Source organism: Pseudonaja textilis, chromosome Z (genome assembly GCF_049901715.1).
Source record: "Pseudonaja textilis isolate UNSWEBS1 chromosome Z, rPseTex1.2, whole genome shotgun sequence".
NCBI classification, from domain to species: domain Eukaryota; kingdom Metazoa; phylum Chordata; class Lepidosauria; order Squamata; family Elapidae; genus Pseudonaja; species Pseudonaja textilis.
Window position 1 is genome coordinate 99,686,024 of NC_142008.1, and position 72,089 is coordinate 99,758,112.

The window sequence follows — 72,089 nt, forward strand, 5'->3', positions numbered from 1 at the left end:
TTCTGGGAAACAATATATCACTTAAAAGGTCAAAGTTCCAGGGTATTCAGATGTTAATTGTCATCCCGGTTCAGCCAAAAGCTTTCTCTGTCTTCACTTCCTCCTGCGCATAACTTGTCTAGCTGAGAGGTTCTTTGTGACGGCCATTGCTGACCGTCGCTCCACCACCTTTGGAAAAGGGAGTTAAGCCGGCTGGGAAAGGGGGGTGCGATATCCCCCGACCCCTGCCCGGATCTCCCCTCTCTTCAGTTATCCCTACAGGATAACTATAGCCTCGTAATCCAGTTGGATCAAAGGCACTCCAGCAGCGAGCGCAGCAGGGATCGCGCACAAACACGAATTCCTGCTGCCTCCGAAGCCTGACAAACCGGAAGCAAAACAAATCTATTTTTAACATGCAAACAAGCCAGGGAGATGGTTAGCCCACAAACTCAAAAAAATGAAGAAAAAAAAATCTGACACACCAATTAATGGGCGAGAGGGGCAACTTGCAAGATGAGATAGAGAAGAAAAAAGAGATCACCCATAAATACTTCGGGAAATTATATAAAAAGGAAGAACTTAGTGAAGATAAAATAAGGAAATACCTAGAGGAAGTGAACGATAAAGCAATTGGAGAGGAAGAGATAGAACAATTAAACAAAAATATTACATGGTCCGAATTGAAGTCAGCAATAGAGAAGCAAAGCAACAACAAATTGCCAGGAACAGATGGGATACCTCTAGAACTTTATAAAACAATCATAGAACAAATTGGACCACTGATGTGGGAAGTATTTAATGAGGTACTCTTAGCAGCTAGGATGCCGGACTCGTGGAGGGGAGCCTTAATTTCGCTGATCCCAAAGGAGGATCTAGACCAGGGGTGGGCAATTAATTTCTATCAGGGGCCACATGGAAAATCAGATCTGCGTTCGAGGGCCAAACCAATTTTATAAAAGGCCATTATAAAGGGCCCATTATAAAATGCAGCAAACTATATATAAGAATATTTTATATATATATATATATATATATATATATATATATATATATATATATATATATATATATATATATATATATATATTTCTGAGGTTCTCATGGGTATTTGTATGTGGATCTTTGGTTGTTCGGGTTTTCTCCGTGTAAGATTTGAAGTATCTAGGCAACGTTTCGATGAAGTCTCATTCATCATCTTCAGGCTTCTGTCTCCGGCTCTGTGCTTCTCAGAGTGATGTGAGATTGCAGCTGCTTCTTCCTTTTAACTGCTAGTGGGGTGGGACTTGATTTGGGTGGGGGCTTGGCTGTGTTCTGATTGGGTGGGGGTGTGTTCTCATTGGTAGGGGGTTTGGCTGTGTTCTGATTGGTTGGGGTTGGCCATGTTCTAATTGGTTGGAGGCGTGTTCTGTTCAGGTGGGGGCTTGGTTGTGCTCAGGTTAGTCTTAGTTGCTGGGGATTTGAGTTGGTGAGCTGTGATCTTGCTGTTTGGCTTCGAGTTCGTGGTTGTGCTGCATCTTCATAGTGGGTGTCGGTTTGCTTCATGTATGGCTTGGAGGGGTTTGAAGTGGGTAGTGATGCAGCTGCAGTGCAGCTTCTGGTCCATGGTCATGTCTCATCTTCTGAGTGGGTGTGAGTCTGTTTTCTACATGGAAGTGTGGTGGTGGCATCTTGTGTGGCTCTCATGGGTGTGGGTCTGGTGTCCTTCTTCATGTTAGGTACTCGTCTGTTCATGAGGGCGGGTTTCCAAATGGCTGGAAGGCGGGAGGTGTCATCTTGTTTGTTCATGCTGTGTGGGCGTTTTTCTATCTCTATGGCTTCTCTGATTATTCTGCTGTTGAAGTGTTCGGTTTTGGCGATAGTTCTGGTATTTTTAAAATCAATTTCATGTCAGAACTCTCAAATGGGTTCCCCTATCTGATTTGTCTAAATTATTTGGGAAAAATTATCTCCCGTATTTCTATTATTCCCTGGGCCCGGTTCCACGCTAGAACACTGCAATGGTTCCTGCTTCCGTACCAAAGATCGGGATGAAGCAACTCCAAGATCCGAGTCTCCTTACCATTGAAGGTCCTGATATCTCTGCAATGGTGGACTGTTTTGGTCATCAACAAAGATTGTCCCTTCAAAAAACCCCACAGATTCACTATCACTACAGATGCCAGCCTGTTTGGATTGGGAGCACACTTCCAATCCCTCTTGACTCAAGTGCGTTGATCAGCTACAGAATGACCTTTCAGCATAAACTGGTTGGAGCTCAGGGCAGTCCATATGACTCTTCGCAGCTTTCTTCCACATATTTCTATGCACAACATCTTCATTCTTACAGGCAATGTCACAACAAAGGCCCATATAAACAGGCAAGGGGGTACCCATTCGAGACAACTCATGAGGGAATTAGAGAGACTGTGCCTTTGGGCAGAAAGGAACTTACGATCCATCAGGGCGGAGCACATTTCAGGTCTGTCAAACACACAGATGGACTGGTTAAACAGGGCCACAGTCGATCAGTCAGAATGGCATCTGGATCTGTTTCAGGAGGCAGCACAGTTATAGATCTGTTCACTTCTCCCCTGAACTTGCAGCTCCCAAGATTCATTTTGAGGTACCCATCCAAGGGGGTGGAGAACATCAACATCCTATGTTGCCAGTGGCCCCTGGGTCTCCTATATGCCTTTCCCCACCCCCAGTGATTCCCAGGGTGGTTCAAAAACTGCTGGCAGAAAAAGCAGAACTACTGTTGGTGGCACCATACTGGCCCAGGAGACCGTGGTTCATGGATCTTGGGTCTTTCAACAGCAGAACTGTGGAAGATTCCACCACACAGGATTTTGCTCACCCAGGGTCCGATCTAACACCCAGACCCTCAATGGCTCCGCCTAGCCATTTGGAGGTTGAGTAGAGACATTTTAAAAATGAGAATTTCTCGAATAGGGAGATCAGCACCATACAAGTGGCTCATTGTCCCTCAACAAACTGCATATATAATGCTACATGGAAGATTTTTTATAAATGGTGCATCAGATCCAATGCTGACCCTTTTTCCCAGTCAGTAGCTCAGGTATTGGAGTTCATTCAAGAAGGTCTCAACAAGGCACTCACTCCAAATACTTTGAGAAGGCAGGTGGTGGCTATAGCCTTGGTTGTCACCTGGAAAGGACTAAGATCTATCTCAGAGCACTCACGCATAAGGAGTTATCTTTGGGGCTCCATGAACTTATGCCCTCCAGTGGTGCATTGTTATCCAACCTGGGACCTTACCAAGCTCTCACAAAGGGTCCCTTTGAACTACTGAAAACTACCAGTCTCCATTTTCTTACATACAAGATAGTCTTCCTGGTAGCTACAACATCAGCATGACGTATCTCAGAAATAGCAGCCTTGTCAGCCAGACAAGACCTCTGTATTTTTCATGTGGACAGAGTGGTTCTTTGGCCAGACCCTATGTTCATTCCAAAAATCAATTCAGCTTTCCACAGAGCACAAGAATTGGTCCTCCCGAGCTTTTGTCCAAGAACATCTCAGAAACGAGAATATCAATGGCACCAACTAGATGTCTGCAGGGCTCTCCATACATACTTATATCGAACAGCTCCTTTCAGGGGAAATTTAAGTGAAGAGGAATATGAAAGAAATATGAAAAAATTATAGAAATATTATAAGCATTCCTAGAAGTATGATATCCTATTGAACAGGAATGTTAAAGGTGTCAAAGATTATAACTAACATTAATGATAGAGCTGAACTGGAATAGAATAAGTATTTTATTTATTATTGTTAAATATGTATTTTCTCTTTAAGGACTTAGTGCATATTTTAAGAATGTACCAAGCAGAATTCGACTGGAAGTTATGTGTTATATTGAATGTTATAACTGTAAAGGCATAAATTGAAGTTTAAATAAGAGTTGAATGGATAAAAATTAAAAGATACAAAGGTGTCATACTCCAACTACAGGGAAAAAGTTTGTTTAATGAGAAAAGAAAATATGAAATTGAAACAGGACAGACAAAAGTATAAATATAATGACTAGAAAGATATTGAAACTTAGAAAAAGATATATATAATTGAATTTAGAAAGGAATGAGATAATTAAAAGTAAGATTGAGAAAACTAAGGGAAGGGAAAAATTATTGAGAAAATGTTAAAATAGTAATAAGATATGGAATAGAACACAAAGATGAATATGAAATTGAATTTGTGTCTGTATGGAGAAGTGATAACACAGGACCACGCTATTCTCCCAAAAAGAAATTTTACTTGTATTATGTTTTATGAAAACCCAAATAAAATTTTTATTAAAAAAAGAAAGAAAGACTGAAGCCCTTTTTGTATCATTTCAACCAACCACTCAGGGATGCAAAGTCTCACCTTCAACTATAGGCAGGTGGCTGAAAGCAACAATTGCTAAGGCGTATGAAATTCAATCATTACCAGTGCTGAGGGGCATAACAGCACACTCAACTAGGAGCGCCGCAACTTCAGCAGCTTGGGCCACTCAAGCGCCAATAGCAGAAATATGTTGCGTGGCAACATGGGCTTCTCCATCACCCTTCATTAGGCATTACAAAATTGATGTATATGCCTCTTCTGAGGCCTCCTTTGGTAGGAGGGTTTTGCAATGGGTCCACTTGGACAGTAGGTGTACTCCAACCCAGATGGAGACCCTCCCATATGACATGTCCCACTACTGGATGCTCGGAGCAGCACAATGGAGAAAAGGCATTGGTACTTACCCGATACACCGTTTTCTGTGAGCTGAGATGAGCATCCAGCCCCAACCAAGTTCCATCTGGTGGGATTCTGTTCTGGCCAATGATCAACCAAGTAAAAAAGAAAAAGAAAAAAAGAAAGACGGTGAGGGTTTCATAACTTTGTTTTCGCAAAAACTGGGTACACTAGGGAGGAGTCTATAGAGGAGGAGGAGCATTCTATTACTGTGTTTCTCCAACAATAGGGCCTCCACCAATAAGAAGGCCCAGCATGATTTCTAGGCATGAGGTGAAATTAAGCCCCACCCCCAAAATTTAGGCCTATTTAAACCATGCGTTTCCCCACCATTTCTCACATCGTTCGTTAGAACTACATGAGGTGAAGAGAAATGGGGGGGAGGAAGGGGGGGGGAGAAAACTTGCCTTTAGGAGCACCATGCAGGTAGCCTAGGCTAGAATATCCTGATCTACTGATAGAACATTCGGCTGATAGAAGCTCCCTGAAGGCAGAGTCACCAGCTGCTTCTATTGGCCGGTAGAAGCGGCTGGTGACTCTGCCTTTGGGGAGCTTCCATCGGCCAATAGAAAGGACTTCGTGGTGAGGGGAACATGCATTAGTTGTCTTTGAATCTACCAGTGGGGCAGGAGAGAAAGCACATGCGTATCTATGTCTGGATAAAAATTGTGAGATTACGACAGAGGGAATAGGAAAAAAGGCCTTAGCCCAAATGTTTTCTTGTTTTGCTTTCCTGCCCATTCTCTGATCAATCTCTCCAGGGCAGCTTTTGGCCTAAAACCGCCTAGGTCTCCCTCAGTGAAAGGAGAGGGGAGATCTCCAAAGACCGTCCCTAACCTTCGCCATTTCAGAGGACCAAACTCATTGCTTCTCAAAGTTAGACCCGCAAGTTTTTCAAAAGGTCTTCTGAATGCCTTGGACTTCCGATGAAATCCAGAAATGTCTCATGATTGAACTCAATCAAAAAAAAAAAAAAAAAAGAACCTGAACCTTGTCGCCAAGTCCCTGGTTTTACGGCTCCTCTCTCATCCCAAATTATGCCAAAATAAGGGATTCCAAGGTTGGCTTGGTTAATTGGTTAATGATGGGTGTTCTTTCAGGCGCTCAGAGAGAGAGAGAGAGAAAAGGAGGTGTTGCTGAAGTTCTCAGACTCCCCACAACTGTTAGCAGCACCACCCGTGAGCTGTGGCAGGATTGCCTGGGATCATGTGCAGAGTGCCTTTGCCATTCAACTCCACCCCCCATGACTCAAGTTTCATACTAAAATTAGGCCTTTCCAAAACAGCCCCTGCAAATATTCGGCCCTCACCAGAGCAATAGAAAGGAGGGTTTCGCTTCTCCCCAGCCCTTCTTTGCTCCAGCTCCCTCCTGCCCTCCTGTGCCACCCCAGTGACCCTTTCACACTCACCCCACTTCCCCACCACATTCCCATGAGGACCGCTTCCGCGTCTCCTTTCGGGAGCCCACCTGTTCTCCCTTCTAAGCATAGCCGAGCTCTGCTGCCTCCTCTTCCCTCCCCGGTGCTCCCCCGCTCCCTAAACCAGCGGTGGCAGCAGGTAAAGGGAGGTAAGCTGCCCTGGGACTTTGGCAGGGTGCCCAGAAAAGGTCTGGCCTGGGGAGGGGAGGACGGCGGTGGGAACCCCGCAGATGCTGAGACCTTCCCTTGCCAGAAGGGCTTGGCTGACCCGGTGCAGGGATGAGGGCTAGCAGGGGTGGTGTGTGTGTGTGTGTGTGTGTGTGTGTGTGAGAGAGAGAGAGAGAGAGAGAGAGAGAGAGAGAGAGAAACTCAGCTTCCCTTCTGCTAAGAAAAGTTTGCAGCCACTCTCCTGCATGCACTCCCCTTGCCATGAAGCCGTTTCTATCGGCCGATGGAAGTGGCTGTTGACTCTTCCTTTTGAGAGCTTCCATCGGCCAAAATGGCCTCGAGGAGAGTGCGCATGGGGCGCTCCTCTCAGGAGCACCCTGCAGGCAGTCACACCTCACCCCAAAGTGGCTGGTGACTCCGCCTTTGGGGAGCTTCCATCGGCTGATAGAAACAGCTTTGTGGTGAGGTGAGTGAGCGTGGGTGCTCACCCTGAGGCCACTTCTACTGGCTGAAAGAAGCGGCTGGTTACTCTACTTTTGGGGAGCTTCCAGTGGCGGCCTCATGGAGAGGTGAGTGCGCATGGGGCGCTCTAAGTGGAGGTGCGCATGGGGGAAGAAATTAAGTCACCCCGAAAAGACGTCCTAGCCATTTTTTCGGGGCTCAAAAAAAAAAAAAAGACCCGGCCTTATTTTATGAGAAACACGGTAATTAAGCCCAGCCTATCAGAGCAGAGACTAAGCACCTCCCACTACTGGATGCTCATCGCAGCTTACAGAGAACAGGTGTATCAGGTAAGTACCAATGCCCTTTTGCCGCCTTGAGTTAACCATGCCCACAGAACTGGTAGTAAATTTTTTTGAATCCCATCACTGTTACAATATGTTTTTGAGTATTATACTTTCCCCCCAAATGATACAGCAAAGGAAAGGTCTAGCTTGTTTATTAAATTGTAAGGTGGTATACTTCATCAACATTTCTTAAAGATTCTAGTAATTCTTGTACCAATATACAGAAGGCCTATTGTTAGATAGGGCCAAGTGACTTCTTAGATAACAGTTGCAGGAATGAAGAGTATAGAAGTCTAAAGACAAATGAAACTGTAAGTATTTTTGGAGAATTTTTAAATCTGTTGAATATTGATTTTGCTAGGAGATGAGGTTAAATGGTCAGCTAGTCTACTTTATGGAGAGCAACCTCTATTTGAAGGTGACCTCTCTTTGAAGTGGTGTCTAGTTTCTTGCCTGAAGGTACAGTGGAGGATGTTGCTGCACCAGCAATGAAGAAATGTTCAACTGCATGTTAGCTCCACTTTTATGTTTGGAATGAGAAAAAGGAAAATATCTGACCTTTAGGTCAGGCAACAACATTTCCTAGTCCATTATTGAGTAAAAAGGTGCTATCTCCTCTACTTTTCATTTTCCATTGTTCAGCCATATAACCATTAGGGTACTGGAATAAGGGCTTTCACTGTGACTTTTTCCAGTACATTCCATGGAGACAATGGCTACTTTTCAGAAGAAGAAGCTACTGAAGGCATTATTGTTATATAATAATATTATTATTGCCTTCCATTGAGGACCTGTATAATGCTCTAGTCAAAAAGAGGACTATGAAAATATCTACAGGCTCCTCACATCCTGCACATAAGTTGTTTCAACTTCTACCCTCAAAGTGATGCTATGTGGCACTGTACAACAGAACAACTAGACACAGGACAGTTTTTCCCCAAATGCCATCACTCTGCTAAACAACTAATTCCCACAACTCTGTCAACTTATTTACTAAGAGTGTATTACTATTATCCCTCTACTACTAGATTATAATAACACTTCCTAGTCCCTATCTCTTCCCACTTATGACTATAACTGTGTTGCTTGTATCTGTACAGTTAATATTGTTCTATTTGTTTCCTAGTATGATTTGATTGCTTATTGGTAACCTATGACTTAAATTACTAAGTGTTGTATCTTATGATTCTTGATGTATCTTATGATTTTTTTTCCTTTATGTACAAAGAGAGCATATGCACCTTTTGTGTCTAATCATCCTTGCCAATAAAGAATTCTATTCTATTTTGAAGGCATTATTGTTTGAATAATCCAACAATTCATTGAAAAGTCCTTTTCTGGGTCTCAGGTATGAAGAATTTTGGCAAGGCTGTAAAGAGTCTCCATGTTATGGCGAGTCAGTATTGGTGGGCCAGGTAGCCAAGAAGATCAGAGACAAGGAAGATTGTGCTCAGGGGCTGGTTATGCAAGCCAAATCCAGGTAGTTGCACAAGCCAGATTCAAAAGCTCTTATCTCTTAGCTACTATTATCATCACATAACAGCATGGGCTGTATGAGCAAATGGTTTAGCAACTCTGCTTCTTCAAAGCCACCTTTAAAGACTGACTCACATCTGCAGATGACTGTGATAATGCTATTCCATTTTGACAGAAAATAAACAATTAAACTGAGTATCTAGAGATGGGAAGGCTGTGTGTTTGTTGAGTATGGATATATGAATTGAATTGCATTGGCATCATGATATCAAGTAGGGCAGGATACTGGTCCACAGCCTACAACTGGTGGGTGAGCACATGAAGCTTCTTGGGCATGCACGAGAGTGAAGTTATGGGCATGAAACCACCCCTTTCCCCCTCCTCCTGGCCTCTGCTGCTGCTGCTGCTGCCGCCAGTCCATGGAGCCAGAAAGGTTGGGGACCGCTAAAGTAGGGTATAAAAATAAAATTGCTTTGTCTCAAGTCTTTTTCCAAAAATAGAGATCCACTTAATTCTTGTGAAGGGGATGGACATTTGTTTTCTAAACAATTTCTCACTAGAGATAGCATCTGTTTAAATCTTTTTTGAAAAAGCCGAATATTGATTTGCCCCGTTATAACTATTCTGATTGCTCACCCAGGAAATCAACTTCAGGAATCTAGCTTTAGATCTACCTTATTTTATCTGTTTTGATTCTCATTCCTAGATCACTTAGTTTGCTTTAATATGGCACAAGAAGGTTCATCTTAAAAAGAGAGAAGTTCCATCTTCAAATGTTCACTAATGTCATCACTTGAGCCAATCTCTTCCCCAATCCATCCCACTACATAACTTTTGTAATATCCTGTCTATCTACCAAAAATAGTATGCACAGAGACCACCAATGGAAAAGGAATTAATAAAAAAAATGATTAATCTAATTGTGCCGAAAGATTAAGAGAATTATTGAAAAAGATAAGAATGATGAGAGATTCAGAATTTTTGTAATATCCTGTCTATCTACCAAAACAGTGTGCACAGAGACTGGCTATGATGAAATATACAAAATTAAAACATAAAGGCAAATAAATTAAAACCAAAAAGACATATATCAGTAAAGAAATAAATAAAATGCAATCTATTGTTCAATAGATAAATTATAGCAATAGCATTTAGGCTTATATCTGACTCAGTTACAACACACTGAGTTTACAATGAAACGTATTATTTGCATATTGCCCCCCAACAATATGTGTCTTCATTTTACTGATCTTAGAAGGAAAGAAGGCTAAGTTAATCTTGAGCCATTAGAAATGAACTCCTGGTGGGCAAAGTTTGACCGCAATACTGCTCTTCAACCACTGCACCACCAGGACTCTTGGTTATTCTAGAAGTTATTCTAAAAATCTGGATGGATAAAATTGGATAAATTAGCCTTCTTTGGAGTTAAGAGCAGTAACTAAGTCATAGATTTGGTACAAATGAAGGCATATATACATGTCCCAGGATAATGTTGCAGGATCAAATCAGAGTCATTCAACGGGACCAGGGGTTTAGTATTTCATGGTTTTGGGATTCATGCTGGAGCCCATTCTCAGGGCTCTCTCTCCAGAATGTATTGCACAGTAGATCCTGTAAGTGTGTCTGGGCTTTGGTTGCATTTTTCATATATTGATCAAAAAGTGCTGAAGCTGATCAATACTGTCCTAATAGCAACAAGTATCAAAATGTATTAAAGTTGATACTGACTTTCCTTTTAGCAGGGAAGGCTGTTTGTGGCACAGATGTGATTGAGTTTGGTAACTGCATCTTCTCTATTTCTACAAAGCATGTGTGAAAGCTTCAGGTAATCAAAGTTATAATAAATGGGTCCACCTGGTAATGACCATGACATTTGAAACTAATAAAAAGGCAATGGATTAAATAGAATGAAGATACCATAATTTTGTGGAGCTGAGGTATAATTATTTATGTCATTTTCATTGTTGTCATGTGGTTCCATCTATGTTCTTGCCAGTGTAAATAAAGTAGTAATCCATAGATTGATTATACTTGCACATTATATAATGAATGGTGAATTGGAAAAAAGCAGATTAATTTTGGGAAAATCATTCAATATTGTGAGCAAGTGTGTTTTAAGAAGAGAAATTATTTGGCTAGGTGGCACAAGATGTAATAGTATAGAAAACTAATTGGAACATTTTGAAAACAATGAGAATGGTGTTTACTGAGCATCCACCTTTAAAAAATTATCTGTTTTATCTAATATCTGGTTTAAGTCCAGATCTATTCATAACATATCCGTGGAAAAAGAATTAATCAAAACACACAATTAATCTAATTGAGCTGAAAGATTAAAATAATTATTGAAGAAGATAAGGATGATGAGTGATTTTGAATGTAGAAGATACCATTATTTGATAGTGTCAAGAATAAATGTAAGGGGATTCCTGCAGGTTTTATTCCACTAGTTGTAGCCAACTTTAGGAGAAGGTGCTTATCTCTGTTTCTAGGCCATTGAGCCAGCATTGTCTGAAGACATTTCTACAATCATGATGACCCGCATGACATCACACCATAGCACAAAATGTGTGGCAAAACACGGAACACTGTTATCTTCCCACCAAAGTGGGAAGTATTTATCTTCTTGAGTTTACAACATGTTTTCAGAATGGTTGGCAGCCAAGGCAAGTGATGGGAGCTTACTCTGTCACCTGGTAGTAGAACTCAAACTACCAGATCTTTCTAGGATCTTTTAAGCCATTGAGCTCTTAGTTCCAAGAATGGATATTAAGAAAAAAAATGAGCAAGGAAGTTAAAAAAGAAGAAGAAATTAGAGTAAAAATAAATAAGCACAGGAAGAAAAGGTACAAATCTTGGGTACAAAAAATTACCAGAATATAGATTAATTTCCCAAAAGAATGGATAAGAAATATATTATGGAAAAGGGGATATGAAAATTGCTTGGAATAGAATAAGACCAATTATGTTAGAAAGAGTTACCAAAATGTTACATTATGGAAAGAGATGCTTGATGGAATGATTAGGAAAACAATATGGATGAGAAAAATGCATGCAAGTTAATGTTTGTTTAAAAAAATGTGGATGATAGATATTGTAGGTGCTTTATATGAAAATTGTTCCAGAAAATAATGTGGGATGAAACTGAAGTAACGGAATACTGCTAGGCTAAATTTAGATATTTGTGAGAGGTCCTTGGTGCTCTCTGAGCTTGGTTGTTTTCTTGTAGATGTTTCAGTACCCCAAATAGGTAATATCATCAGCGCTAGTAAGGAGTGGGGTTTGTTCTTAGTTTAAATTCTAGTGGGTGCCAGTATTGTGGGGGGAGAGGTCTTGGAGGTTCTTTGGTTGGACTATTTATTGTTAGCATGTTTGGCAGTTCCTTATTTGGGTATTGGTTACTTCATTATTGTTAGTCTGATGTTAATCTTAGAGTTAATCTACCCTCATCTGGGTGTTGATTGCTGGTGAAGAGGTGTTTTGGACTTTTTGTTCTCCTTTCAGTTTGTTGATTGTCTCTTTTGCATAGTATGTATATATTGTTTATGTATATGTGTCTATTGATGACTAATTTGTCAGAGTGGTAGACTTCTAGAAATTCCTTAGTGTTTTTGGACTTGGTTTGATCTAGGATGGTCCCAGTTTCCTCATTGAAACTATTATTAAATATGTCCATATGTTATCCATACAGAGTCTTCAAACAAGATGACGATTAAATCATGACTTCATCTGATGTCACAGCCCTTCTCACATACATGGACTCAGAATTAGCCAAAGAATCTACAAATATAGCCATCTGGCCCAACCAAATACACAAAAATTGAAACACCCAAGATTATGAGTCATATAAACTTCTGCTTAACCACATACTCCCAATTCAATGGACAAATTTATTAACAAAAATATAGATACACCTATGGGATCGCCTCTTTCAGGTCTTATAGTGGAGGTTATAATGCAATGTTTGGAAGTGATAGCACTTCCACAAATGCAACCCAAAATATGGATCAGATGATACCTTATAGCTATAATAAAAAAGGATCAATTAGAAAACCATTAACAACATCTTGAAAGGAATCTAGTTTACCAAAGAAGAAGAAAACAACTCACTATCCTTCCTGGACATCCTGATCAGCAGAGACCACAATGGCAAACTAAAAATACAAGTGTACTGAAAAACAACCCACAACAATTGCTACATTACTAAAGCAATAACCTAACCTCCCACAATAAGAACTTTATTTAGATGAGCACAAACACACTTGCAGCAACACTGAGCAACAGGAAAAAGAAATAAAGTATATATACAATGTCTTTTAACAAAATGGACTTCATCAAACATGCAACTTCATCAAAAAGTGTATGACCACTCAGAAACAGCATAGCAATAGCATTTAGGCTTATATACTTCCAAGAATACTTTATTGCCCTCTCTGGGTGGTTTACAGTCGAAGAATTATTGCATATTGCCCTCCACAGTCTGGGCCTACATTTTACAAAACTTGGAAGTATAGAAGGCTGAATCAACCTAGAGCCCCATCAGGATCAAACTCTAGGCTATGGACAGAGTTTGCCTGCAATATTGCAGTTTAAGTACTGAGCCACAAGGCAACCCAATATGACACAACCAATACAAGCTGTAAAAAGAATAGCACTGCCATATTAAAAACATCAGAAATCACCAACAGACTATTATAACTACATGGAATCAGTGTAGCACACTAATGTAGCTAACTAAAGACCTCCAACACATCCTAAGTAAACAAAAAACAAGCAAACCAGCAGCCCCAGAAGAAAAAACAGAAGTCATCTAGAACATACATTATAATAATTGCAATAGTTACTACATAAGGAAAACAGGGAGTATATTCACAGAATGCACCCATTAATATCAACTAGCAGTCAGAAGACATGATGAAAACTCTTTACTTTCACAACATATGGACAGTTTAACCACAGTTTCAACTGGAAAATGGTGACCATCTTGGACAAACCAAGACTAAAAATGTTAGGGAATTTCTAAAAGCCTGGCATTCTGACAAAATAGAGAACACTAAATGTCTATATCTATGTGCAAAAGAGACCATCAATAAGTCAAAAAGGAAACAAAAGACCAGATCGTTTCCCTACCAGCAATAAATACCCAGATGTCCATAAATTAAGTCCAAGATTAACATCAGAACAACAATCAACAAGTAAACAGTGCTCCAAACAAGAATTTTCAAGAGTTAACAGTAAACACCCAACCAAAGTACCTCCAAGACCATTCCCAGTAACACTGACTGGACAAGCCACAAGAATATAAGCTAAGAGCAAATCCCACTCCTTACTGGGAGTGATGATGTCACCTAGTTTGGGTAATATCTGCAAGAGAATAATCAAGCTCAGAGAGCACCAAGGACTACCTCACTTCAACCCTGAGCTACGAATGTTCGTCTTTATTAGGTATTTGTATGGCTGTGATAGTGATATGTCAAAGAATAAAAATGAAACAAATGCTATATATGTCTGATTCCAGAAAAATGGTAAGATTGCAGTTGTTGACAATATAACTGGAGAAATATGACAAAAATAAATGTAGTTTTATTATGGAATAGCTGTGCAACATATGTAATAAGAGTATAAAAGCTGAATCTATAACTAAGAATTGTAAGAAAGCTATTATTGTTCTTGAATACATAAGGAAAGGCAGTGGGAATGAATGAATTAGGTTAAGTGTTCCTGGAAAGGGATTTGGTAGGACCTCAGTGATAAGGGTACACAACAATGAACAAATTTGAGAAGTGAATTGTAGCTTTATCCCATGCAAGGCCTTCGCTTTTCAACAGATAATTGAGAAACAAGTTAATGAAATGAGAAAGAAAATTTATGTTATTTGTTATTTAGGGAAAGTATGTGTAGTTTTGAAAAATGAAATGGTTTTCACCATGCTGAGTGGAAAGTTGATTGCTGAATATGGTAAGAATAGTATATGATTGATAGAAAGCACATGTGAGTGTTAATGGAATAGTGAATGGCTCAATACTGAGCAAGGAATAAAAACAAGGAAGTGTGGTCTTATTGGTTGTTTAATTATGTATGGATTAACAAGTAAGGAATAAGCTTCTTACAACATTAGAGATATATTCATTAGGGAAGTGAATTAGGTGTGCTTTTGGTATGTAGATTATGTTATGGTATTAAGTGAGAATCTGAATGATGTCAGCAAATATTAGATTATATAATGAAATGAGGAATGCATATCTGGTTGTATATTAAGAATGCACAAGTGAGAACTGGATATGTCAAGATAAACGTAAAAGTAAATTAAGCATGGTAAGAATAGGATATACATCGGGTGGTGTAAAGTCAAGAATGAATAGCCAGTGAATAAATGTAGTGTGAGCACAAGAATGAGTGACCCATACAAAAGAAGTGATTGGTCATATAGGGAATATGAAGGAAAAATTAATTGCAAAACAAATATATGAAGGAAGGGTGAATGGATGAAAAAGTTGACTGAATATTTCATGGCTGGATGGAATATATAAGATCTTCAAAAGAAAGAAGCAGTGAGAAGCTGAAAGGACAAACAGCAATGGATGAAGCGTGTAAGGATGGAAGATTGTGGTCAAGAATGGAAAAGTATGGCGAGTTGATTTAAACTAGCATTTTTCACACTTGGCAACTTTAAGATGCATAGATTTTAACTCTCAGCATTCCTAGAAACAGAGCAGTAGTTCACGAAGTTATGTAGCAAGATAGATAAAAAACTGGATGTAGCTTTACATCAGTAAACATGCAGCTTTACATCAGTAGACATTTCAAAACAATTTCTCAGCCGATTTCCATGTGATTGTGTTATAGAAGTCTATACAGGAAGTAGGATGCATAACATTTTTTCCTGGAACATCGATACACTGATGCTACCTAGGAGATTGGGAGTAGATTTTCACTCCATTATTCTGTATTCCTTTTATGCATGCTATATGCAAATATGTGACTTAGTGCTAGATTTTATCACTATTTTTTTACTCGTTGTATACTGCATCAATTTTGTTGTGATTTCTGCTGAAAATTGATATAAAAAGTGTTGTTTACTGTTCACAGTTCCCATTGAATTTCAGTAATAACTGGGAGAGACAAGACATAGAAACAATAAGATGGGGAGAGCACATGCGTATTCCTGTAAGAAGCATGAATCATTATGGCCAAACCTGACATTTTTTGAAATCTGTTGTTGAGATACTAATTTTGATTGACAAATCATCAGCTAGTATACCTTCTTATAGTTTTTTTTAAAATCTTTAATATAGATTTGGATTAAAATGTAAGACTGTCTTCTATAAATGTTGGAAAGATTACAACCCTCTTATTGATAAATGGCCAGTGTTCTATGGCAAACTTGCTCACCTTGCCATATTGTACTACAACTCGAATGACTCCAGTCAGCAATGGCAGTGGAAAAAAAGAGATGTCATGCGCCTGGTGGAGACTGACTCTGAGGGAGAGGAGGAACAGCCAACAGGGAGGGGAAGTGTGGCTCCGGAAGTTGTAGACGAGGCTGGGGAAGGGCAGAGGCCAGCTGGGCAGTCAGAGGAGGACCCAGGTCCATCCCCTCTCCATCCTAGGGCACGCAAGGTAAAGAGGATAAGGGAGAGACGTCGTCTACGGGGGAGGAGAGGGCCTTGATCCTCTTCATGGGCTGCAGCTGTGACAACTGGATATGAGGACGGACATGCATACAGGTGAGAGCTGGAAACAAAGTGTGGAAATATCTCTAGTTTATTGTTCTTCTCTGAGTTTGGTGTCCTTCCCAGTGTGTATTCTAATATCTGTGGATGTCTTCAAGCCCTTATCTTGCCTGGTTTTTGTTGTTTTTTACTCTTTATAATTTAAATGGCATTTCCTCCTTGTAACTGCTTGTGTGGGAGTTTTTTTGTCTCCAGTCAAGGATATTTGGAGCTTGGAAGCAAAGTGAAGGAATAAAAGGGCTGTTTTTTGTGACTGTGTTTATTTTGTATCCCACCCTGGGTCATCACAAGAGAAATTTGTCTTCTAACATATATGTAAGGCACCAGACTGAAGAAGGCTGCTATACAGGGGTGAGTTTACAGAGAGTTTTTAAAATACTCATGGAGAAAAAAATTAATCATTAAAAAAATAATACCCCATCAAAGTGGAACAGCCTGTCTAATCTAGCCATCCATTCATCCATATCTATCCACCCACCCACCTATCCACCTATCTATCTATCTATCTATCTATCTATCTATCTATCTATCTACCTACCTACCTACCTACCTATCTGATTTGTATGCTGCCCATCGGCAATTATCCTTCTTTTCTGCACAAGAGTACCATTGTCTCTACTGCTAATACAATGGATAGAAATTTATCAAGATTTCAGATTCTTCCTCCTATCATTGAAGTCTTGGGAACCTTGACCAAGATAGGAGTATCTATGATGGCCCAAAATATTAAAATAAAATAGTGGGACACAAGAAGTGCTCTCCAAAAAAAAAAAAAAAAAAAAGGTGGAGATGTTTGGATAAATTAAACACAAGAAGAAAAGAGCCAGAGGTTATGAAAGGACCAAGGGAGAAGCCTCCCTCTGTGACTTATTAAATCAGCATTGTTCCCAAACCCTTATTAATCCAATTAAAGGTAATTGTATTGTTTTCATTAAGCGTTCAGTTCTCGCAAGTTACCATTTCCCTTTCTGACATAGAAGGAAAGTGAAAACAAGGCCTGTGATTGTCTCTAGAAAGAGACAGGATGTTGAATCTGAAAAAATATCAGTGAGCAGAAATTAGTATCAATGTTGCTAATTTGTCATTGTCAATGTCTAAAGCTTGCTAAGTTGTTTCTAGCTCTGCAGAGTGTGTTGGATACAAATGCAATTATTTCAAGAGCTTGAAAAAGAGACACCATGGCTAAATATCTCTGCAAATGGCTTTCCAGGCTCCAACAAATCCATCCTCATTCAAATCAAAAGTCTCTAGCCGCATCTCAGAAAAAGTAAAGGAACCTACTTTCATATGTGGTGGTCCTGTAAGGAAGCCCAGAAATACTGGCAAAAAATTAGAAAATGGTTGGAGGAAATAACCAAAGAACAAATCGAATACAAACCAGAGTTCTTCCTACTAGGGATCTCTGATAAACATTTACCTAAAAGATGAAATATATAACAATTCATATTCTAACTGCGCCAGATTAGCATTTGCCCAGTGCTGAAATCATCCTATATACCTACAGATCAAATGGTCATCCAGAAAATATGTGACTGTGCAGAAATGGACAATTTAACCATAGCACTTAAAAATAAAGAGTCTTCAGCATTTTATGATAATTGGAATGCGTGGTATAATTGGTTATCTCAGAGATAAACTGTTCAATGAACAATGGGTAATTTAAGCATAAATAGTGATAAGATGTGTATATTTAAAGTAAGGTAGGAGAATTGGATCTTGCAGACTGTCAAAAGGATATCTGACTGTTTTTAATATATTTTCTTTTTCTTCCGTTTCTTTGTTTTCTTCTTTCTTTTATACCTCTTTTTCTCCTTTTTCGGTTCGCAAGACCGAGCGTTTCCCCCCCCCTTTTTTTCTTTTTCCTTTTTCTCCCCCTGTTGTATATGTAATGTTGTTATGTTTTTAATTGTAAATTCAATAAAATTTATTCAAAAAAAAAAAAAGAAAAAGTAAATTGGTTTATTAGAAGTTGCCATGTTTCCATGTGGCTGGGTGCAGCCGATACTAAATCACACCATACATTTCCCCCTTGATCCTGGTCTTTCCCCCACCCCCTGGATGTGACTTCTCCAATGGGACACATCCACCTCCAAGAGTTATCTGTCATGCTCTCCAATAACCTTCTTATGATGTGACAACTTTGGGCTGCCGAGGTGATTATCTAGGCATTTCAAAAGTGCCTTGTTTCCCCCCACTCCCTTTTTCTGGCAGCTAAAAAGACCAAAGGAGTATCTTTTTAGTTGACAATGGCCTTACTACTCTTACACAAATGAGACTGGGAACAAAATTACAGTATGGTGCAGCCAGTACTTTGAAATTTCATAGCTTGAATTCTCTGCAGCTTCATCCAGTTTCCAATAGGCATTTGTATTATCCCAGGACAATAAGAAATGCTTTTAGCAGTCATGCTTATGACTGTCCCAGGTTTGATCAATATTAAACTGCTGGGCCTTTCCAGTATTTGTCCCTTTTATGGGATCATGATCCACAAAAAGATCACTCTGAATTTCAGATACAGCCATAAAATGCTTAATTCCATAGTCTCTTAACTAGAGGGAGACCCAGAAAGTCTGCAGATCAACAACCACACATAATTCTCAATCTGATTTAAAATCCCATCTGTTTTAAGTTCAGGTAGACTCACTTTAATCACAGGCAGATTTTGACTAATGCATGGAATATAATTAAAAAATGTCTTTAATCTTGAGAATTTGCTTTTGAAGCATCCATTTATATTTTTATTTAGGCAATTTTATGTTAAGAAGCTGCTCTATAAGTCATTTTATTGTGGAGAAATCTATAACAAGGCCATGAGTGGGATTCAAAAATTTTAACAACCAGTTCTGTGGGCATGGCTAAGGTGGTGGGCGTGGCTAAGGTGGTGGGTGTGGCTAAGGTGGGCATGGCTTGGTGATCATGTGACTGGCTCGGCATGGCCAACTCAACTTCACTCACATTGAGGCACGCATCTCCTCGCTTGGCCTCTCATGACTGCCACAGTCGTAAATGTGAAAAATGGTCATAGGTCACTTTTTTCAGTGCCATTGTAATTTTGAATGGTCACTCCACACAAGCAAAGTACCAGCAAAGAAGGAAAAGAACTCCAGAGAAGTTCCAGAGACAGGAAGCCCAGTCCTACCAAGAATGTAGTAAGGGTTAATGGAGAGGCAGTTTATGTAAGCAACACCAGAATGTTTCCTTCCTGCCTTCCTTACAGGATTAGGCCAGTAATTTCTTCTAACAACCAGTTCTAGCGAATAGGTGCAAACTGGTAGAATCCCACCCCTGAACAAGGGCATATAAGAATTAAAGCCAATGATGTATTTTATCTATGTCAGTTAATAGGCTGATGTTCTACTCAGATCCTCCACCAGTATGTTACAATGAGATGGCTCCATTATGTACTTTTACAGATAATTTACTTAATCACAGTTTACCATTTTAACCTAATTGCCTGAACTCTCATACAGGGAACCAATTATACTGATTGAATTGGTAAAACACTAGATTACAATCCATTTAATCATATTTTAGCCTGGTCTATGTGATCAGCAAATCCAACTCATAACCATGTTATATTGGTTGATTCTTTATTGTACTTATTTATGGCTGACAGGATCAATTGATGTTTTCTCTATATTAATAGCCTCTATTTCATTCACAGCTACTATCTCCCCTCTTTTTTGTGTGGCATACTGCTTAGGCATGCTGCCGAGTAATGCTGTTAAGTCATTTAGATTTCTAGACATCATGATCTTATGGTAGTTTTTATAATAATTTTAATAAAATTCATTTCCTTCATATAGAGGCTGATTTAAGATGACTTTCAATCTGCCCATGTATGTATGTATGTATGTATGTATGTATGTATGTATGTATGTATGTAATGAATTCTTCATTTATTTCAGTGCATTCAGATTGGATCATTCCTGGAATACTTATCTTTCAAACAACCAAACACAGAGAGCATCAAGGACCTTTTTGAAATTCTTCAATTAGCTGTTCCAGCTAGGACATAGTTATGAAGGTGTAATCATGTACCTTGAAATCCAGTGTTGTTTATTGTGATGGCTTATGCAAACATCAATGTACGATTTTGCAGCATAGCAGGGAAGAGGCTAGTTGAAGATCAAGAGATCTTGTGCAATTTTTTCAGTGGAAAAGGAAGAAGACGCATTGTGAGCTTGAGGGTCTCAAATGAAAAGGATGTCCTCTTTTGACCAAAGTATAGTGATTCACACAGACAGGCTGAACAAAGTTCCACAAAAGACATTTCATCCCAGTGGATTTAAGGGAGACAGATCAGATTTCCCCCAGGCTCGGGTGTAAACAAGGTGTTTATGTAGTCATCACTTAGCTAGTTTTGAGTAACTGTAAACAGAGATACAGGGAAAGAAAGAAACTCATTATACCTTACAGCCCATGGGCTGGGATCTATATAACATGCCTATCTTTATTGCTGAATTAACTATTCTTCTGGCCTCATGTAATCTATTGTATTATAAACAGAATAGTTTTGCACAATATACTAAACAATACAACACACACACATTGTAAAGCCAAGCAATTATAGAGTGTTGTGCAAATGACATGTCTGTGTTTTTAACAAACCTGGTAAAATATATGGTGCCTCGCTGCTCTTGGAGTTCCTCTTCACTAGAATTAATTCTCACTTTATCCCAGAATCAATAAACTGTATTTGTATTTGATTGTTAATTAAGATAAAAATCCTTAGGTCCTGCTTTCTGGGGTTTAGTAGGAAAGAATCAAACCTACCTTGCTTTTCAAATCTTGCTTTTTGAATCATTAACCTGCTACCATTAGCCTGCATGTGACTTTACATTCAAAGTAAAGTAATAGTACCTCTGAAGAATAAAAAATTAAGTAAAATATGATAAACATGACAAAGGGAAACAGAAGGTTGATGTTGTTATGAGTAAAGTGACATGCAAATAGATTTAAAAGCTAGCTCTTGCAAATGCAGAATGGTTGTATCCTGGCATGATAATTGTAATATGTTCTCAGAGAGCTGCAGATAATCCAGAAATCATAGATGTTACAAAGAGCAGAGGGCACAATTCTTCTAGAACTGGCACATTTACTGTACATGACCACTTGGAGTCACATACTACAGTGTCTGGGTTAGGACTCGCAGATGTAGTAGAATGTGCTTCCACTTCCTAGTCTTCAATTACAATTACATTGTACATATTCTCATATTTTCAATCAAATATTAAATACATTAATATCATTATTAATCAATCATTTGACTATACTTTTATTCATTCATGTTTTATGAAATAATCCATATTTTACTTAATTTGTTTTATGACAGTTCATATTATCATCTCAAATCTATCCTACAATCATTTTGTAGGTATAATAAGAAAAGAATATATCTTTATATATTTATTATTTTCTAAGAATCTACATATTTCATTACCATGTTTTATTGTCTAACCATTGATAGAATAGTTCCCAAATTTTATAAAATTGTTCATCATCTTGTTCTCTGATTTCAAATGTCAATCTACTCATTTCAGCACATTCCAATATTTTCTTAATGATTTCCTCCTGTAATGGTATTTTCTCATTTTTTTCAGTTTTTGGCAAATACAATCCTTGCCGCTGTTAATACATTTACAATCAGGTATTTCAATTCTTTTCTATATATTTCAGGCAAAATTCCCAACAAAAATATCTCCAGTTTCAAGTCTATATGCTTTTTTGTCGTTTTTTCCAACCACGTGTGGATTTTAGTCCAATATTTTTTAGCATCCGCACAAGTCTACCACATATGGTAATATGAGCCAAGTCTCTGGTGAAATTTCCAACATTTTTCAGATTTGTTCTTGAACATTCTTGCTATTCTTGTTGGGGGAAAATGCCACCTGTAAAACATCTTATACAAATTTTCTTTTTAAAAAATATTTTTTTTATTGGTTTTTAAAACAAACCTAAACAAACAAAACATAAAAACATCAGGCCATCTTCCATATATTTACATACAGTGTGCCGGTTGGTTTACAAATTGTTTTGTGCTTCCATTTCATAGTCTTCAATTACAATTATATTGTATATGATCTCATATTTTCAATCCAATATTAAATACATTGGTATCATTATTAATCATTTGACTATACTTTAATAATCATATTTTACTTAATTTGTTTATAAATAATCATATTAATTTGTTTATAAATAATCATATTAATTTGTTTATAACTAATCATATTTTACTTAATTTGTTTTTTGGCAATTCATATTACCACCCAAAACTATCCTAAAAACATTTTGTAGATATAATAAGAAAAGAATACATCTTTATATATTTAGTATTTTCTAAAAGTCTACATATTTTGTTACTGTACTTTATTGTCTAACTATTGATAGAATAGACCCCAAACTTTATAAAATTGTTCATCATCCTGTTCTCTAATTTCAAATGTCAATCTACTCATTTCAGCACATTCCAATAATAATTTCCTCCTGTGATGGTGAAAATACCACCTGTAAAACATCTTATACAAATTTTCTTTTTATGCTGTTGACATTGTCATTTTATAATTTTGAGACCACAATTTTTGCCATTCCTCTAGATCAATCCCATATCCAAAATTCTTCCCCCAAGCAATCATTGTTTCTTTAACTTGTTCTTCTTCTAGCTTAATTTCTAATAAATATCCATACAATTTTTTAATCACCTTTTTATCAGTACCTGTCAAAATCTTATCTATCAGTTTATCATAGAAACCTTCTATTTTAAAATCTTTATCATACCTTGAATGTATTTGCGCATATGAAAACCAATTCATCTTTATACCTTGTTCCTCTAGTTTTTGTATAGATTTAAGTTCACCCTTTTCATTCAATATTTCACCATATCTAACTATTTGTTCCCTTTTGTATATTATAGGATAAGAAAATGCTTCAATAGTTGATAGCCAGACTGGAATTTTCAAATAATATTGTCTTTTAATCTTCTCTCAGTTTAACCACAGAGACTCCCGTATATGTCTTCTAAAGTACCCTTGTGTTTTAGTTCCTTTATACCATAGAAAAGCATGCCATCCCAACAACAGATCATGTCCTTCTAATGTCAACAATCTAGCATTTCTTAATGTTATCCATTCCTTAACCCATATCAAATTTGTAGCTTGGTAATACAACTCCCAATTAGGCAAACCAAATCCTCCTCTTATTCAAGCATCTTACAAAAGTTTTTTTATTCTCGCTTTCTTACCTTGCCATATATATTTCAACACAATTTTATTTAAATCTTCAAAATAATCTTTTTTAAGCCTAATTGGAATTGTTTGGAACAAATATAAAATTCTGGGGTAATATATTCATCTTGATTGTTGATATTCTCCCTATTAATGACAGTTGTAAATTTTCTCATTTTGCCAGATCTAGCGCTATCTGCTGCTTAAGTTTAATATAGTTATTCTCTTTTAGTGTACTACATCTTGCTGTCAAATGTATCCCCAAGTACTTGATCATATTTGTGACCTGGATTTTCAATACATCTGCCAGTTCTTCCTTTTGTCTTGATAACATATTCTTTGTCAAAATCTTTGTTTTGTCTTTATTTATTTTCAAACCAGCCACCTTCCCATATACCTCTATCTTTTATATCAATTTTAATGCTGTTTCCAGTGGGTCTTATAAAATGAAAACCAGATCATCTGCGAATGCTTGAAATTTAAATTCTTCCTTTTTAATTTTCATTCCTTTTATATCCTTCTCTAATATTTCTCTAATATTTAGCACTTCCAAGGTTAACACAAACAACTAAGGTGACAGTGGGCACTCTTGTCTTGTTCCTTTTCTTATATCAATAGAGTCCATCAATTCTCCCTCTATCATTACCTTTGCCATTTGCTTATGATATATAGCTTCTATTGCTTGGATGATTTTTTTTTTACCAAAGCCCATCTGTTCCAGCTGTAATAACACAAATCGCCAATTCACATTGTCAAATGCCTTCTGTGCATCTAAGAATATCAAAGCCATTTGTTTTTCAGGGTGTGCCTTGTAGTATTCCAAAGTGTCCAAAATTACTCTCATATTGTCTTTAATTTGTCTCTTTGGCAGAAATACATTTGATCAGGATGAATAAAATTATTTAGGTATTTTTTAAAGTCTTTCTGCCAATATTGAAGCAAAAATTTTATAATCTGCATTTAGTAAGGAAATAGGTCTATAGTTCTTGATTTGAAATGGATCAGCCTCCTCTTTTGGGATGAGTGTAATAAAAGCTTCTGACCATGATTTGGGTATCTTCTTCTTTAACATAACTTCATTCATAACTTCTAGCAATGGAAGGTTCAATGATTCTTGTAGTGTTTTATAAAATTCTTCTGGAAATAATAATAATAATAATAATAATAATAATAATAATAATTAAAAAAAAACACAAAAAAGAAAAAATTGTTAAATCCTGAAAAAGGCAGAAAAGTAAAAAATAAAAAACTAAAGAAGAGAAAAGAAAAGTTCTTCAGGTTATTCAACACCCTCATCCAATTAAAAAGTCTCAGGTATAAAAGGATGCATAAGAAAAAAAAAGAAAGCCACAAAAATTAAAAAAAAACAATATGGAAGGTAAATAGAAAAAAAAGATACAAGGGAGGGTGAGAGTAAAAAAGAAAAGAGACTACTCCCTTAAAAAGAAAAAAAAGGAAGGAAATCATTAATACTAAAGCTTTTCCTTTAAAATAAAATGCAAATGTAAAAATTAGACTTCAAAAACAAAAAGAAAGACAAAAACAAGTTCCAAGAGGCCCAAAATCCAAGTAAGAAAGAAAGTAAGAAATAGTAAGTAAGAAAGTAAGAAATAGCCCAGCTTAAAAATTTACTTTAAAAATTAAAGTAAGAAATAGCCCAGCTTAAAAAAAATAAATAAAAAGTGCCCACTGCGCCTTGTTTGGTTATCCATGGCTTTTGTTAAAATTTATAACTCTCTTCTCCAGAGTCTTATCACCTTTTTTTTCTATAAACTTCAACACCAGACTCCAGCTATTGATAAAAACCCAGAAGAGCACCCGCAATAATTCTCTCTCATGCTTTTCCCTCTATCTTATCAAACAGGCAATGTCCTTGAAAAGACATCTCAGTTCTTTCTCAGCTTTGTCTGGTCAAGAAAAAAAAGAGATATAATATTTCCAAGCCTCTAGTTGGCAATGTTACAAAGTTTCTTCTGCTTTCACTTTCTGCCTCCTTTTCCAAACAAGATATAATAAAAATTAATTAAAAAGGGAAAAAGATATTTAAAAAGATGACTAAAAGGAAGTCTCTGGCCTAGAATATTATAAAGTCAAAAAGGAGAGAAAGAACAGGTGGAAGAAGAAAAAGAACCAGTCCAGTTTCAAAATATAAAATCATGTGTAGAAAATCCAGCAATGAGAAAAAAATTTTTTACTTTGACTTCCTGTTTAAAATTGCCACTTAATCACTTCTGTCAAAACTTTTACAGATTCTTTCTTTTCCTTAGGGTGTCCTTTCAAATCTTAAAGAAAAAGTTCTCACCAAACTGGCACACTTTCTCTTTCCGTTCTCTTTCATTTTGGAGCTGTCCCAACTTCAGCAGCTTTAATGGTTGTCTCTTTGCTGCTGGCAAAAAGAGCTTCTCCTGGATCTACCAGGGACTTTACGGCATTCCTAGGATTGACAGGATGCGCTCTTTACATTCACTGTCTCTTTGGGATGGTTTAGATCTGTTTAGACCATCCAGGAGCAAAGATATTGGCAGCGATTTCAAACCTCCAAGATCGCATGCCATATCGTCGCAATGCCAGCTCTGCCCTCCAAGAAGTGATATACTTTATTAGAATAGTAGATACTCTCCTTTAACTGCTCCAATCATGCCTTCAGCATGGAGTTATATGGTTACTTATGTCTATATCCCAAATAGGTGAAACCAGTTACTAGGAGGCAGTGGTGGGATTCAATTTTTTTTACTTTCAGTGGGTGTGGCTTGGTGGCCGTGGCATGGCTTGATGAGTATGGCTTGGTGGGCATGGCAGGGGAAGGATACTGTAAAATCTCCATTCCCACCCCACACCAGGGGGAAGGTTACTGCAAAATCCCATTCCCTCCCCCACTAACCTGCTTTCCAGCTCTGTTTTCCTTTTCAGGGCAACAAAAAAGACCCAGCCAATCAGCTGGGACTTGGGAGGCAGAGGATAGATGGGGGTGGAGCCAATGAGAGGTGGTATTTGCCAGTTCTTCGAACTACTTAAAATTTCCACTACCAGCTGTCCAGAACTGGTCAGAATCTTCTGAATACCATCTCTGCTAGGAGGTCAGTGTAACTAAAAACACCACAGAGGATGTACTCGGTGTGAATATAGAGAAGTTCCATGCCACACACAAGAAGGGTGTATATAAATTATTATCACTATTGCACTGTTTGTCAAGGAGCTGCATCCCTTGCTTCTTTCTTTCTTTCTTTCTTTCTTTCTTTCTTTCTTTCTTTCTTTCTTTCTTTCTTTCTTTCTTTCATAATTTTAATCAAAATGTATTTTTTTCTTTCAGAATCTGTACATCTAATATCCATCTTCTATTTTTCTTTTTCTTTTTGCATTTCCAAATTATTTTTAAAGAGTTATGGTCTACCCTAGTGTTAGTCATTATTTCTATAGATTCTAATTTGTTTTCGATTTTTTTATTCATCCAGATCATCTCGATCCTGGACCATGATTTATGGGAGTTTGAGCAGAATGTATATTTGGTTTTTTTCAGGTTTAATTCTCTCCAACTATCTCTCAAATTTAATTCATGGGCCATTTTGAATAATGATTTCAGTAGTGTTTTCCTTGTTGTTTTTTTGTTGCTTATATAATCTTTATTAATATCTATCACAGCATTAAAATCTCCCAGTAAACAAATACTTTCCTGTCCTTTTTCTCTTATTTTTTCATGTACCTAGCTATAAAATTTCTTTTGGTTATCACTTGTAGCATATATTAGTATTAGTAGTATTTGTTTTTGTTGAATTTTGATTTCTATCATTAGTATTCTTCCATTGTTGTTGGAATAGATTAGTTTTGCATTTATCTTTTCTTTAATATATACATCTATCTCTTTTTTTCATGGTCTGCTAGTGATAAAAATAGTTTCCCTAGTTTTGCTTGTTCTAAATATTTTTTATATTGTTTCTTAATATGTGTTTCTTGGAGACATATTATGTCCGCCTTTTGTTTATTCATGTTTGTGAAGATTTGTTTCCTTTTTATTGGAGAATTTAATCTGTTTATATTCATAGATATTAATTTTATCTCTTCTTCCATTTTATTATCTGTACTGTCTTCTGTTTATCCTGTTTTGTCTCTGTACTCTTGTTCTAATCCCCTCTCTTTCACCATATTCTAGTTCCTCTTTACTTCTCTCTTCTTGTTCTGACTCTTTTTCCTCTGGTTGCTGCTCCCCTAGGCTTCTACTTTCTAGTTCTTCTTTGCTACCAAGTTCTTCTATTATCATAAGTTGGTCATAGAAGTCCTGTGCTTTTCCTTGATTGTTGATTCTTACTTCCTTCTCCTTCCGGTATAAGCCATCTGAATGGTATACTATGTTTTATCATTGTGTTGATAGGAAGCCATAGTCTCTCCTCTGTTGTCTCATAGACCTGGGTATCTGTTACAATGTCAAGATTTTTTTACCTTTGTACGACATGGCTTCATCTCTTGTTGCTCTATAGATTTCATCTCTTACTTGTTCCTTTGTAAATCTAATGTGGACTTCCCTCGGTAGCTTGTGATGTCTAGTATAGTTTTTATGCACCCTGTATATCTCATCCATTTCATTTTGAATTTCTTGTCTCTCCCTTTTTGTAGCTTCTGCTAACAGTTCTGACATTAAGCATCAGTCCAAGAGACTTGCATAAGTTAACAATTCATTTTTTATCCATTAATCAGAGCCTTGACTTTATATTCTACCCCATTAGCTTTTACACTGTAATTATTCCAATTAATCTGTTACATTCAGCAAGAAAAAAGAGAGTAAAAAGAAAAAGAATTTTCTATTACACTATAATTTATAATATAATCATGATATACAAATCAAACTCTATTTTGTATTATTCGTTCCTATTAATTAATTAATTACCATGCTTTAACTTTTTCTATTAAATATTACATTAATTTGTTCTCTTCAATTACATTTTATGCTACCTGCCATCAGTTGCATTAGCCACTCTGTTCTATGGTGAATTTTATTTGTCTCTTCACTTTCAGTCCACCAAATCCTCTTTGATTTTCTTCTTTTCTGAATTGCCCACTCGTTTTTGTCCACTCCTCTTTTTGTCCACTCGGTTTTGTCCACAGTGCACTTGCATTTTTGATTTTTCTCCCTTAACTCCTTTCACAACAATGTTTAATCATCCTGCATCCTCTCCACCTATATAAAATAATACTTGTCCTCCAGCTCCGCATGATCACCCTTAGACATCTCCCTTCACCAATTGTCTTTACATCCGCCCTTCTGATCCTTTTGTCTGTCTAAACTCTTTTTTCTTATAACCACTCACACCTCTGAGTTGCCGCTGTCTCCTGGGGTTTTTTTTCCCTCTCCTCTTGAGCCTCTTTAATCCATCAGGCTATTCCAGATCTTACTTTCTTTTTTTAAGGCACTCTGTTTCTTTTACAGTACTGGATTTCCTCTATCCCTTTCAATGTCACAGTCCACTGGTCTTCCCTTTCTTATTGTTGATCAGTTGTCACGGCCTCTGGTCCTCCATGTCAAAATGACAGGATGCTTTCACATTCAGGTCTGGGGGTTTCCCTCCGTTACAGTGGTGGTTGCCTTCCACTTGCTGTCCCCGGGGCTTCCCCTCTTCTTCCTGTGTCTCTCTCCAAGACTTGTGCACCTCTAAAGGGCCTCCAAAATGCAAAAGATGGGGTCCAAAGAGCAGAGCCCATTCTTTCCCCCCCACACTGCTGTGATATCACTGCCAGAAGTCCAAAATCAAAGTTTTAATACCCTTTGGCTGTTATTCCAGATTTTTTAAAAAATTCTTAAACATGTATTTAAACCTTCTTTTGCTAAGCATTGAAGGAAACTCATCCGGTGCTGTAAAATCTGCTGATACAATGATTCCTAATAGCTAAAAAGCAGGAATTATGAAGAGTTGGTCTATTTGCTGACTCTTCATTCCATTATGGTTGTAGATTCTGCTTTTTGCCAAGCCATCTTCATTTGTCATTTCTTTCCTGGAAGTGCTTGCTTGCTCCTTCACAAGACAAATTCAGGATGCTAGAGACTTGGCTATATGAAAAGCTGTCTTTCTTGAAACAACTTGTCTATGCTCTTCAATACAGATAGTCCTCGACTTAGTGACCATTCAAAGGTACAATAGCTCTGAAAAAAATTAACTCATGACCATTTTTCACACTTACAATCATTGTAGCATGGCCACATGATCAAATTTTAAAGGCTTGGCAACTGGCTCATATTTATGATAGTTGCAGTATATTGGGATTATGTGATCACTTTTTGTAACCTTCTGACTAGCAAAATCCATGGAGAATCCAGATTTACTTAACAACCATGTTATTAACTTAATAACCACAGTGATTCACTTAACAAGAAAGGTCATGAACTGGGACAAAACTCACTTAACAAATGTCTCACTTAGTAACAGAAATGTTGGGCTCAATTGTGGTTGTAACTTGAGGACTACTTGTATCTATCTTTGTCTCACTATGAAGTACTTTAGCAACATCAAATAGGGACTTCTATGTGTAGTATAGAAGAAGTATAGAAGTATAGAAGAAGTAGGCAGTGCATAATTTTTGGTTGAAAAAATAAAAAAAATAACATAGATATTCAGTGTTTGGTAAGATTCATCTTTTCCATCAGACATTGGCAAAAGGTCAGCAATCATTTATCAATTATATATATATATATATATATATATATATATATATATTGTCTGTTACCTGTTTACCAGATATTGTTTGGCTTATTGTTTTTATTGTTATTAGACTGATGATAAAACATGACTATTTAAATTTTTGTTATTTTCCCTGAAACGCACAAAGCATTGGAAATAAAGAGAACAAAAGTATAAAGAATTAAATAGGGCTGTTTGCTATCTGGTTCAACAGTGAGTTCATTAACATACCATCTGTTAAATGTGTTCAAATAGGAGAGTTGCATATTTGAAGTGGCATATCACTTTTTTTTCCCGCTTGTGTTTTAAATTAGCACCAACTTGCTTAGATGTACTGTAAATACAAGGTAACGTCAGAAAGAGAAGAAAAATCAAAGCTTGTCAAATGAAATCCTGGACAAGACATAGATGCTTTAAAGAGGCACTGTGCTTACACCTCACAAAACTATAGGTACCCTTTTGAAATCATTTTCAAAGCCTGCAGATTCCTATTGGAGGTAGAATAAACAGGTGAATCATTTTATTGCAGATGGTGTCCCAGTTATGGTTTTGTAACCCCAAAAATTATTTATTTATTATTAATTTCTTAAGCTTTTAACTATGCATCTCATGTAATATTTAGAGAAACACAGGATTTACATACCATAATAAATCAATTTAGTTTTGGTTGAGGTGAGTGGTTCCAGCCAATATAGTTTATTCAGGAAACTATGGCTTCAGAAATCAAGATATGGTATAATTCCAATTCTCATCAACCTCAAATAGTGTAGCCTATATAAGGAACAATCAAAATTTTAGTCAGATGTTCGGGGGGCGGGGGGGACAACAGCTTTCATAACTCAGCTACAAAGGAAGCAGTCAATCAGGGCATCTTCTGAATAAACTAAGTTCAGCTCTATAGATGCAGGAGAGCAGTACTAGAAAAAGGTGATAGCAGATTTTAAAAGAGCTGATTTCAATAAACTCAGAGAGAACTTTGGAAAGATTCCATTGATGAAAATCCTAAAGGGGAAAAGAACTCAAGAATCTTGGGAAACTCTAAAAAGTATGATCATAGAAGCCCAGACCAGCACAATACCACTGAGAAAGAAAAACAAGAAATCCAAGAAGAAACCAGCATGGCTACACCTTTGTACTCTCTTTGGCAAATTGAAAGAAAAAAAAAGAGAAGTACAAAAAATGGAAAGAAGGACATAGAACTAAGACAGAATATCAGCAGATAGCCAGAATCTGCAAAGACGAAGTCAGGATAGCAAAGACTCAGAACGAACAAAGACTTGCAACAAAAGTCAAAGATAATAATAAAAGCTTCTTCCAACATATAAATGTTGGAAAAGAAAAAAAAATCGAGGAAACAGTCAGTCCACTAAAGAGAGAAGATGGCAAGGAAGTAATAGGCAACAGAGAGAAAGTAGAACTGCTTAACTCATTCTTTGCCTCTGTCTTCACACAAAAAGAAACTATAGCTCAACCCACCAAAAACATAACTGTAAAAGACAGACCAGAAATAAAAGTTAAAATAAGCACAAAAAAAACTAGTAAGAGAACACCTGTCTGATCTTGATGAAAACAAAACACTGGGGCCTGATGGATTACATCCCAGAGTTTTAAAGGAGCTGGCAGAGGTCATCTCAGAACCACTGCACCATATCTTTCAAAAATTCTGGAGCATCGGGGAACTACCAGATGACTGGAAAAGAGCTGATGTGGTTCTCATCTTCAAAAAAGGAAAAAAAACAGACCCAGGAAACTATAGACCAATCAGCCTAACATCGATACCTGGGAAGATACTGGAAAAGATAATAAAAAAAACAGATCTGCCAACATCTAGAAACAAGTAAAGTAATAACTAGCAGTCAGTACAGGTTTGTTAAGAACAGATCATGCCAAACCAATCTTATTTCATTCTTCAACACAGTGACTTAATTAGTAGACCAGCAAAATACTGTGGACATAATATATTTAGATTTCAGCAAAGCATTCGACAAAGTAGACCACAACCTACTTCTTAGTAAGCTAGAAAAAAGTAAGCTAGATAGCACCACCACTAGTTGGACTAGCAACTGGCTGACAAACTGTACTCAGTGAGTATCCTTAATGGGTCTAAGTCTACATGGAGGGAAGTAAGCAGTGGGGTGCCACAAGGTTCCGTCTTAGGCCCAGTACTCTTCAATATCTTCATTAACGAGTTAGATGAGGGAATAGAAGGGGAACTTACCAAATTTGCAGATGATACTAAGCTGGCAGGAATTACTAACACCCAAGAAGATAGGCTCAAGATCCAGATGGATTTTGACAGACTAGAATACTGGGCCATATCTAATAAAATGAAATTCAATATAGAGAAAAGTAAACTTAACCTTCTACACTTAGGCAAGAAAAACCAAAAGTACACATATAGACTGGGTGAATCCAGGCTCAATGGCAGTAACTGTGAGAGGGATCTTGGAGTCTTAGTGGACAACCAGCTAAATTTAAGCCAGCAGTGTGCAGTTGCCACTAAAAATGCAGTCCTAAGTTGTATTAACAGAGGAATACAGTCAAGATCAAGGGAAGCACTAATACCACTCTATAAAGCCTTAGTAAGACCACACCTAGAGTACTGCATCCAGTTTTGGTCACCATGCATCCAGTTTTGGTCACCATGATTAGGGGAGTGGAGCTAAAACATACAACGAATGGCTGCAGGAACTGGGCTTGGTTAATCTAGTAAAGAGAAGGACCAGGGGAGACATGATAGCGGTCTTCCAATATTTGAGGGGCTACCACAGGGATGAAGGGGTCAAGCTATTTTCTAAAGCTCCTGTTGGCCAGACAAGGAATAATGGATGGAAACTGAACAGGGAGAGATTTAACCTGGAAATAAGGAGAAACTTTCTGACAGTGAGAACTATCAACCAATGGAACAGCTTGCTCTCGGAAGTTGTGGGAGCGCCATCACTTGAGGCTTTCAAGAAGAGATTGGACTGCCATTGGTCAGAAATGGTGTAGGGTCTCCCGCTTGAGGGGGGGGTTGGACTAGATGACCTACAAGGTCCCTTCCAACTCTGATTATCTGTATCAGAATTAAAAGCAGCTCTTTGTCTTTTAGAGGTGAAGGAGATAGACAAAAAGCAGATGCCTGAGCAGCAAACTTTATAGACCTAACTTTTGCAAATGTTGTAAAACTGGATATGGATCAGCAACTTTGTATGTATAATGTGGGTCAATATAAAAATATCAGGTTGAGGAATCGAACTATTTTTGACCATTAAAAAGATAGGGTGGCCATATTTAGCTCTCCTGATTTATCTTCATAGCAATCCTGAGGGATAAGTCATTTTAAGAAACTTCTCCCTTGGTTCAATACTTTTTGAATTCATATCACAAATGTCTATCTTTTGAATTAATTCAGTTATTTCAAAGGTAGTATCATGTAATAGTAATCTATGCCTGGTTTTACCCTGTATGCCAAAGTATGGCTTTTTAAAAACACGATTTGTTGAATAAACCATGATTTGATTCAACCGCATGATTTCATTTATACATCATAAGTTCTAATTGCAATGTTTCCCTTCTCATAGTATTGTATAAACTAAACAAGCTATATATTTACATCATAGGATATTAAGGACCCAATATGTATATCTGAACAGGAATGTTAAGTTAGACTAAACCTCCAGTTACTATAAGGGGAAATTTTTTTTGACTCATTCTATCCTCAGTGCTAATCTGCAATGGTTCCCACACTTTCAGGGACAATCCATCCATCCATCCATCCATCCATCCATCCATCCATCCATCCATCCATCCATCCATCTTTCTTTTCTGAATTGTTATCAGAATAGAGCTCAGGCTCTTTGGGAGATTAAGATAAGACAAAATATAGAAGCCAATAAATTCCTGCATTATTATTTCAATATGTTGTGAGCTAGCTTTCCAAGCCAGAAAGCCAGAAAACAGCAGACAATATAAATGTTGTCAGGTGTGAAAGACCAGGTCCATACATGAAGGTCTAGTTAAACTGATTTATTGTTAAAAGTCTATCCACAAGAATTTTCTCAACTAGTGCTGGAGCATCTGCATCTGCTTGGAGCAAGATAAGAATCAATGAAATTCAAGGGGGGTGGACTTAGTGTGCTTGTGGTTACATAGGGATTCTAGACTGATCCCTCTTTTAACTCTACCTCCAGCCTCTGCCAATCCTTCTCCTACAGTTGTCTTGCAGGGTTACTAAATACCAAAAGCATTGAGATGAATGAGAAAATTACTAATCTTGATGGAACAGAAATCCCCTTCACTTTGATGGCAACTAAGAATATCTATCGTAATCTGCCTAATGCAACTAACCAATATTGCCCAATGCATGAATTCCTCCCAAGGCTGCTAAATAACAATTCTTCATGTATACCTGCAAGTGAATACTTGCTACTGCTAGATACAGAACATGATTGTGGATCAAAGGTCAGATATGGAATAATTCCCAATCACAGACATAATTAGTTCTGGAAAAATGCTTAAGAGATGAGTGTTGGGATTTGTAGAAATAATATATTAAAAACAAATAAAATAACTAACTGCAACTATAGTATATTTCTCTTTGCATCCACTTCAATGCTTGAGCAGTTTTTCTTAAAAAAAAAATCCTGTTTTCTAATGTAGGCTTATGACAGTGAGGACTAGAAACACAATTTTAAGATGAAGAGTATGTTTCAATTGAATATGAACTTATAGGATCTGCATAAGGTAATTTAGTGTTTACCCCTCTTCTGTAACTTTTCAACTTCTGCTGCTTCTTGCCTATGATCACTATGCTCCCTAAACAACAACAACAACAACAACAACAACAACAACAACAACAACAACACACACACACACACACACACACACACACACACACCTGCCATGCCCCCCAACTCGTTCTTCTGGCCCAGGATGGGATACTCTAGGTGCTACAAACTGCATGAGAGGCTCAGCCCCAAGGCCTTCCCATTTTGCAAACTTCTGTATCAAACAGCCTGGAATGTAGTGGAGCCAGTTATAGCCTGACAACCTCCTTCCAAGATACAAAAGAGGCTTTTGGCTGTCACCTTTCCTGGTCCTTCCAGATCCAGAAGGATTCTTGTAGGAAGGGGGAGGAGCTGGGGAAATGAAAAGAACGAGACTGAAAGAGTGGGGATGATATGCCTGAGTGAGCTTAATATCCTAATTTTAATTTCATTGGAAAAGTTTCCATCCACATAGTCTTAAGAAAAGCATCAGAAGAGAAATCAGTGGATAAATGAGATTCTGGTCTCAGTTTTATTTCAGAAAAATGGGACTAATAAGTAGCATACAAGTCACTATATTTAACTCCAATTCAAAATCTCTTCAATAAGTTATTGATGACCAAGTCTTTATTATGGTTTGCTTGTAATAAGATTTGAAATATTATCTCTGTGACAAACAGTTTTATCCATTGCAGCAGAAAGGAAAATCATGTTAGCGCCATATCCCTTCCTGGAAGCAAATCTGCTAAAAGCTCCTTCCTGTGTCAATTTTGGCAGGTATTCCTTTTGATGGAAAAGACCTTCAGGCCACCATGTTCTATCCTACATGTCCACATGCCCAACGTAAGAGAAATGGATATATAGTTTGTAGTATTAAAAAGTACACAATTAATCAAGGAAACAAACATCTATTATCAAAATTTGACATCCAGGAGCTATTGTGATCTTAATAAATTCATGCTTATCTTTTAGTTCCAAATATTTTGACTTCCAACAGCAGTATTCCCTGTTTAACTGTCTTGTTTTTTTTAACATAGATAAGTAAATAATGTCTATTATTTTGTATACATTTGTTTGAATTGGTATAGGGCTTCCTGCTTAAGCAGGGGTTGGACTAGAAGACCTCTTGGGTCCCTTCCAACTCTGTTATTCTATTCTATACAACATGCTAAATGAAGGAAAATGTTCCTCCTCCCTTAAAGTCTCCTGGTGATTTGAAAGACATGTGGCTTTTTTGTAAGCAGTATGGAAGTTATTTGCCAGTATCTTCCCAGATATTCCTTTGACTTTCTAATCCCTATATAACAGTCATTGGCTATCCAAACAAGGTGAAACACAATGCCTGAGTTCACACAAGACAAAACCAACTCAGCTTAGCTGGTAGTACATACTCATTTTTTGAATTTGGCATAATTCTAAACTCTGTGTACAACCTAGCCTGTCAATGTATTTCTGTCCCAGTCTTTTATTCTCCACTGGAACTCAGTAAATAGGAATGTGAATAAAAAATTAAATTAACAAAAAAATGCTTTGGGGTTATATTTTTCCTGATGAGATTTACTGTTTTGAATAAAAAGCCTTGATTCATATCATCATCATCATCATCATCCATTCTGTGGATGGCTTCCTTTCTGTGAATGGATACTGTGGTAGCCGAATTATTCCCTTTTTATTCAAGGAGGATGAGAGCGCTTTCCCGAAATTTTTCTCTCATTGGAAAAGAAATGTTTGACATGCATGAAATGCCAGATGTGCTACACAACGCATAGTAAAAAGCAATATTTTTCATATTTGGCAACTTTAAGACTGGTGGACTTTAACTCCCAGAATTCCTCAGTCAGCAAGCTGCTGGGGAATTTTGGGAATTAAACTCCACCTATTGTAAAGTTGCCAAAATTGAGAAATATTAGTTAGAGTAACTAAGATGATCAAAGGCCTGATGACTAAACCATATGAAGAACGGCTGCAGGTTTTGGGTTGGCTAGTCTAAAGAAAAGAAGAATTAAGGGGTGACATGATAGCATTATTCCTGTATTTGAGGGGGTACCACAGAGAAGAGCAGGTCAAATTATTCTCCAAAGCACCAGAGGGCAGGATAGGAAACAAAGGTTGGAAACTAATCAAAGAGAGGAGCAACCTGGAATTAAGGAGAACTTTCCGAACAGTGAGGACAATTAACTAACCAGTGGAACAGCTTGCCTTCAGAAATCATGGGCACTCCATCATTGGAGGTTTTTAAGAAGAGACTGGACAGTCACTTATCTGAAATGGTGTAGGTTCCCCTGCTTGACAGGTGGCTGGACTAGAAGATCCCTAAGGTCCCTTCCAAGTCTTCTATTCTATTCTATTCTATTCTATTCTATTCTATTCTATTCTATTCTATTCTATTCTATTCTATTCTATTCTATTCTTAGTTTAAAGGGTTTGTTCAGCTTCTCTTTTGGAGCTCACACTATTTTGATTCTTAGATGTTCCCAGTAATGGAAACAGAAGCTGAGTTGTGAAAAATCTTCAGAACTGCATTATTTATACAACCAGAAGGGAGAAAAGCTCCAGAGGCATTTACACAATTATTCTTAGGATGTGTATATGTTCATGTTATTTCTTAGCAATGGAGATTCCTGAAGAATAGTAACATCCATTTCCATCCAACACTGCAGGACGGCAGCAGCTATTTCAGTCAGATTCCAGGCATTAAATTAAGAAAAACTTTTCCCAATGAGTTTGGGGAAAAAAACAACCCTGTCAGTTTCCACCTTGTATCTTGGCTTTCCATCATGACCAGAAGAACTTAAGAACTATCATTCTGATCCTTACTTTTTGACAGAACTACTACCACAAATTCATGTATACACAAAATACTGCTTTGTAATATCTGGCACCTCACTTGAGTACAAACGTGAAATTCTTTGTGATTCAGTTTTTGCATGTTTTCCTGTATGAGTTAGTTTGGATATTTGGTTCTGCTTCAGAATCAAGCCTATTTCCTTGACTTCCCACAAAGAGAGGGTGTGTGCATCTGATTAGCTGGCTGCCTCCTACAATCCATCACGTGTAGGGTGGATGCTGCAGGCAACCACAGTGTGATGTCAAAAAACAACAACAGTTCCTTCATTCTTAATATAGCCATCCAGATTGAGACACCAGGGTTATCCAGTGCTACCAACTAATAATATTCTGGCAAATTTTAACAGGATGATCCATTCAGTTGTCTGATGAGGATAATCTAAACCACCTTTTTACAATCTTAACTTTTAGATGTGTTTAGATTCTCAGGAGTTCCACTTAGTATCTGGAACAATGAAAGAGGTACAACTTGTCTGAAGGGCCACTGGTTGGGCAAGATAGATTGAAACGATAGGTTTTAAAATGGATAGTTTAACAGACAAATATTGCTGCTGGTGTGCTTGGAATAATATATATATATATAAGTTAATATATGGCATTCAGCTTTGTTCGGGTATTTTCCCGTCATTGTAGTTGTGCTTTTAAAGTTGTAGCAACGTTTCGGCAGAATCTGAAGCCTGATGATGGCAGATGAGATTCTGCCGAAACGTTGCTACAACTTTAAAAGCACAACTACAATGACGTGGGAAAATACCCGAACAAAGCTGAATGCCGTACATGTAAGTACCCATGAAAACTTAAGAAAACAAGTTAATATATTTGACCTGGAAAACCAAGGCATATATGAAGTCCCCTGTGCATCATGCCCGGCCACATACATCGGACAGACCAATAGAAGAATAAGTACCCGCCTGGATGAACACAAAAATGCAGTCAAAAAGCTGGAACACACTTCCTCACTAGTCCAACACATGGAAGCCACAGGTCATAGCATCAACTTCAATGGCACCAAACCCCTAGCCACTATAGAAAACCCCAGCCACAGAATTATCAGAGAAGCCATGGAGATTGAGAAAAGACCTGAAAGCATGAATAGAAGAGATGATTCCACCAGACTGTCAATTATTTGGAAGCCTGCACTCACAGACAATCTCCACACCACAAGCCAGGCAAACACCTGGGCACAAACAGATCCCCCCCGATACCTCCAGCTCAAACACACCTCAACCAGGCACCCAGATGAAACCTAGCTTCCTAACAAATGATAGCTGTCCATTCACTTGGAGCCAAGCTGCACTAAAAGCCTCCAATACAGGAACACAATGTTGCCAGCCAATCAAGACACACACAAAAAAGCCACAAAACAGACAGAAGATATTAGAAACACCAATCAAGCAGAACACAGCAAACTCCAAGACCAATAAACCCAGACCAAGACACCCAACCAATCAGGATGAAGAAAAAACCATTCTGGCACAGCAGTAGGCTAGCCCCAAATTTAAAACTGAAATAACTGTAAAAGTCTGACTCACAGACGAACACAATACAGAAGCCTGATGATGGCAGATGAGATTCTGCTGAAACGTTGCTACAACTTTAAAACTATAATGACGTGGGAAAATACCCAAACAAAGCTGAATACCATACATGTAAGTACCATGAAAACTTAAGGATATATATATATATATATATATATATATATATATATATATATATATATATATATATATATATATGTGTGTGTGTGTGTGTGTGTGTGTGTGTGTGTGTGTGTGTGTATGTATGTAGATTTTCACGGGTACAGGTATGTAGGTCTAGGTGTGTTGGGGTCTTTTCCCATGTAACATTAAGAGTATCTTGGTGACTTCAGTGAAGTCCCACTCGCCATCCTCAGGCTGGTGCTTTCGGCTTCGTGCCAGTGCAAGCAGTGTGTGATCGGAGCTGCCGTCTCTCTATAAATACTGGTGGTTGGGGCTGGTGTGCTGGGCTGGTTGGCTGCGCTGCTGCCTCTTGATTGGTTGATGGAGTTGATGTTGGTATAATGGGCTGTGTGATGGCCTTGTGAGTTTTGTTGTGGAGATATCCTGGATCTTGTGCTGTAATCTCCTGGGTCATTTGTTTTGGAGTGATCTTTTTCCATTAGCCTCTCGTATTTTAACGGGTTGGGTAGTGAGTTGTGTGATGGGCTTGCGGGTTCTTTTGTTGTGGTATCCTGGGTCCTGCGTTGTAATCTCTTGGGTCGTTTGTGTTTTGATCTCTTTTCCATTAGCGTCCTGTGTAGTAATAGCTTGGGCAATGGGTTGTGTGATGACCTTGTGAGATTTATTGCTGTGGTATCCTTGGTCTTGTGCTGTGATATCCTGAGTCATTTGCTGTGTTGCAGCTTCTTGAGTTCTCGTGGTGTAATTTCCTGAGTTTTCTGATGTAATGTCCTGAATGGGTGGCTGTGATGTAGCATTCTGGGTTTTAGTCTGGCTTTGAGTTTGGGGTCTGGTCTGTGTTCTTGGCATGTGTCAGCTTGTTTGGTTTTGTGGTCGGGGGTGCGACAGCTGGCGAAGCAACCATGGTCTGTTTTCTGAATGGTGGTTTATAGGATGGGCTTGGGCCTGGATCTGATGAAGGGGATTGGCGGTGGTGTCCTGTGTTGTTTTGGGTCTGGTGTTGGTTTTCGTGGCTGGGACTCATTTGTTGGTGAGGCTAGCTTCCAGATGCCTGGTAGGCAGGAGGTATCATCCCATCTATTCATGTTATCAGAGTGTTTCTCTGTCTCGATGGCTTCCCTGATTATTCTCTTGCTGGAGTGTTCAGTGTTGGATATTGAAGGAACCAAATTAATATTACAAGCAGATCTTTTTGTTCCGAATGATTGAAGTTCTACACATGGAACAAAAAGATCTGCTTGTAGTTTCGATGTGGTTTCACTCTTCACTCAAGTCCCGATAAAAGAATCTCTTGAAATCATCAAAAATAAATACCAACCACCCAAACACTTCATGGAACTAACAGAACCCTGCTTAACCAACACATATTTCATATACAAAGGACAAAGATACAAGCAAATTGAAGGAGCCCCTATGGGATCACCACTGCCCCCCTGTCATTGCAAACCTGTTCATGGAAGAATTCAAATCCAGAGCCCTAGCCAATGCCACCCACAAACCCAAAATATGACTAAGATACATCGATGACACATTTGTTATTTGGCCCCATGGAAAAGAAAACCTAAACAATTTCCTAACACACCTAAATAGCACATATCCCAAAATCAAGTTCACCATGGAAACGGAAACAAACAAACAACTACCATTCCTAGATGTACTAATCTACAAAAAAAACAGATGGTACACTAGGACACACCATATACCAGAAGAAAACACACACGAACTGCTACCTCAATGCCCAATCCCATCACCACCCAGCACAGATAAACTCCGTGGCCAAAACACTAATCGCCATAGCCAAATGCCTGGCAGACAAGACACACATAAAGACTGAACTATGCACCCTGACTAAAGTACTGACAGCTAACGGCTTCCACAAAAGCAAAACCACCGGCTTGATCCACAAAAACACACTGAGACATAATGGAGACCTAGAAGATGAACAGACGTATGGAACAGCTGTCCTGCCCTACATAAGAGGTACTACAGACAAAATCAGTAAGATACTACACAGGCATCATATCAAGACTGCCTTCAAAACAGAGAAAAATAGCAGCCATCCTAAGAAACCCCAAAGATAAAATTGACCTGGAAAACCAAGGCAGATGAACACAATACAGAAGCTTGATGATGGCAGATGAGATTCTGCCAAAACGATGCTACAACTTTAAAAGCACAACTATAATGACATGGGAAAATACCCGAACAAAGCTGAATACCATATATATATATATATATATATATATATATATATATATATATATATATATGTATGTATGTATGTATGTATGTATGTTTATATATATATATATATATATATATATATATATATATATATATATATATATATGTATGTATGTATGTTTATATATATATATATATATATATATATATATATATATATATATATATATATATATATATATATATATATATATATATATGTTTTCTTAAAATTCACCTGGAAAACCAAGGCATATACGAAGTCCCCTGTGCATCATGCCCGGCCACATACATTGGACAGACCAATAGAAGAATAAGTACCCGCCTGGATGAACACAAAAATGCAGTCAAAAAGCTGGAACACACTTCCTCACTAGTCCAACACATGGAAGTCACAGGTCATAGCATCAATTTCAATGGTACCAAAACCCTAGCCACTATAGAAAACCCTAGCCACAGAATCATCAGAGAAGCCATAGAGATTGAAAAAAGACCAGAAAGCATGAATAGAAGAGATGATTCCACCAGACTGTCAATCATTTGGAAGCCTGCACTCACAAACAAAAAAAATCTCCACACCACAAGCCAGGCAAACACCTGGGCACAGACAGATCCCCCCTGATACCTCCAGCTCAAACACACCTCAACCAGGCACCCAGATGAAACCTAGCTTCCTAACTAATGATAGCCGTCCATTTACCCGGAGCCAAGCTGCACTAAAGGCCTCCAATAAAGTAACACAATGTTGCCAGCCAATCAAGAGACATAAAGAGCCAAAAAACAGACAGGTGATATTAGAAACACCAATCAAGCAGAACACAGCAAACTCCAAGACCAATAAACACAGACCAAGACTCCCAACCAATCAAGGTGAAGAAAAAACCATTCTGGCACAGCAATAGGCTGCCCCAAATTTAAATCTGAAACCAGTATAAAAGCCTGACTCACAGATGAACACTATACAGAAGCCTGATGATGGCAGATGAGATTCTGCTGAAACGTCGCTACAACTTTAAAAGCACAACTACAATCACGTGGGAAAATACCCGAACAAAGCTGAATGCCATATATGTGTGTGTGTGTGTGTGTGTGTGTGTTATGTGTGTGTGTTATGTGTGTGTGTGTGTGTATTTGGTTATTCGGTTTTCTGCCGCGTAAGATTGGAAGTATCTAGGCAACGTTTCAATGAAGTCTCATTCATCATCTTCAGGCTTGTGTCTTCGGCTCTGTGCTTCTCAGAGTAATGTGAGCTTGCAGCTGCTTCTTCCTTTTAACTGCTAGTGGGGGTGTGACTTGATTGGGTGGGGGCTTGGCTGTGTTATGATTGGTTGGGGGATTGGCCATGTTCTGATTGGCTGGAGGTGTGTTCTGTTCAGATGGGGGCTTGGTTGTGCTCAGGTTAGTCTTAGTTGCTGGGGGATTTGAGCTGGTGAGCTGTGATCCTGCTGTTTGGCTTCGTGTTCGTGGTCGTGCCACATCTTCATGGTGGGTGTCAGTACGTTTCATGTATGGCTCGGAGGGGTTTGAAGCGGGTAGTGATGCAGCTGCAGTGCAGCTTCTGGTCCGTGGTCGTGTCTCATCTTCTGTGTGGGTGTGAGTCTGCTATCTATGTGGAAGTGTGGTGGAAGCATCTTGTGCGGCCCTCGTGGGTGTGGGTCTGGTGTCATTCTTCAAGTTAGGTACTCATCTGTTCATGAGGGCAGGTTTCCAAATGGGTGGTAGGCGGGAGGTGTAATCTCGTTTATTCATGCTGTGTGGGCGTTTTTCTATCTCTATGGCTTCTCTGATTATTCTGTTGTTGAAGTGTTCGGTTTTGGCGATAGTTCTGGTATTTTTAAAGTCAATCTCATGTCCTGTGGCTTTGAGGTGTTGGACCAGGGAAGAGGTTGGTTCTTCTTTTTTGATTGAGTTCTTATGTTCTTCAATGCGTGCACTTATTCTTCTGTTAGTTTGTCTGATGTATGTGGTGGGGCAGGCGGTGCAAAGGATTTCATATACTCCTTGCTTTTCTAACTCGATTTTGTTTTAGGGTTTCTTAGGATGGTGGATATTTTTCTGTTTGTGCAGAATGTTGTTTTCATGTTGTGTTTTTGGAGGATCTTGCTGATTTTGTCTGTAGTGCCTTTTATATATATGGGAGGAGGGCTTTGCCATTCTCTTGTTCTCTGTCTTGGATTTTGGTTGGGGTTTCTTTTTGGATTAGGTGGGTAATCTTTCTTTGGAATTCATTGGCTGTTAGTACGTTAGTGAGAGTGTGTACTTCGGTTTTTAGGTGTTGCTCGTCAGCTAAGCATTTTGTTCTGGAGATGAGTGTCTCGGCTACAGAATTGATTTGTGCTGGGTGGTGGTGTAAGAGTGTGTGTAGATAGCGGTTTGTATGTGTTTTCTTCTGGTAGATGGTGTGTCCTAGGGAGCCATTGGATTTTTTGTATACCAAGACATCTTGGAAGGGAAGTTGATTGTTAGCTTCTGTTTCCATGGTGAATTGTATTTTTGGGTGTAGGTTGTTGAGGTGTGTGAGGAAGTTGTTCAGTTTTTCTTTCCCGTGTGGCCAGATTATGAAGGTGTCATCTACGTATCTGAGCCAGAGTTTGGGTTTGTGATCATATTTTTCTAGAGCTTGTGTTTCAAAGTGTTCCATGTAGAGGTTTGCGATGACAGGTGAGAGTGGTGATCCCATGGGTGCTCCTTCTATTTGTTTGTATTTTTGTCTGTTGTAGGTGAAGTATGTATTGGATAGGCAGTGGTTGGTCAGATCTAGGATGTGCTTGGGGGGGTTGTATTTGTTTTGGATGGCTGTCAAGGCTTCTTTTATTGGCACTTGGGTGAAGAGGGATATGACATTGAAGCTCACTAGTAGGTCGCTGGTTTGTAAGTTTTGTTTTTTTTATGATCTCGATGAACTGGAATGAGTTTCTTATGTGTTAGTTGATGGATTCTGCATAGGGCTGTAGTTGTTTGGCGAGAAATTTGGCTAGGTTTTGTAGAGGTGAGCCTATGGAACTGACTATTGGTCTAAGTGGGGTTCCTTCTTTGTGTATCTTGGGGAGACCATAAAGCCTAGGGCATCTGGATGATTTCTCTCTGGGTATGATTCTTTGCTGGATTTCTTTGCTGATGGGGGAGGCTTTTATTTTGGATCTGGTGGTTTTTTCTAGGTAGGTCTGGGGTAAAGAAAAAACCTTGATGACGAACCATTGAAACATCGCCTAGACACTTCCAATTTTATGCAGGAGAAAACCCGAATAACCAAAGATCCATACACACGCGCGCGCGTGCGCACGCACACACACACACACACACACACACACACACACATGGCTTTATAGTACATCTGTACATAGTGTTGATGTTCAACTTCTTATTTAGTTCTTCTTCTGTGTCTATTATTTACTGAACAGCTTTCTCAAACTGGCTCCCTTTAGATATCTTGGGACTAGAATTTTTAATCTATACAGCCAATGATATCAGATGAAGGAAAGCTGGATTTGACTAGCAATCATTTCTGAGGTAGCATTAGGTAAAACTCAGCACACGTCCACATGTCTTTGTCAACCCCAAAATAGTGTTCCTATTTCCAGATACAAATGGCTTTCCTGTTGTTCTAAGTCAGCCTTCCCCAAACATGGAAGAAATATGGATCAACTCCAGAATTCTCAGAAACACTATGCTGGTTGTGGAATTACGGAAGTTTAAATTTCTATATCTGGAAAGCAACCAGTGAAGGGAAACTACTCGAGGTCCTTTTAGGCATCTTTCTGCCATTGCCTCAATTTCATGCTGAAAACAGGAATATCAACAAGGGCAGTAACTAGCAATTAAAATTTTCTGGAAAAAGTGGCAAAACAGCTGAAATGAGAGTCAAAGGCGGGGGGTGGGTTAGAGCTTGAAAGACATAAAAACTTGTGGTTGGACATCCTTTCATACTCTGAATGTATACTTTCCAGGTGCATGTGTAGAAGTCTGAACCTGGTTTTTTTCCCTCCAATATTTGGTTTTTCCATTAAGCAATAGCTCTCTTCCAAAGCCTGAACAATGCATCTGAAAGCTTCTGTCTCGTATTTTGGCAAAGAAACTTAGAAAGATACTTTATGATATATTGCTGTAAGACAGACTGTGGTTTGTTTGGCTTAATGTATTGTGTGAACCAAGTCATTTTGACATCTAATCTGCAGTTTATGGCTTATGACTTTTATATGAATAGAGTCAAGACACTGAATCAGCTCATTGGTCCATCCAACTCATAATTATCAACAGTGACTGGAAACTGCTCTCCATGGTTTCAAATAGAGGATTTTCCAGTACCACATAGAAATGCCAGGGTTGAAACTCATTGGGAGACATAAGATATGGAATGAAACCCCCCTTGCTATAGGTTACTTTCATGAATGGCTATGAGCAAGTACCAAAGTCTTCTCCCCAAAAATGACTTTTTCCTCTCTCAGATGTTCTCTGCTTTGGGAGAGATGACCTACAAAATAGTATTGATTCAAAACATTTTGGAAAACAAAGATGACATCCAACCCTTTTGAACCAGCATCAGCCTTATTGAGTATGTGTTTGGATTATGTCTCTCAGTCTAAGTGGCCTCTGTAAATCACCACTATATAAAAAGGTTATGTAAACATTCCTTTTGTGTGCCTCTACTGCGAAAAGAATAAATATGTCAGCTTTGTTTTTTTATCCCTAAATTTTTCATTTCTATTTTTTCATGTTTTTTTTCACTGTTCAGTTTTCTGTATCTGCATTTATTTAAATTCATCCATTCAAGAATGGGCAGGATATAAGGCAGTATGTGGTGATTAAATTATCTGGCTTGGACTAGGAAGAAGATGGGTGAGTTTGGACCATCCACTCTTATATGTGAATGTCTGGTGGGTGAAACACTGAGATTTAATTCAAGCAAGATAAAGTTTCTGTTTGTACAGAGACCATCTGGCTATCTTCAAATTCTTAATTTGGGCAGATGGCATGTCTTCTGAAAAAGGAGATAAGCATTCTTCTGGACTCATAACTATTGTGGCTGGAGGAGGCAGTTCATCTTGACACAGTCAGCAAGGCTGGAGAGGGGGCCCTGGCAACAGTGATTCAACTCTTCAACCCCCATAGCCTAGACTACTACAAAGGGGGCAACCCAAGTTTCATTGGAAGTTGCACTTAGTGGAGAATGCTGACAGGTGGAAGATATTATAGAAATGTCATCCTATACTGTCAACATTACACTGGCTCCAATATGCTTCCATGTACAATTCAAAGAGCTATTTTTGATTATTAATGCCCTAAATAGTTTGACTCTTAAACACTTCCAGGACTGCCTCCAGAACCAATCCATTCTATTTGCTTATTCCAGTTGAGAATATTAAGGGACTCAGTCAACAAGAGGTAAAGGGATTAGGACCCTAGGACTCAGCTTTTCTTTAGTGGCTTCTAGTTGGTGAAATACTCTCCTACCAGAGATTATATTGGCAACAATTCTGACAACTTTTGGGAAGGCATCAAGATACGAATTATTCATCAGTTCTTTTGCAAGCTAAAGTTGCCCAGTGTTCAGTTGAATTCACCACATGCATTCAGTTGGTTTTATGTTATTTGGAACCTAAGTTTTGGATTATGTCGATGCTTTTGCTTGTTTTCAATGTTTTTTATTAATGTAAATGGTCATGAGTCGTGATTTTGGTGGTGTGTATGGAAACTGTTCCCAAATATTTCACCTTTAGCACTGAAGGAAAAAGGCAGGGTAAAAGGCAAGAATGAATGAATGAATGAATATAGCCCAAATCTGTATGTATAGGCTTCCATTTCCTATGTTTCCTATGTAGGAAGCATTACATTAGAACAAACTACTAAATGATTACAAATAATGATTATATGAAGAGTTAGTTGTGTCCATGTTGTTTTATACAGTTGTACATGCATAAATTTAATAAGTAAATAATATGTATGTCCACATGAAATTTTGTGCAAAATCATATCTGACTTCAGATTCTAAGATTGCAAAAACTGAAATAGGCGGAATTCTATGTTTCCATTATGCTGCCTCTACCATCCTTCATTGCATCTAGTGACATGGATTTTCCAGAGTAACATCCTGCATGTATGAACTACATTTATTTTTGTTCTCTATAGCACAAGCTGACAAAAAAAAATCTACACAAAATCAAATATTGGTGGCAAAACAGAGAAAGTGGTGGGATTTAAAAATTTTTTACTACCAATTCTGTGGGCATGGCTTGGTGGGTGTGGCAGGGGAAGGATACTGAACAATCTCCAGTCAGGGGTGGGATTTGCGGGTTCTCCGAACTACTCAGAATTTCCGCTACTGGTTCTTCAGAACTGGTCAGAACCTGCTGAATACCATCTCTGGGATAAAAGGCATATATCTTCACATGGCCTTTACTTTTGAGTGCAGAATGAGAGACTTCTTGGCACAGAATTTGGATTTGTTGGCACAAAATGTGAATTGATTTCTTTTCTCAGAGTTTTGGCACACAGCACTGCTTTATTGTGATGCCTAATTATATTGTTAATGTCACGCACAGCTTAGAAATGGTCTAAGTGTGCCATAATCATTCCGTGTGATTATTAGGAGATTATCTTACAGTGAGATTTAATGCATTCAGTTTGCCCAACCTTCTATCGCCTTCCACAATTTTATAGAACCCCGAAGGGGTAGAATTTAAAAAGTAGAGTTCTGGAACATGCAAACCAAAGAGCAAACCTGGTGTTTGGAGGAAATCACACAATCTGAAATTTTCTTTTTCTCATACTACAAAAGAAATTGTTTTCTTTTATGAGAAATATAGCCTATCTTTGCAAAGAGATTTGAAATCAATATAAACTCCAGACTTGAACTATGAAAAAGAATGGCCAATATGCATAATATGATTTGTCTGACAGATTTTTTAAACAGGTCTGAATCTAGCTCTCATCAATGTTCATCCTGTTTTAAATTAATAAAACCATACAAGCTTATTGAAAGAAAAAAGTGGGTGATTCTATTAGCAATATGTTAGGGAAACATCTGCTTGCTTATTCTCAATCTGTAGAACAGCAGTTACAACAAAAGTCACTCACAACACTAGATTCCATAGTCAATACTTGCACTGGAATTAGATGTACTTGGCTGGAGTCCAGATGCATCAGATAGCATGTCACATTATCCAGAATTCCCCCAGACCAATAGGAAGGCATCAAGTTGGGAATGGCTTAGCTTTCCATGATATTTCTCCTCCTCCTCCTCCTCCTCCTCCTCCTCCTCCTCCTCCTCCTCCTCCTATCTTGTATTGGTGTTTGGCAAATTTCAATGCCACTTCCTTTTTCTTTTGATGTTCTTGCCAAACTAGATACCAGAACTGCATTTCCTTTGAATTTAACAATTGAAATAATTGATATAGCTCATTGCAAAAATACATTTTCTCTTCTTGATATCACCGTTCTTTGAAGAGCACCTCATTTCATACCCATTGAACTCATAACATTTTAAGTTTTTACATATTCTCTTTATCAAAGGCTTCTGTTCTTCTGTCTGTTTTGGTGACTGTCATAGTTCTGCTCCATACAAAATGTCTATCAAGACATAAAACTCTACAGTCTGCCAACTAAGTTTTAAGTTTTAAACACCTGACAGTAAATACATTGACTTACTTTTTGAAAAGAACATATTTCTTGTTCAATCCTGCTCCTTTTTTTCCATGCTATGAATTCATCTATCAATCAGAATAAAGCCCAGGTATTTATGGCACCCTCAGTGGTTAATTTCCTGCTACTATAATATTTGGTTCAGAGATTTTATGTTAACTGATATCTATTATTTTTTTATCTTTTGATTTATTTTTAGCCCCTAAGGTTTATTCAATTGGAGTAAATCAAGAATTTTATTTGCTACTCGGATGGTGTCATCTGTATAATGTTTTGTTATTGCAGCTTTAATACTTGTACCCTCGATATTTGTCTAAAGATTTTTTGAAAATGATTTGAATATATATACAGCGAAGGAGATAATACTTATCCTTGCCATGTTGTACATAATATTTGAAATTGTTTTGTTGTTAAACATGAAATTGTTTTGTTGTTGTTGATAAACATCCACATTCACACCCCTAAAATGTTCTACTAGGTTTTGTATATTTTTGTAAAGGGGATCTCTGATAACTATTCCATACCTTAATCCAAACTGGATGTAGTCCAAATAATTTCATAGTTTGGATAAATGCTGTTGTGGAGTGTTTTAAGAAATATGTTTAAAACATGATTCCTCAAACTGGGTGTTTGGTGTTAGTTGTAGGTCATCTTAGTCCTTTAGTTTTAATATTTCTCCATTCTGCATTTAATATTTTCCACAGTGATATTCTTTTCATAGAATCATAGAGTTGAAAGGTTCCTCGTTCAACCTCCTGCCCAGGCAGTTTTCCTCAGACAAATAGCTGTATCCAGCCTTTATTTAAAAACCTCCAGTGGTAAAACACCTACAATTCTAGGAAGTAGGCTATTCTATGGTTTAATAGCTTGGAAAGTATTACTTATTTCAAATTTGGATCTCTGTCTGTCTCTAGTAAAGCTTCTACCCATTGGTTTTGTAATACCCCTAGGTATTACAGAGAATAAGTCCACATTCTCTTCTCCATGACAACCCTTCAAAAATTGGAAGATTCCTAGTATGTCTCCCCTTAGCCTTTTCTTCTTTAAGATAAACATATCCAGATTTTAAACAATTTCTCCAAACTACTCAGCATCTTTGTGCTCTGCACTGTTTCCAGTTCCTCAGCATTCTTTTATTGTGATAACCAAAACTGGAGATAGTATTCCAGGTGTAATGTCACCAGTAGAGCATGAAGTGGAACTATCACTTCTTATGATCTTGGCATTGAGCTTCTGCTGACCCAGCCCAGGATTGCAGCGGTTCTTTTGGCATGATTCTCACCAATCTATCATGATCAGAACTTATATCAGCTCCTGGGTATGTGTTTACACCCAATACACTAAATCTTTTAAAATGAGAATATAAACAATTTGATTTTTGACTATAGGTGTTCATGCATTTGCCAGTAATATGCTAGTATATAGTTTCCTAGATGCTAAGGTACAGTTTATTGATAATTACATATTGTTCTCCACATAATTATATCAGAGAGTCACTTCTTTCACTTCTAATGTTTAGCAATGTCAGGTCTTCATATTTTCTCCTTATGGCAGGGGGATCAAAAGCATGGGGTGGGTGGGAGAAATATCAAGGTTAGCAGCCTTTACCGTGCAATCAAATATATGTTAATTGTTACTTGCTGTCTGACAACCATATGAATGGTAGGCAATCTCATATTGTATTTCCTACTGTTAGTAAAAGAAATAGCAAATCAGCCCTGAGTTTTATTAAAGTGGGTTGTGGTCAGAGTTTATATGCCAGAAAGTAGTAAAAGAATGTCTGGCTTTGGATGGAAAAGTGAATAAATGTGGTTGAGAGCAAAGATTCATGCTGGAGAAAAAAAGAGTTCCAGTAATTTTTAAAAGTAACTTAACAAGGTCTGATGGCAGCATTAGGTGAGCAACACAGTTTTACACTTGGCTATTGTTATTATTAATAATAACTGATGCTTTTGGAAATGTGATGCTTAAAGGAGACCCTCATCCTACTGGATAATCTAGCCTAGGATAATCTAGCCTAATCTAGCCCTAGACCCTCATCCTACTGGATAATCTAGTTAAGAAGATTATATATTGCCACTCTATTTTTTTATTCTGGGCTGCTGTGAAAGGCAGCTTTGTCTTTGTAAATAAAGTCAATAGGTGGCACTGCTGTTCAGATTAGCATCTCAGCATTTAGTGAAATGGCAAAGGTTTTCTTTTTTTTAGACATTGTCCTATAATCATTTATTTGGAGTAAGACCTATTGGACTCAATGGGATTTTCTTTTGATCAGTCATGTCTATGATTATATTGTACCAGAGGTGGTATTCAGCAGGTTCTGACCAATTCTGGAGCAGAATTTTTGAGTAGTTTGGAGAACTGGCAAATACCACCTCTGACTGGAGATCTTACAGTATCCTTCCCCTGCCACACCCACCAAGCGATGCCCACAGAACCGGTAGTAAATTTTTTTGAATCCCACCACTGTATTGTACCTCTGTGTGTGTGTGTGTGTGTGTGTGTGTGTGTGTGTGTGTGTGTAATCCTATTCCTGGATAGTATCTTTGATAATTCTGCAACTGTTTTTGCTGTCTTCTCTGATGTGGGTGCTTGACCATTTTCTGTTATGAGTTGTTAATTTTAACATTATTTTAAAAAATATTTTGTAAACCATCTAAAATTGCAGCTGTAACTGAGGTAATCCATAATTTTGATTAAGTTAAATAATTTAATAAAGAACCCCATCTTGTGGCTATTTTCCTGTGGCTGTCAGCTGTCATCTTATTCTTGCTTTTGCTTTGCTATCATATGGTGACAATCTGCCACAAACTCTGGGAAAGACGGGATGAGAGGGTGGATACTTTGGAAGAGAGAAAACAAAAGCAACTGCTGTATCTCTTCCAGATGTTTCTTCAAGATCAACTGGCTGGAAGAATAAGGCAGCTGCATACCAACCTACACTTGAAGGGACCATTCAGAAAATATCTTGCCTGAACCTGATTGGTCAGCAATGGGAGACCCCTAAGGAAGGGAAAAGTTGAACTTAGAGATTTTGGTGCACGGTTCTCAGTTTTGGCTATGCTTGATGGTAATTCATTTGACTTGTATTAAAACTATTCCTTTACCAACGAATGGCGCCAAGGATAATTTTTACTTAGTTGTTTAAACAGTAGTGGGTCTGACAGTGGTACACATCTATTTCCATTCATAGGTACTCCTATTCTAGGACATGCATTCATACAGCATGCTACACTCAAGAGTGTTTGGCGGCACCAGTGGATGGAGATGGGTCAATGAAATGTAAATGGAGCTTGCGACTGTGCACAATGAAAGTTCCACCCATTTTTTACATGTGTTGGACTTGCTGCACACGTACACATGTCCTCGACTAATAAGGATTCATTTAGTGACTATTCAAAGTTATAGCAGCGCTGGGAAAGTGACTTATGAACATTTTTCACACTTACGATCATTGCAGCATCTCCATTAACACTTGATCAAAATTCAGTTGCTCGGCAATTGATTCATATTTACGATGGTTGCAATATCCCAGGAGTCATGTGATTGCCTTTTGTGATTTTCTGATGCACAAAGCCAGATTCATTTAATAACTGTTACTAACTCAATAACTGCAGCGATTCACTTAAATGTGGCAAGCAAGTTTGTAAAATGAAGCAAAACTCACTTAACAACTCTCTTGTTTAGCAACAGAAACCTTGGATTCAATTATGGCTGTAAATCAAGTGCATGAAAGTGGTGAGGCTTCAGCTGCGGGGTAAGAGATAACTTGTTCTCTATTTCTATCTCTAGTTCAGCATGTTGTGCGATCTAAATCCTACCACACTAGCTGGACAAAGCCACGGGGTTTTCTTAACTCAAAGGAAGGATGCCATGTGCTGTGTAAACCCAATTTATTATTAATCAAAACATTCCAGTATTTGTTGAGGCTTCTTTGTAACATTATTGCCTTCCTTCGAATAGACAAAACGCAAGGCCTCTCACAGCTCTCAGCATAATTTCACGTGAATTTTGGCTTAATTTCAAAAGCCCTGGGTAAATGAACAAAGACTTTGGCAGAAGATATTTGTCTCCTTAGTAATCTGCTGAGCAGAGGAAAGATGAGAACACACACACTACACACTACACACTACACACACACAGAAAGAGAGAGAAGAAAGGGAGAGAGAGGGAGGGAAAGGAAGAGGGAGAGAGAGGGAGAAGGAGGGAGGGAGAGAGGGAGGGAGAGGGAGAGAGAGGAGGGGGGAAGCAGGAGTGAAGTCTTCTACATTAACGACAAGTGACCCTAACAAATTACTTGCAGCCATCAAGCGAAAAAAAAAGGTTGCCCATCCTTATCTTGGATAACAAGAAACTTCCAGACTGATATCTTCTGCCTGGTTTGCCCAGTGTTGTATTCTAAACCACAGGGATATAAAAATGTCTCGTTTTTATTGTTGAAACTTTTTCCTTTTATCAGAAGACTATCCATTCATTCTCATCTCCTGGAATTAATTGCCTTCTTTTGTTTCTCAAAATTCCGTTTAATCACTCTTAAAGGATAGAAAGCCGAGGTGGTATTCAGCAGGTTCTAACCATTTCTAGAGAACCCGTAGCAGAAATTTTGAGTAGTTTGGAGAACTGGCAAACACCATCTCTGACTGGAGATTTTACAGTATCCTTCCCCTGCCACGCCCACCAATCCATGCCCACAGAACCAGTAGGAAAAAAATTTGAATCCCACCACTGGTAGAAAGGCTAAAGAATGTCTCTGAGGTAGAAAAAATATGAAGAGATGTGACAACATCTGAATGAATTGAAAATTAAGACAATTAGAAGAAAAGGAAGGAGTAAATATTGCGTTTGTTTGACCAAGGTTAGAAGAAAATACGTTTCTATAAAGCTCTGGGAAACATTAACGGCCATTTTGCTGACACCAGGACTGAAATGTTAATAGTTATGAATTTGATGGGTTAGGAAAGAAGAGATACTTGTAACCTTTTAGGACTGAAATATTGCTTAATTTGTCAGAACTTGTGATGAAAATTGGAAATTGCTTCTTCAAATATTTCTCTTCTTATTTCTTCCTCTTCTGTCTTTCCTGCACTTTTTGTTCTTTATTTTTATTTTTCTTTCTAAATTTTGTTTGCCCTTCCTTTTATTACTGCTATTGAATTTTTCACATTTTTTTTTCCAAAAAAGAAAGGCTGAAGAAAACTCTGAGAACTTTTTACTATTTTTTCTTTCCATCCCATATGTAGAAAAAGCTCTGCAATGCTGCATACACTAAGAAAAGCTCTTCATTGCTCTGAATATTAAAATAAGGCAAACCTGGTGGCTGATGAATAGTGGGAGTTGAAGTCCATACATATTATCATGGCCAAGGTTGAGAAACACTGATCTAGAGGGACAATTTCTCTGGAAATTCACAAAAACTGGAAGAACTTTGGGAAGATCAACTCAAAGGTCTACTTAGACATTTCTGGCAGAGATTCTCTCTAATATGATAATCAAAGGCCACTTTGCTTTTCTCCAGAACATAATATGGAATGGAAGTCGGAAGAAAGAGGATGAAAGACTGTCCATGCTATCCAAAATCTTCCCAGAAACATTAGGTTTTAAGGATGATGGGAACTAAAGAAGAAAAGCTGTTTTAGGAAGGTTCAAGTAGGGCTGAATAACTGGATGAAGATCCAAGGTCCCACAGCAGATTAAAGTTACATCATTACTTTCCTCTTAAAAATATCAGAAAGGATGTTTGAATATTCCCCAGAATGCACGTTGTCCAGTCCATCTTACTGTGGATATTAAAAAGATTTAAATGCATGATACTTCATAGTATAGATGTCTCCTCTCCTTTTTTTGTTTTGCACTAAGAGCAGTCAGTGTTCAAACAGCAGGCAAGATCGTTAGAAATCTGAGGTGTAGATGATTCTCAAAGGTTGGGCATAGAAGTTAGATATTTAACTTGACCCAACATGGCATTTCGTAAGTGGCACAATACCAGAGTTACTTTTCAAATATGATTCATCTAAGATTGCAATCTAGGTGTGAACGAAACAGTCTCCTCCCATTCGTGTTACCATGCATGAACCAATTTTGGTCTCCTTTGGTCTTTCAATTCATTAAAAAATATATTTATTTGAAATCTTGACCCTAGCCTTAGAGGAAGAGAATTCTTGTTTCTTTTCCCCTTATGATTTAACTTTTTAAAATTAGTTTATCGAAGTACAAAATACAAAGAAAAAAACATGAAGAAGTAAGAAGAGACAGAGGGAGAAAGAGAGGTACTGTGTAATGGGAAAGAGAAAAAAAGAAAAAGGCATCAACTTCCAACCCTCTTTAGCACAGTAGAAGCTAACAACCTTAAAACCACAACCTTTTGCTTTTACACAACACAGTGTACAAGCCATTTCTATAACAATAAGCATTTACAAAAACAGAATCAAAGTTTCATTTCACAAAATCCAAAAACAATTTCAAAATAGAGACAAAATTAGATATAATCTCTGATTTGGATAAAAGAATCTGTTTAACCATCTCTGCTTCTCCCTGGAATATTATTCAGCATTACTTAGAGAACAAGAAATCTTGCCTTTTTCAGTCAGTATGATATTCAGTATGCATGTATGTAAGTAATAAAAGAACTGCATCTTACTAGAAGAAGCAATTTAGACAGCCAGATTAGACAATTTGGTTTAAACAATCAAGAAAAAGGTAGTATAAAAATATATTTTCAAATCTCCCTAAATTCTCCCAGTTCTCTCTGAGCTATCCAGTCCATACATCTTGAAAGAAAACAAAGGTACACACACATCATTTCATGAGTGAGATAAACTTAAATCATCCTTAGTTGTAACAGATTAAAAGTAATCGTTTTATGCTTATTCCAATACTTCCAATGGAGTTTCAAATGTCATGCTTGTATATCTTTTTTTGAAAAGATCCTTGCACTTTTTTAACCCTCTGTTTAACAATATAGAAGTTATTTGAATCTTAGATCAGATTTTATCACTGGCAGGGGAATTCTAGATGTTCAAGCCCTCACATCTTAAAGATTCTGAAATTGAGAAATACTGCTTTAACTGTTGGATCATGGCATTGTTTTCCTTCCCCATTCCTTCTGTCCTGTACATTCCTCTTCTGGATCCTAATTTAGAATCTAGAAATCTTTGGGGAAAGATATTCCTAATCAGATCTTCAGATGGGTATCCAAAATAAAGATTTGAGGACTTTAAAATAATTAAACCTCTTCTTTTCCTCTTTAATTAGCAGGGGCTAATTAACAATATGCATGTGTAAAATGTATTGTTTGCAAAGATACCAAGAAAGCTCTCTGAACCCTCATACTCAATAAAGATTAAAAAATGCTGTGTGAATAAGTAATACATCAATTAAATTATAATCTTAAAATATATATGATTGATTGGGAAAACATTTGTCTAATGCCAGCAGTATGGAGTACTAGGAATTGCCTGGAGCTGTGGAATGGTATAGTCTTTGTCCCAACAGTAGATTTCTCTGCCTGAATTATTCAGTTTAGAGAGAATAAATTGTGAGTAGGAATTTCCATCAGAAGAGAGAACAATCCCTTTTAATGGAAAAATCAGTAATTCCAGTCATGCACTGTCAGTTTGCATCAAGCTTTTGGATATTCCTCAAGGGTAGCCTCTTATAAGCCATTGCAAGACCAGTTTAAGATTTGATGATGAAGTTCTGGAAAGTGGCGATAGGGCTTTGTTAGAATGTTCTGACAAGAATGTCTCCAGAAAGGATTAAAAAACATTAACAATATGGCTATAACTGTGTAATTGAAATTTTACTCCTTTTTATTTGTACTGGCCATCTTGACATTTTTGATATTCTGCTTCCCTTATTACTGTGCCCTGAATCAGACAGATCTGTCCATGAAGCCATCAAGCAGTTTGTGAATACAATCATATCTTTTGATTCCTCCTTCCCAACCACTAAACATGAATGCTTTCACCTCCATCCTTTTCCACCATCTTGGTCTAATCCTCTTGTCTGCATTGGAAGTCCTTGAAGTTGACAGAGGTTATTACAAACCATGAGGAGTAATACTTCAAAAGGATCTACAGCAGTGTCTTTATTCAAGGGGTTCCCGGAGTCCCAGTAAAAGGTAATTATAATTGACCACCGCAAGCTTGGATTGAAACTTTTCTTCCTTCAGCCTTGTTATAAAACAATAGACAAGGTAGTCCTTTGGTCTTCCACACAAGCCCAGAATTACAGAACATATTCATTATGTCAGTCCTGAAGTACAAGTATAGCTGTGTAAGGGTACAGTATTACATGTGGGAAGGGCTTTAATAAATAATCATCTTATAGTACAAATAAATCAAATTTAAAGGTGTAATAGGAGATTTATTGGAACAAGACAAATACAAGAACAAGGATACATCAACAGTGACAGAATTTTGAATAAAATTAATACACTCACCCCAGCTGAACTAATACTTACAAAGTCCGTTAATAGGATTTCAGCAACCGTTTATTGCAGATGAATTGGCTACAGGGAGATTATTTGGACTTCCTAAATGTTCATCGGTAGATAGTTCTTCCTCCTCTTTTTCCTCCTCTTTTGCTTTATAGAAAGCAGAAGCCAATATATATATATATGGGGCAGGGATAGAAAACACTGGTTCTTTGCTTATTAAGGACAATGCTACTTCCCTGATATCCTGGGCCTGGCTGGTGAATGAAATAATATATAACAGCTAAATCCATCCTTGATAGAATTGTAGAGTTAGTTCTGCTTTTATATGAAGGTTATTCCACAGGAGAGACTCTTTGGGGAAACTCCTATTCAGGCCTCTCAGCACTGGGACAATTTATCAGATTTTTTAGAGGGTATTGAGGTGCCGCAGCAATGCTAAGGGTTCTCACAGAGGCACTATGTTGGAGATATTTTTCCAAAACACAATTGCTGCTCAGTTGGCAAACAACATGCTGTGTTTAGAATGTGAGCTGGAGACACACACCTTACTAACTATGGGAGGTGCTACAGAGCTTGTAAGATTTTGGCCACTAATGGCTTCAGTGCTTATTGTGTTTATTCATTATTCGAGTCTAATTTTCTGCCTCCAAAGATGTCCAACAGTTGAATCATAATTTTTTTTCCTAAATATTTTATGGACATTATAAAACCCAAACAAATAGATCCTTCCAACGCCTTTTAAAACCACCAGCATTTTGGATGAACTGAGATGAGCTATCCATTCTCCAAGACAAGATGGATGCTTTCTAGACAGTTTCTCAGTTCAACCTCCTTAATCATTTTCACAATATCCATAGAAAACAGCCTGGTGTGATTTGTCTCTGATTGTATTAAATAATGTACACCAGGTCTGTTAAAGTCATGGCCCGCAGGCCGGATGTATCATGCGCAGGCCACATCCGCACCCTGTTTAGCGAAGGGGGAAAAGTTGCAATATGCCACGCGATGCTACTGTGACAACTCGAGTTTGACACCCCTGGTGTACACCTTTTCTTGATAGCTTCCCACGAGTGATACTTATGGTGCCACAGTTTGAAACACGTTGTATTCAGTTGTGCATATAAACCATAAGGGAGAGGTAAAATACAGCATTCTGGAGATAGAATATTCCAGCAATTTCAAAGATAACTATCAGAAGAGGAAGAGTTCCAAATCACATTCCAAATCTGGTCTAACTTTGAATTTGCTGACTTCCCTTGACGTGGCCAGGCTCGCATAAATAAATAAAAAAATTGAATATCTTAGTGCTCCTTGGATTAATACCCTTCACATATCCCTACTACCGCAATTGCCCATAAATTCCACCATAAAGGCAGTCAAGGAGAAACATTATTTCTGAGGGAAAAGGGCATTTATGATGTAATGCTATATGAGAATAACTTTGGGAGAAAGGAAGAAGAGCTTCAGACAAGGGAATGGACAGATAACAAATAACTGAGCCCACAAAAGGAATTGGCAGGTGGCAAGAGAAGGGATCCTCTCTAGTTACACGGACTCTAAAGATGAGGGGGAAAGTTGTACTTTCAGCAATGCAAAAATACAGTTAATCCTCAACTTACAACAGTTCATTTAGTGACCGTTCAAAGTTACAATGGCGATGAAAAAAGTGATTTATGACAGTTTTTCACAGTTTTACAACCTTTGCAGCATCCCCATGAGTGGATGATCAAAATTCAGATGCTTGGCAACTGACTCTTACGATGATTGTTGTGTTCCAAGATCATCACAACAAAAATTTGATGCTCAATTACGGTCATGTCGATGACTACCTGTACTTATAGTTTTATTAAAGAAATATAAATATTAGAAAAGAAACAAAAAAGTCAAGAAAAATAGCAAACAAGCAAGAAAGAAAAGAAAAAGCATGGTAAAGAAGCATCTTTAATCCTTTTGACTGAAATTATAAATGCATTTATATTTTACTTTCTAAGGCTACATCATAATTTCCTTCTTTAAGCTATCCTTTCTAATCACCAAACCCATAAATCACACATTTAGGATTTTCTTTCTTTCTTCAGCAAAAAGTCCAAAAGGGGTCAGGCTGGCAAGATTCTGCTTCTTGTCTGGACTACCTCACACAGTTGATACATGACAACTGGGAAAACACATTGTGAATTTCATGAATGGCCACTCTTCTCACTGAAAGTACATAGCCCATTGTCTCTATGCAGTTTAAAATGTCACATGTGGGTTTCTATAGTCAAATAATGCTCAGATTTGAAATCAGATTTGCTACTATCTGCAAAGCATTTGCAAAACCCATTAAAAGTTTTAAGTAGGTTTGCCCATGCAGTACTTGCAAGTGCTGAGGTTGGCTTGGTCTTCAATCAAGATTACATGAGTCTTCTTGGTAATAAGCTTCTATTCCAATCATTTGAGAGATCTTTCTCCGTGGCTGGCCGGGATTAGGAAGATGTTTGCTACATATTTATACAAATGAGTTCCTACTAAAGAACTAAGAGGGACATCACCTGCAATAGTTCTTCAAGTTCCCAGATGAATGAGATATACAGGAAATGCTTACGTGGTTGCAATATGAGTCAAACATCAAGCCTACACTGCTGGATAGACTTCTTTTAATGCAGTCTCTAGAACAGGTAGAAGATTTCCCATCTTATGCCTCAAGGGTTGATGTCTCATAGACACATAAACTTGGAAGAGACTTACATTCTCTTAGCCCACCCTATTCCTACCACAAGACAAAGCTGGCCACACACCACACACACACACAAAACTAAGTGACATGTGTGCAGATCAAGTCTCAGTGCCCCAAAGCAAAATTGCTTGCCAAGTAAATAATATGACTCACACAAGCAAGCCAAGCCACACACTGTAGAGGTAAAGTAAGGCTTTTATTTCCGTCAAACACCTCAGGGAATTTTGCTCATCTGGACTGAAAAGAAATATATTGTCTATTGAAATTCAGGTGATTGGGAACCTCTGTGGGATGAACTAGGATGATGGGTCCATTTCAATTCCTCATGATTATTGTTTTAAAAAATAGCATCTATGTTTCTGACTGGATTGTCAGACCAACTTATTTTCCAAGATCTGTAGGTGAAGACTTGGGAAGAAAATGGGGAGGAGGGAATGTGAGAAAGAGAAAAAGGAAATAGATGAAAAAAGAAACATGATTTTTTTCCCCAAGTATAAAATAAATCAAGCTGTATACTTCTGTTTGGAAGTATGTCACAAAGTGGAGCACGTTGGAAGCCTTCTGCAGTTTTCTTTCACAAACCTCCTCATTCAGAATGAAGAATAGAAGAGGATTATTGGGTCAATAAATCAACTGGTTTGTCCTGGGCCTTCCATAAGCAAAAGAAAAATAAGATGATAACTGCCAATTGTAAAAGTACCTGTTTTCACCTCATCGGTGGGATTCAAATGATTGGTCATTTATAGCATCATCCAGCCACAGCTGAGACGATATAGCATCTGTCCTCATTATTGTTATTTGAATAGAGTCATGGTTGGATTATCTTTAAAGATGCTGAGATCCTTTTCTTACATGCATCCAAATGTGGCATGAATGTGCCCTATTTTTTTCTGTTGTATCTTATACTACTGGATAGCCTTCAATTGCCTCCAGCCTTTATTGAAACCAACCTCAAATTATTTTTAGTTGTGTCCTTATTAAAGTTGGATTCTCTGTATTTTCTTGACATCATTCTGTTGGCGTAATCAATGATTTCTTTAGCTTTTTCATTGACTCCAAACTGGACCACCAGCTTCAAGATTATCACATGAGCTGAGGGTTATCATACATGGTTGGTGGGGGTGCTAGAGGTTTTGTCCTTGCATACATGTTCTAAGGGACCATATGGCTACCATGTGGAGTGTCATCACCACATGGTAAGCTACTTCTGTGGTGGGGCTCACCACAGGGACTAAGTGTCTTGGAAATAGGATCAGCTTAGTAAACATTACCCAACCCATATGCTACCCAGAAAGGTTCCCTCCCTGCCACTCCATCTCCTAGATGGTAGTGCACTTTAAGCCAGAATGTATTTTTCCATTACGTTGAAACTGTAAGTATAGAAAGAATTTTCTGGTCTTAAAAATTTTATTTGCCTACACAATTAAGTCTCCCATTGCAAGTAGGGTTTTCCAAGACATGAAAGTGGAGACAAAACGAAACAATGGCAGGAAGCTACACGATAGACTAAGAAGTCTTTTATTGCTTTTCTTCTGCTCTGCAAACCTGGGAATTAAACTTTGTGAAAAGAGCTTAGAACTTTAGCAATATTCTCCCTGCATCTGTATCAGTCCATATATTTCTAGGATATGTTAAAGTACCATTTTGAAAGCTTGGCAACTTTAAGATATTGGACTTCAACTGCCAGAATTCTATTGGGACACTGGCTGGGGAATTCTGGGAGTAAGTTCACACATCTTAAAGTTGCAAAGTTTGAAAAGCTTTGCTTTAGAATATACATGACAGTCATAATAATGTAACTCAATACATTATACATACTGATATATGCTTGTATCATAAAATATTTATCTTGTCACATTTTAGAAGCCTCAATCTCCATTATGATTTTGCTTCAGTTGCTAATTGGTTGCATTAATTAAAAACTGAAATTTATTTTAATAATATGAAAAATATTATATTATATTCTAATAATATGAATTTTTGTTTTTGTTTTTCCATACTGTTATTATGTGTATGTGTACATACATGATGTACCCATAGACACTCACATATAAGGTATATCTTATGAATACATATATCCCCCCCTCACACACATTCAAACACACACACACACACACACACACACACACACACACACACATTTAAAATACAAGGAAAAATATATAGTAATTAAAATTCATGATGTCGAACTCAAAACATCTGAGTGAAGAATATCTTCTGGAGGGAATTCCAGTTTGAGCTTCTTCAGTGACAGACCGAAACTTTGTCTCTCCGAGGCTTTGATCCATGCTTGCCGCTGGAGTGCCCTGAGCCGGCTGGTTTCGGGGCTAAGCCACCCCATAGAGGTGGTGAAGAGGGGGGAGACTGCCTGCAGGGTTGAGGAGAGCCGCATCTCTCCTCCCCAGCTGGCCATTACTCCCTTTTCCGAAGGCAAAATGGTGGTCAGAAATGGCCACCACAAAGAAGAACTCGACCGGAAAAGAATGTGCAGGAGGAAGATAAGAAGAGAAAGTTTTGGTTGACTGGGTCAAACCGCAAAAGCAACAAATAAGGTACCCTGGAATTTAAACTTAACACATTGTTCCCGAAGAAGATTTTGAAGCTGCGAAGGAGAGAGAGAAGGGAAAGGATTAGGTTTTTTCTTCCCTTCCTTATACTGACAGCTAAGAGACTTAAGCAAGAAACTGAAAAAAAAATCCACTTTGACATTAATAGGCATCTAAGCTGAAAATAAAAGTCAAAGGGATAAATAAAGATTTCTGGACATTTAAAAGTTTTTAAAAGCTGGAAAGGAGAAAAAAAAATAATAGAAGGGCAGGATCTGGAAAAATGGAGGAGACTGCCTGGAATTAAGGAATGGAACGGTAATTAAAAGGAACTTACAGTGAAATTTTAACAAGATTCCTCAAAGATACATTTTAATGGAAACTTGGTAACAAAATAATAGAACCCTAGGAAGAGAAAGTGGAAAAAAAGAAGCAAGTAGAAACAGCCTTGGATTATTTGGATTACTTGGTGATTTTTGGTTTTTGCATCTAGATGACTAAAATTAACTGGGTGGTTGTTTAAAAGTTTTTAAAATGGTATCACTCTTCGAAGAACTGAAAACGGAACCTAAAAAATGGAAAGAAGATGCACAAGAAGGGAGAAGTTCTTTTGGCTTTGTGTATCAATTCTTAGAAATGGAGATCTGAAACTATGAGAAGCAACAAGAAATGCTTGCAGAACAAGAAGATTGGGACAAAGAAGAAGCCATCTTTAATGATCAAATAATTTTAAGGGGGGAGGAAGAAAAGGGGGGAAAGAGAGTGAAAGGTTTAAGATTAGAAAAAACAACCAAAAAGAAGAACAACAATTTGAAAGATAAGTATAATGTTAGAAAGCAACAGAAGAGGGGATTACAGATGAGAGAGTTAGAAGTAGAGAGACAAGGGGGTAAAAAGGGCAGGGAGAAGAAGAGGGGAAGAAGGCAAGGAAAAGAAGTTGTCAAAGAGAGAAACAAGAAATGGAGAAACAGAGAAAAGATATAAGGATTGTAACCATAAGTTTGTTTAGAGATAATGGATGAAAATTTAATTGTAAAAGGGATTCTGCAAAGGTACATAAGATAGCTTTGTTATATTACAAATAGAAATAACTTTAGAAAATATGATGATGGATAAAATATTTATTGTAATGCAGTGGGATGTTTGTTAATAAATAGATGAATTAAAATGATTGAGAGAATTAAAAGGGAACATTTTTAATTATTAGTAATGATTTATAAAAATATGAGAAATATGGGAAAAAAAGAATTAACTATGGAAAGTTTATAAGTGTTCCCAAGGAAGTATGATATTCAATTGAAAAAAAATGTTAAAGATGTTAAGACTTTAATGCATATTAATGATAGAGTTGAATTGGAATGGAATGTGTTTTATTTACCTATATATATAATTTTTTCTTTTTAAGAATATAGTGTCTATTTTAAGAATGTACCAAGCAGAATTCGATTGGAAGTTATGTATTATATTGAATGCTATAATCTTAAAGCTATACATTGAAGCTTAAATAAGAGCTTGAATGGATAAAATTAAAGGATATAAAGGTGTTATACTCTATTTGGTAACTACAGGGAAAAATTTGTTTAATAAGAAAAGATAATGTGAAATTGTAACAGGACAGTCAAAAGTATAAATATAATGATTTGAATTGAGATAATCAAAACAAAGTTGAGAAAATTAGAAGAGGGGAAAAACTATGTAGAAAATATAAAATGGTAATAAGATATGGAATAGAATATAAAAATGAGCATGAAATTGAGTTTTGTGTCTGTATGAAGAAGTGATAACCTGGGACCATGCTATTTTCAAAAAAGATGTTTTATTTGTATTTTGTTTTTGTGAAAACCCAAATAAAATTTTCAAAAAAAAAAAAGAATATCTTCTGGAGAGAAAGAGTGGGTTAAGCAAAAATCCAAAAATTTGTATTCTTTACAATTTGGGTCAAAAACTAGCAAAGAATCTTGCAAGGACTGCTTTTAGACTCTTGGATTTGATAAGATTAGTTGGGCCAAGTTCATTGGAGCATCTTGATGAACTCCTCAGGAGAAAAGAACTTGTTGATGTTTTACCTCACTTCTGTGAGGATTGTTTGAAAAGATGTTTGCTCGAAGCTCTACAAGCTTTGCTCTCAAAATAACCAGCTACTACAAACAGATTTCTATGAAGATGGCTTAAAGATGTAAAGATGTCTAAAGTCCTGTCAAGATTCTGGTCTCAACATATAAGGGGAAGCAGTATTTGGTCCCTGCACACTGGATAATCAATTGGCACATTTTGCTTGATTGTGTAAGGAAACCACAATCAATTCTGAAGTGAACGCCTTTTAGTTTTTGCATCTGTCCCTGGGAGCTGGGGGAAGAGCCAACATGTAATTTCTGGCATCAAAGGAAAGTTCTGAAACACAACCCTCTTGGTGATGTCTCTTCTTCCCAATAAGCAATGACCCCAGATGACCCCTGGATGAACAGTCCAGGCGGGACGAAGAGAGATAATTAAAAGAGACAGCCCTGTGATCACAGACCAAAGGTGAAGCCCAGGTAGAATGAGGCAAGTACAAAGGCTCCTTTCAAAACGGGGTGTGACGGCAGCAATGGTCACAGGTGGACTGGAGTGCTCCGAGTTAAGGAGCTTAATTCTGAATAAGAAGATGAAGGGAAGGGGTGGACAGTTTTCCCACCTCCACCCCAAGCATCCTGCACTTACCCTTCCAATGAAAACCCACACAATCTGTTCCATGCATCAAAGACTAAGAGCAAATTGCCCACTTGGCAAAGGAATCCACTGAATTGAACATTGTCTGTATCAAACTCTCTTGGTAACTGGCATCCAGACATTAAGATTCAAATTTTATGGGTTAGCAGATATACATCACCTTTCAACAGGCCCTTCTTTTCCAAGTGTTGGACTGTAGCTTCTATCATCCCCCCGCTGTCTCATTTCTGCAAGTGCTATGGCTTTTTCACCCATAAAAGGAAAAAAATGTCCAGATTTGGAGGAAAAAAATTTCAAGATTTGCAGAAAGGAGCTCAGTTGAGGATCCAATGAACCTATGTATGCTCAGTGGCCATAGAATGCCAGCTGACTGTGGCCAGGATTCTGGGGTAGGGTGGGACAGAGTACTGTGTGAGAGAATGAATGAAATGGATTAACCTGGAGAAGAGTAGTTCTAATCAGAACTACAAAAAAGGGGGTGCGTTGATATGTATAGGTAGTCCTTGACTTACAACAGTTCATTTAGTGACCATTCAAAGTTACAACAGTACTGAAAAAAGTGACCTATCACCATTTTTCAGTTACAACCTTTGTAGCATCGCCATGATCATGTGGTCAAAATTCATGCTTGGCAACTGGTTCATATTTATGACCATTGCTCTGCCCCAAGGTTGTATGATCATCTTTTGCAACTTTTTGACAAGGAAAGTCAATAGGGAAGCCAGATTCATTTAACAACCAGGTTGCTAACTTATCAATTGCAGTGATTCACTTAACAACTGTGGTTAAGACAGATCATAAGGTGAGGCTAAACTCACTTAACAAATGCTCAATTGTGGCCATAAGTCGAGGACAACCCATATCTCTAGGAAAAAAATCCATAATGTGAATAAAGTTAAATCCTACAGAGGCAGGGAGAACAAGACTGAATGGCTGGGTCTGATTGTGTTTTGATTTCTCACAAATTTTGCATGAAGTGGTAACAACTGGGCCATGGCAATTCATAAAGGCAAGGGAAAATGTGATTCCTTCCCCAAACAAATAAACAAAGTTCCTTGCAAGAAGAAAATCGGGTACCAAGAAGAAAGGTAGTTAAGGGTAGACATCTTCCTAACATAGTTTTGAATATTATTTTTTCTTGTTTTGGGGGTGGTGGTGGTGGTGGAATATTTGTATGGAGTTACATGAGCTTCGCATGCAGTAGAAAGTGATGGAAGCTAGTAAGGGGAATGCATTTCACAGATATCCTCAAGTTTTCCTAGTATTTATGTTTTATTTGGTTTAGTTTGGGCTCCATCATAATTGTACTAGCAGAAAGATGTCCCAGTTTAAAAAGAAACTGAAAGACAAAGCAAAGGAACATGCCAGGCGTGTTTGCATGGCATATTACTGTGCCTTATTAATTAATCCTATTTTCTTAGTTTAGGCAGCACCCTGAACCATAAAATATTCACAATAACTATGTTGAACCATGCAATAGTCTAAAATGTGAACTGTGTGTCTCTGTGTTGTGGGAACAGCTACTAAAAAGCATCCAGGCTATGCAAGTTTGGTGTTTAATGAAAGTCTGTCTGAAGTATCATCCATCAAATTGTTGTACTCATGATTGGTTTCTACACAACAATAACAATCTCAGTGATGCTATAAGTTGCTGCTTCAATTACAGCGACTTCATGACATGTTTGCCAGAAATCCTAACTTAACATAGAGCCTAACTTAACATAAAAGCTAATACTACTACAGTCAGTTAGCAAATAGCTTCCAAGAAATTTTCAAATTCAGCATAAAAGATGGCCTGTTTTTCATTACCTATGTTCCAGGCTTAGAAGAGGTACGAACGTTGAACTGCTGCACTCAACAGTGTAATCATCATTGTGGATATTGTCAGGGTGGACAATGTGGCATTTGGCTAGAGTAAATGAGACCTGATTTTTAAATTTTCATTCTGTCTTGAAGCTTGCTAATTTTGCTCAGCTAGTTGCTGTCTTTCATTTTAACCTAACTCAGAGAATGCCTGTGAGGAAAGAACTGGGCAGGGTACTTATAATTTTGTCTTCAAGCCCTAGAAAGGGAAAAACAAAAAGGGGAAAACAAACGGACAAATACTACAGTGCATCTCCCAACAAAAATTCGTTGTAAATTTTAAAATAGCAGACAGTAAAGAGAATTACGGAAATGGTAGTCTGTTGTTGTTAGTTGCAAAGTCATGTTCAACCCATCGCGACCTCATGGACAATGTTCCTCCAGGCCTTCCTGTCCTCTACCTTCCTCTGGAGTCCATTTAAGCTCACGCTTACTGCTTCAGTGACTCCATCCAGCCACCTCATTCTCTGTCGTCCCATTCTTCTTTTTCCCTCAATCTTTCCCAGCATTAGGCTGTTCTCCAGTGAGTCTTTCTTCCTTCTCATTAGGTGGCCAAAGTATTTGAGTTTCATCTTCAGGAACAGGCCTTCTAATCTAAAGAACAGTCAGGGTTAATCTCCTCTAGGACTGACCAGTTTGATCACCTTGCAGTCCAAGGAACTCACAGGAGTCTTCTCCAGCACCCTAGTTCAATTCTTTGGTGCTTAGCCTTTCTTATGGTCCAACTTTCACAGCCATACATAGCAACTGGGAAGAACATAGCCTTGACCATACGCACTTTTGTTGGCAGGGTGATGTCTCTGCTTTTTAGTATGCTGTCTAGATTTGCTATAGCTTTCCTACCCAGGAGCAAAAGTCTTTTAATTTCTTGGCTGCAGGCCCCATCTGTGGTGATCTTGGAACCCAGGAAAATAAACTCTGTCACCACCTCCATTTCTTCCCCTTCTATTTGCCAGGAATTGAGCGATGCCATGATCTTAGTTTTCTTAATGTTGAGTTTCAAGCCAACTTTTGCACTCTCCTTCTTCACCCACATCAAGATACTTTTCAGTTCCTCTTCACTTCTGCCATTAGAGTGGTATCATCTGCATATCTGAGGTTGTTGGTATTTCTCCTGGCAATCTTAATTCCAACTTTTGATTCATCTAGCCTTGCCTTTCTCATGATGTGCTCTGCATATAAGTTAAATAGGCAGAGTGACAATATACAGCTTTGCCGGACTCCTTTCCCAATTTTGAACTAATCAGTGGTTCCGTATCTAGTTCTCACTGTTGCTTCTTGACCCGCATATAGGTTTCTCAAGAGACAAATAAGATGGTCTGGTACTCCCATCTCTTTAAGAATTTGCCACAATTTGTTGTGATCCACACAATCAAAGGCTTTAGTATAGTCAATGAAGCAGAAGTAGATGTTTTTCTAGAACTCCCTAGCTTTCTCCATGATCCAGCATATGTTGGCAATTTGATCTCTAGTTCCTCTGCCTTGTTGAAATCCTGCCTGTACTTCTGGTAGTTCTCGATCCACATATGCTGGAGCCTAACTTGTAGGATTTTAAGCAGAACTTTACTAGCATGTGAAATGAGTGCAATGGTGCAATAGTTTGAACATTCTTTGGCATTGCCTATCTTTGGAATTGGAATGTAAACTGACCTTTTCCAATCCTGTGGCCACTGTTGAGTTTTCCAAATTTGCTGGCAAATTGAGTATAGCACTTTTCCTGCATCGTCTTTTAAGATTTTGAATAGCTCAGCTGGAACACTTGTCACCTCCACTAGCTTTGTTGTTGCTCAGATTTCCTAAGGCCCATTTCACTTCACATTCTAGGATGTCTGGCTCGAGGTAAGTGACCACCCCATCGTGGTTATCAGGAATGTTAAGCTCGTTCTTTATAGCCCTTATGTGTAATTTTGCACCTCTTCTTAATCTCTTCTGCCTCTGTTAGTTAGTTAATTAATTGTAGTCTACTCCTTTGGATATTTTTTAGAGAAAACTGAGGGTGCATCTCAGAGACAAGCTTCTCAAATGGGCTTCCATCAAATAAACTGGAATAAAATTCCCACAAGCCCCAGCTGATATGATAATTGGAAATTGTTCTAAGACATCTGAAGGGCACTCAGTTGGGAAGAGTGTATGAATTATAGCTTTAATAATAATATAGCTTTGTCCTGTTTCGCATGAAGTATGGCTTCAATGATTCCTCCAACTTTTCTTTTTAAGTTTCTCCTTTACCAATACCCTTCACCAGCACTGCACAAAGCTTAGACTGCTAAAAGCAACAAACAGCACCAGCTCCAGGACTGCCATTTTCAGTCAAGTTGGGAAAAAGTCCAGGCAGGCACAAGTGCAAAATTATTTCCATGCAGCTGCAGTTGAAAGAATTTTGTAGCTTTTGGGGTTCATATGCCCATTGCAAAGCTTGTTAACAAATTGGGGCAATTTATGGCGATTAGTTAAGAATTCACATATGGTGTCTAGATTGTCTGCTTGACCAGTTTCCCTTCTGCATGTGATTAAGTGCCATTTACTGTTGATGGGGGCCATTTGTCTCTGTTGTTTGTTCTGGCAGGGATAGTGACAGATCCTTGGACAATCATCGGCTGGGCTGTCTTGGTATGGCTTCATCATCACCATCGTGAAGGCCAAAGGGCAAATCAAGAGATGAATGTCAAACTTGTCAGTAGCTGATGAATGTTTCCAGCCAGCTTTCACAAACTGGAGCCACAGGTTCCTGCACTGAGAGTGTCTCTTGTTATGATAGCTTCAGTGCTAGAATACTGTACAGCTTTACATTATTGAGAGAGGGAGTGTGGCCAATGTGCTATGCTCATCTACAGTATCCTATTCCAACATGGAGTTCTTCAACCACAGAATTACTAGATTTGAGTAATGATCTAGTTTGTTGTATAGAAGCACCCTGGTGGATTCTAGGTAGGTTGTGTTGTGCAATCAAACTGTTTCATATCTGAAATGTTACCTCAGGAAATGTCTTCTAACCTATAATTCTTCCATATAGTTTATCTTTTCCATTACAAAAGATCTACCAAGGAAGAAAAGATAGAGTAGCTGCAAAACTTTTTAAATAGTTCTAATGACTTTTGATATAGAAGGACCCTAAAAGAACATCATATATTTACTTCAGCACGTGCAAAGTTCAAATTGTTGTAGTGGATTGAGGACACCTTCACACCTGTCTCAAAAGTACACTGCACTGAATTCCTTGAGAGACAAAACTGATTTAAACTGGCAAGCATTATGTAGGTAGGGGGAAACCCTATTTTTCTTACCTGTGCAATATATGTCCTACCAAGGATAGTTCCCTGGATTTCTAATACTAGATGGAGATGAATAATCATACTTGCAATTACAACCTATGGTGTAAGTTTCTGTTTATAGGTGTCAATCTGTAATGGATTCTTAATTATTGCTGCCTCAGTACTATTTAGTCTTCTGCCATCTAGCATCCTTATACTGTCAATAATCCTTCCAATTCCTAGCCAAATGCCCTGCAATATGAGGCTATAATCTCTATAAATAAAGCAGAGTAGGAGAAGGCTGAAAATACGCAATGTCAATGAAGAATAGAATAGCCATATTTTTTTAAACAGGTAGCTATTCTGTGCTGGATCCATTCCCCATTCTGGCCAAATAAATATTATCTCCAAGAAGCCATGTAGTTTTCATAAATGTCAGATGGAAAAAGAAACTGTGCTTGTAATGATTTGAACTACTTGTGTTATTTTTCTATAAAATTGAACAAGCAAATGTCAGGGCAAAGCAGAATATCTAGTTCCCTAGCCTCTAGTTTTCTTTATGGAAAGGTTTGATTTTATTGCATGGAAGAACTGCAACTACTTTTATCCATGTTCATCATCTGAACTGGTCTAGCTCTAAAAACAGGTTTACCAACTCATCAGCTGTTTATGAATTACTTTTATGACTTGAGCATTTGTCACACATTCTTAGCAGATCACCCCAAGGCTTATACCACAAGCAGTCTAAAATGGTAACAAAAATACCTCAATTGTTATATGAAGGATCCGCATCAGAAGTTAAGATGGCATGGGCCTTCCTCATTCAATTTTATAAACTCTGCACATGTATACACTTTAGGCCCATCATAAGAATGCAGTTTCACTCACAACACCCAATAATGAGCATGTGAATTGTGTCTCATATCCAGACAATTGAGATATTTCTAGCCGTCAAATGTGCCTACTTTTTCTAAGCTATCCTTTCTTTTGCTTACTGTTCTTTATGAAACAATTTTCTTTGCATATTTATATTATTCCACCCTTTTTAGATTTGGTGATATGAAATTCTATGGAAAATGAACCATATGTTCAAAAATATATTCCCACGCTGAATTCTACTTGTGAATTTTTACTTGTGTGCTTCATTTTATAAAATCCAGATCCTTACACTCTTTCAATAAATCATTTACCTCTCTAATATGTAGACTGGGGAATGAAAAATCTACAGGTCTCAAGGGCATTATTTGAATACATCTTCCATTATCCTTGA